Source organism: Phyllobates terribilis, unplaced genomic scaffold (genome assembly GCF_046119375.1).
Source record: "Phyllobates terribilis strain yellow unplaced genomic scaffold, ASM4611937v1 Scaffold_7__3_contigs__length_470593459, whole genome shotgun sequence".
NCBI lineage: Eukaryota > Metazoa > Chordata > Amphibia > Anura > Dendrobatidae > Phyllobates > Phyllobates terribilis.
The window spans coordinates 379,657,662-379,713,287 of NW_027362767.1; the positions used below are offsets into that span (position 1 = coordinate 379,657,662).

The following is a 55,626-nucleotide window of genomic DNA, read 5'->3' on the forward strand; positions in this document are numbered from 1 at the left end:
CTCTGGCATGCCGCCTGTTCTCTGTGGACATGACACTGATTCTGTGCATGTGCCTGGCAAGAGCTTAATCATTTACAATGGTATTATCAGTTGTGTTTTTGCATTGACACAAGCCAATAAGCTTCTGCCGGGTGGCACGCAGGCAAGGGTTAAATGCCCCGCCAGCTGTGCCTGCGCCGTCCATCCTTGGTTTCTGCCTGGCAGGGAGGGTTAAACGATGCGCGCTGATCTGCTCTATGTTTGGTTACATTCCTGTGCAGAGAGTTTTCGGATGTTTATATTTAGAGCGCGAGGAACTTATGAATAGGGAGAGAGAAATGGAAAGAATGAGATTTCTATCTATATCTGCACATCTGTCTGCCTGGATATGTATCTGCCATGGAGTCTATCGCTGTTACCGCACCTGCATCATACTACCTGGCTGCCGGTGGACGGATCTCATTGTGTCTAGAATTGCTCTGCTATTGTTCCCTGTTATCAGCTATCCCTCAGTGGAATTACTGGCTTTGAGACAATGGGTAGCACATTTGCTTAACTTTTACCAACAGGACATCCTCTTTACCTCCTACCCACAAAAATGTTTTAAGTTGGATGGGGGTCTGCCAAAATGTAAGCGGGGCACTTTTACCCTTGTGTCAATGGAGCTGCTGTGCGAATGCTCGACTGCCTTTCCATTAATTTCCTATCGGGCTGCTGGAGCGCTATATTCTACCGTATACTGCAGCCTCATTGGGAATGAATGGAATGGCAGTCGAGCATGCGCCCTGCTGCTCCACTTGCACGGTGATCGGTGGGAGTCCCAGCGGTTGGAGTCGGACCTCCTCCTATGGACAGGTGATAAAGGGGTTGTCCAGTAGGAACCAGTTATCGCTTATCCACACAATAGGTGATAACTTTTAGATCAGCGGCGGCCCCCCACCAATCTTCAGAACTGGGCTCTTTCTAACACAATAGGTGATAACTTTTAGATCAGCGGCGGCCCCCCACCAATCTTCAGAACTAGGCTCTTTCTAGCACAATAGGTGACTACTTGTAGATCAGTGGCGGCCCCCCAACAATCTTCAGAATTGGGCTCTTTCTAACACAATAGGTGATAACTTGTAGATCAGTGGCAGCCCCCCACCAATCTTCAGAACTGGGTTCTTTCCAACATAATAGGTGATCACTTGTACATCAGTGGCGGTCCCCCACCAATCTTTAGAACTGGGTTCTTTCCAACACAATAGGTGATAACTTGTACATCAGTGGCAGCCCATGGTGAAGTGCAATACTGTACAGCCTTCCTGGGAGGATCAGTTTCGCCAAGCGCAGATCCCATCCAAATGAAAGAAAACTCCTTTTTTATTATTTTTTTTAAATACCAGGAACTATATGGACTCAAACCATTAAAGGGATTTTCCACTCTTGATAACATCTAATTGTTAAAAGGGTCTCTTGAAAACAAGCTGAGTACTAAAAGTCTCCATGCCGGGACCACCAGCGATCACATGGAATCTTTGCAAACCTGGAACTTGTGTTTCACAGATCCCAATTGACTTGTTTGGCCGAGTCTGATCCTTAAAAAAAAATGGATCAAAATAGGAACTGCTCTGAGTCTCACGTATCTGACAATCAGACAGCACAAGGAGATTTCACACAGATGTGTGAATGTAATCTAATCCTAATGAATAGGACAGGTGCACTATACCTGCTGATTGCAAACTGGTACTGGCAGGTAACGGTAGACAGGACATCACTTCTCAATTTAGAAGAGAGCGAAGATGGACAAACTTTTTAAAGGGTTATCCAGTTTAGAAAACCATTTTTTGAGGACCAGAGTGGAGATCAGTTGCAAAGATCGTCTCCCTTCTTGGAGGACCTGTCCTGTCCTGTCCTGCTTTAGGCGGTCAACTTATTTGTTAAATTGCAGTCAAAAGAAGACATCATGTATCCACTGGATAGGTGATAAGTGAGGCCGTCTCGATGACATTGATGATGACTGTGGAGCATAATTTCTCCTTTGGTGGTGCACTTCTTGACTGGATTCCAAACAGATTACAGATGATCACTGGAGATCCCATAACTTTGTGATCATCTTATTGTCAAGAAATGCTTTCAATAAGTATGGATTGTCCAAAGCAAGAAGTTTAGGAGGGTAACATCGGGGCTGCGATAAGGTAAAACAAGAAGAGGAAAAGAAGGGAATGAAAAGTAAGGAGAAGGACAAAGCAGTGAAAGGAGACTGAGATAAATGACTGGAAAAACCTGATTGAGCACAACAGGAATGAACTGGAGGAAGAGAATGAGTTGGACTTGGAGAAAAAGAAGTGAGTAATTCAAGCTTGTAGGAGTTAAAGGGACCAGGGAGGTGGAGAAGGGGGGTTGGATAGAGACAGGAAGGAGGGAGAAAAAGGGTGGGACAGAATTTAGAGGATAGGGAGAGAGAAGCAGAGAATGAGGATTGCCAAGTAAAGGAATAAGGTGGAGAGAACCTGTTAGATCACAAGAGCAGCAAAGGGCAAGAGGTGTGAAGATTCTGATGCAGAACTTGTAAGAACTTAGATCATTCTTCCATTACACAACTCGCCTACAATGCCTGCCGCTATAGCAAGAAGTAATAGCTTGTAACCATGAGAAGAAATCACTAGACATAGGCTGAAGAAGACAAGGAGTCCATCATCATCAAGGGTAGAAGTTCATACAGCACGCTGATGATGGTTTCCTATATTATTTCCCCCAAGCTTTAGAATTCATGGACATAAGATGAACGGTCAGCCAATGTGACATGGACAGGTGGCCGTGAACATAGAGTACCAGTACTCCCAGGATGGAGCATACACTCCTGCCACCAGCTCTCCTGAATCTAGATGCTCTGCTGGATCTCATGCTCTGTGTGTGTCATGAGTTGGTCACATCGCCGTTGGTCAGCGAGACCCACATCACAGATTTCCTGCTCTGGGGTGAGTGTCTTCTGTCGTTTTCTCATGAAGCCTTGTCTAAAATAAAAAGAGAGATAGCTAGCACCACTTTGTATACATGTTGCTAAGTAAATTGATCTTCCTAAGGGTGCATTCACACATACATGTCAAATGCCTGAGTACGGTCAGATTTTTTTTTATCAGGCAGCACTCGGACCCATAGATTGTCACAGATCCGTGAAAATGATGGATCCGAGGATGAGATACATGAGACTCAGAGCATGTCCTGTTCTGATCCGAAGTTGGGGACCAGAATAGGAAGTACTCCATGGGTGGTAAATCGGGCAACCCATAGACGGTCACACGGATGTGAATGTCTATGGGTGGCCAGAGGTCCGCAACCTTTGGCTATTGTGAAACAGCAACTCCAAGCATGCCCTGATAGCTGCAGATGGGCAATGTCAACCAAAATAATCTTTAAGTAGGTGTCTAAAATTTTCATACAATAGTCACCAGTCGAACAACCATCTTTTTATAAAGGAATGTGATTGACGATATATGGCCACTTTAAGCAACCATACCAGCTAACACGGGCTAAAATGTGCACATCTGTATCAACACAACCAGGCGACCATTGCTTGGTCAACCATCTACTATCGTCTTTCTAAGGTTTAAGGTCACTTTTGCCAATTGGGGATTTATGATAAAAAATGTTTGATTTCCTTGATAATTCACATTTTTTTGTTCCCCTCCAAATAAAATATTAAAGGATTGTAGATGTGCCATTATGTTTTTTTTTTTACAATCAAATTGTATGTAGAAGCTTTTTCTGTAACCTAGTTAAATATTGTAGAGATGTATATGGTACATTATATATACTGTATGTGTTTATACGCACACTAGTCTGACTGGAAGGGTTGGTTCATAAGACAGGGAGTGTCCGTGTCTGCAGCATGACGCCCTGTAATTATAGATACATGTCTGGCTGCTGTGTGGATTGACATGATCAAAGTTCCTAACTATATATATATATATATATATATATATATATATATATATATATATATATATATATATATATTTGACTTTGTTAGTAAAGTTTTGGATTCCCGGTCTGGCACACCTTCCGTGGGGAAAAGAGAACAGAGGGTGGTCTACATGTTCTGCACGGTGGCTCAATTAGACAGTACTTTGGAGTGTTGTTCTAGTGCTTCATGCCAAATGCCTCCTGGGACTTGGTCCCTGCACCATGACAAGAGGCCAAAGAATGCACAAGAGTACCTCCACCTGCCAGCTTAGATAACTAATATCCTTCTGTCCTGATGTGAAACAGCATGTTCTTCGCTACAATGTGACAGCGACAGAAGTGCATCCCAATGTGTAAAGTCATCTCCTTCTAAGACAATCAGGAGTTCCTATATCCTGTCCTAAATGTTATAGCTCAGATAGAGGTGACCATGCTGTCTCTGCCTCTATAAGAGTTAATTCCCCAGACGGGGAGGTAACACTATTACATTAACCATAAGTGGAGTCTGGAAGAACACAGACTGACACAGTCCATATAAGGAAGAGGTCTTATACTTCTCCCCCCTGGACTAAGTGCTCATACCGCTGTCCCCACACCCAGCGATCCTTCATTGCTCCCCAAGGATGTGGCACTGATTGCCCTTTGCTCCGATCCTATCAGTATCTGCATCCCCTATCCCCATTATGAGTATCTTTAATCTGCCCCAACATCTAGAAATCTTACACCACGTTCACCTAGTATGAACATGAACACTCTGTGAATGCTACATGTTATCTGAACCTGTCATTAGCTCCTTAGGATGGTTGTTGTCTACCCTCTGATTCACCACTTAATTCACAGGTTGTACTTGTCAACACTCACCTAAGTATGGGTGAGGAAAGGCGGTTGGGTGTGCACAACACTATTCGTGAGCTTAGGAATGGGTGGTCTCGGGCTCACAGGTGGTCAGAATCTAAGCACTTGTCTTCTGGGCTCAGTACAAACCTACATTTTTTCCCCAGGGTTGAGCTCTTAACACTTTTTAGGATCAGACTGTAAATGGGCTGTAATTGTAAGTTCTCAAGATCATGTTCTTCTTCGGCTACGGACTGTGTCAAAACATTACTCTCTCTACTAAACTCTCCCCTCTCCAATGCAGCAGCCAAGCTCATCTTCCTTTCCAGCTGCTACACTAATACCTTTACCCTGTGCCAGTCACTGCACTGGTTACCCATCTACTTTAGATAACAATTTTTGCCCCCCATAGTCATTAGATAGCTTTCAGCCGAACTATAGTTTGGCCAGCGGCTATCTCACCGACTCCCGCATACACAGTAATGTTTGAAGAATAAAAGGGACAGTTGCTGAAACTCATCAGGCCTACATCATCGTATTAGAGGAGAGTCGGGAGGCCCCTCTTAAAATGCAGAAGACAGCATGCTGGTATAACTATTATTTAATGTGTTTGGGGGCTTTTACGTATCACTTTTATGCATAACGTTAAATTTTTTGACTAATATTCTCTAAATTGTGAAAATCCATCTCCCACTTCATGAAGACTTTTTACATGCTGCACCAGCTCTCTGGAATGCACTACCCTGGACAATCAGATAATTTTCCAATCTCTTTAGGCAGATCTATCACTTTCCCTATTTGGCCTGCTCTCCTTTTACCTCCCTTTATACAAAATAAGTATCACACCTTGTACCCTAAGGCCTTACTCAAATGTCCATTTTTTTTCTCATACGTGATAAAAATGCACCGATTTCCATCAGTGATTGGTCAGTGTGTCAGTTTTTGCCATCTGATTTTCTAGTATGCAAGAAAAAAAATTAATTTATGTTTCTCAAGCTTCTCATAAGATACAGTCAAAGAAAAACGGATGCACAAGGATGGCATCCATGTGCTGTCAAAATTTTGCTTGGACCCATATTCTTGAATATCCGATCTTGATCTATGGTCGATCGGACAAAAATCAGAGTTCTCTCCATTTTTTTTTGTGGACACTTGGTCCACAGAAAAACATGGACATGTGAACAGTCCCATGGACTATTATGGGTACATTATCCATCCATGAAAAACTCATAACACTTATGTGAAACTGATATGTCAGAATGAAGGCCAATGCTGACTGGCTCATGCGGATAGTAGTTTATCACAGGGCAGTTCACGGCTTTACCTCATTAATACTCTTTCCTGCAGAATAGACTCCTGATATTGGTGTATTTGACACTGGGGGGGCTACAAAATATAGTGCACCTCATGAGCTTAAATAATTGTGATACTTGGTACAGGACTGGTTCATTTAGTGCGTCAACTGGTAAACCAACCAACCAAACAACCAACCATGCACAGCATCGCTTTATCGTTAATCTTTGTTTTGTATTTGTTCCACGTCACAGTCATAAAGATTCTCATGTACCGAAATATTTTAGTGCTCTCAGCCGGACTGAGCGTGCATGTGTATAGGAAGGTTGGGAGAGATGGCTGTCAGCAGATCGTGCAATAGGCAAACTGTTATCTAAGATGTACGGGCACTGGAAGACTTTCTGTAATTTTATTTAATAAAGGTAGACCTTGTGTGTTAGTTCTTCTCTCCTTTGAAACCAGATTAAGGTAACCCCTTGGTAATGATGAGTACTAGTCCTAATGACCCCGGCCCATATCCTCACATCTGTTATGTGATATTGATGAAGTTACTACCATATATGTGAATGTTGTTATTGCAAAAGTAATCCGATCCCTAAATCAGCAATTAAATGGATTGTAAATTCCATGGCTGCTCTTACTCTCTCCCTGGTTCCCATATTTCTACATACTCCTAATCAAAGTGGTTTTGAGATTTGTGGATTGCCTGTTTTTCACCTAGGTCTATTCCTCAACGTCTACTCTTCCTTCTTGAGGCCTGTGCCCAGGGTCTACAGTATATGGTCGCACACTGAGCCCCTGTCCCTTGTAGGGCCACTGTATGACAATGCTTATATACGAGCAGGCCATCTGATGGAGAATGCCAAAATTTTGTAATGCGTGATTCCATATGAATTAGGTATCTAAATATTTGAGTTGAGCAAAAAGATTCGAGTTGCCCTGTTATGGCAACCAGAAAAATCGTCTGTGGGAGCCAAACCAGGCCAGTCTTCACTTCTGCAGCCAGCATCCTCAGCCCGACATCCTGGTTGCTCCTCAAGCTTAATAGGGTAAGGCGCCGTAACATCATAAAGTCACGTTGAAGCCTAGTCACAAGGCATCGGGAAACGTCATAGCATGTCGCTACTATTTCATGATGTTGCAGGGCCGAGTAAATGCCAGAGGTGCAGAAATAAAGACTGGATGCCAGGAGCAGAAGTGAAGACCGGATGCCAGGAGCAGAAGTGAAGACCGGATGCCAGGAGCAGAAGTGAACACTGCCCTGCTCTGGCTGCCATGGAGGATTGGACTCCATTCCGGACGAGGGCAGTCTTCACATCTATGGCCGGCATCCTGGGTGCACCTGACGCTTACTAATCCCTGAAACATCATCTAGTTTCATTGAGGCCTTATCACTAGGCTCCAAACAGCATCATGGTGTGCCTTATGCTGCTATTTCATGATGTTGCGGGGTCTAGTAAATGCTAGAAGCGCAGACGTGAAGACTTCTGGTTGCCACAGAGGACCCGAATGGGGTCCGGACCAGGGCATCAGAAATCTTTTGGTCCAGCTCTACTACATATGAATTCAGGAGAATACAGGTGTCCAGGACAGTCTATATATCACGCCTATGTGCAACTTGGAGCTTGTCTGGGGTCCTAATATGGCTGTGTGCATTCTGATACAGCGTCTATCTCTCTTCTTCTACCTGATTGTGTCTTCTTGTACTTCATCTGCTGCATTCACTTTAGCGCATCCAGTCCTAAATCTAGTGTTCCTCATTAATTTCCAATTTACCATCTAGTGTTCTTCACCTTCTCACCATTTTAATTGGTCCAGTTCTGCTCCCATAACATTTAGGCAGTATGTTTGAGATTAATAGCTAAGAGCCAGAAGCCAGTGGTTATATTACCATATACATGGTTAGCACTGCAGCTTTGCTGCGCTCGGGTCCTGGGTTCAAATCCCACCAAGGACAACATCTACAAGGAGTTTACACTGTGTGCAGAATTATTAGGCAAGTTGTATTTTAGAGGATTATTTTTATTATTGATCAACAACTATGTTCTCAATCAACCCAAAAGACTCATAAATATCCAAGCTTAATATTTTTGGAAGTTGGAGTGGTTTTTTTAGATTTGGCTATCTTAGGAGGATATCTGTTTGTGCAGGTAACTATTACTGTGCAGAATTATTAGGCAACTTAATAAAAACCAAATATAATCCCATCTCACTTGTTTATTTTCACCAGGTAAACCAATATCAGTGCACAAAATTTAGAAATAAACATTTCTGACATGCAAAAACAAAAACCCAAAAAATTAGTGATGAATATAGCCACCTTTCTTTATGATGACACTCAGCAGCCTTCCATCCATAGATTCTGTCAGTTGCTTGATCTGTTTTCAATCAACATTGTGTGCAGCAGCCACCACAGCCTCCCAGACACTGTTCCGAGAGGTGTACTGTTTTCCCTCCCTGTAGATCTCACATTTTATGATGGACCACAGGTTCTCTATGGGGTTCAGATCAGGTGAACAAGGGGGCCATGTCATTATTTTTTCTTCTTTTAGACCTTTACTGGCCAGCCACGCTGTGGAGTAGTTGGATGCATGTGATGGAGCATTGTCCTGCATGAAAATCATGTTTTTCTTGAACGATACCGACTTCTTCCTGTACCACTGCTTGAAGAAGTTGTCTTCCAGAAACTGGCAGTAGGTCTGGGAGTTGAGCTTCACTCCATCCTCAACCCGAAAAGGTCCCACAAGTTCATCTTTGATGATACCAGTCCATACCAGTACCCCACCTCCACCTTGCTGGCGTCTGAGTCGGAGAGGAGCTCTCTGCCCTTTATTGATCCAGCCTCTGGCCCATCCATCTGGCCCATCAAGAGTCACTCTCATTTCATCAGTCCATAAAACCTTTGAAGAATCAGTCTTAAGATATTTCTTGTCCCATTCTTGACGTTTTATCTTGTGTTTCTTATTCAAAGGTGGTCGTTTTTCAGCCTTCCTTACCTTGGCCATGTCCCTGAGTATCGCACACCTTGTGCTTTTTGATACTCCAGTAACGTTGCAGCTCTGAAATATGGTAAAACTGGTGGCGAATGGCATCTTGGCAGCTTCACGCTTGATTTTCCTCAATTCATGGGCAGTTATTTTGCGCCTTTTTTGGCCAACACGCTTCTTGCGATCCTGTTGACGATTTGCCATGAAACGCTTGATTGTTCGGTGATCATGCTTCAAAACTTTGGAAATTTCAAGACTGCTGCATCCCTCTGCAAGACATCTCACAATTTTGGACTTTTCAGAGCCCGTCAAATCTCTCTTCTGACCCATTTTGCCAAAGGAAAGGAAGTTGCCTAATAATTAAGCACACCTTATATAGGGTGTTGATGTCATTAGTCAACACCCCTCCTCATTACAGAGATGCACATCACCAGATTTACTTAATTGGTAGTTGGCTCTCAAGCCTATGCAGCTTGGAGTAGGACAACATGTAGAAAAAGTATCATGTGATCAAAATACTCATTTGCCTAATAATTCTGCACACGGTGTATATGTTTGTGTGGGTTTCCTCCAGGTTCTCCGGTTTCCTCCAACACTCCAAAGACATACTGATAGGGAAATTACATTGTGAGTCCCAATGGGGACAGTGATAATGTCTGTAAAACCCTGGGAATTGATGGCGCCATATATAGGGGCAGCACGGTGGGTCAGTGGTTAGCACTGCAGCGCTGGGGTCCTGGGTTCAAATCCCACCAAGGACAACATCTGCAAGGAGTTTATATGTTCTCCCCGTGTTTGCGTGGGTTTCCTCCGGGTTCTCCGGTTTCCTCCCACGCTCCAAAGACATACTGATAGGGAATTTAGATTGTGAGTCCAAATAAGGACAGTGATGATAATGGATGTAAAGAGCTGCGGAATATGTTGGTGCTATATAAAAATACAGATGATAATAATAATAATAATTAATAATAAGTGAGTAAAAGAAATAAATAAAATACTTTTATGTTATACCATAGTAACAAAGCATGGTACCTATTGCATCTCAGCTTCTTCTCCATGCAGCGATGAGAAATGCGTGGCTTGGTGAAATGACTCCTAATTCTTTTTTCTTCATATTTTCTTTGATTTTCCGATGCGTTTTATAAGGTTACATTAGAGCAACGTCCGCTAAACTTGCTGATTTTGGCGTGACTGGGCGACTATCTTATGTGTATGGAGGCTTCCTGATTTTCCCTTAACACATGGTCTCGCGGGAAAGTAGGATCAATTATGTCAAATTTCAATGCCCGATCCTCTTGGTCTTAGTGGAGGTAAAGCCACTGCCAGAGCGGCTTACTTCCCTCTCCCCATTGAAATCACATGCACTCTCAGCTGAACTGTATGGGGGTGAGCAGAAGTAATAACTGTCGGTGAAATGCACCTTCGGCCAAAAACTATTGAGAGTGTATAGCCAGCTTAAACTATTTTTTTATCTACCTCTCATAAGCCTAAACATATTATTCCTTATCTATTTGGTACTACACTACATCCATTGTCTACGAGAATCCATAGCTAAAATAATGTTGTAAGGGCTCATTACACTGGCCGATCCGTGGCAGTTCATGGTCGCCTATCGGCTACATACAGTAGTTAATACATACATGGGAATTTTAATGCATAATACTTATCAATACCTAATTTACAAAAAATTGCTAGTTATAATATGCACCATTCAGGACTAGATAGAAGCGGGAAAAATCGCTAATGCAATACATAAAAAAACAAAGAAAAGAAAGGATCAAACATTCCAATGTCAAAAAGTTAATACAACATCTTTATTCAAGAAGATCAGATACAAGGAGGGAAGGGAAGGAAAAACAATACATGCATGTAAAGCATGGGCGAACGTGCTGGGATCAACTAGTAATATCAGCACATAATGATAATGCAAACACAGTATTAATGTAAATAGAAACCATGTCGCTTATAGTTAAATATTGCACAACCCATATGGCCTGAATCACTGTCCATATCATGTCAGTGCAAACGTGGTAAATATGGAGACAATATAAGATGAACAGCAGAAGAATATACACAGTACAGACCAAAAGTTTGGACACACCTTCTCATTTAAAGATTTTTCTGTATTTTCATGACTATGAAAATTGTACATTCACACTGGAAATCCTGAAAACATGACCTGTTGGGGGCTGTGAGGACTGGAGTTTGGGAAACACTGGGCTAGAGGAAAGGTAGTAGGATGCCTGCGTGACCGCATACCCACCCCGACGCGCGTTTCTGCTGGACGTTGTGCTGCCAAGAACAATGATTTTTAAGCTTAAAAATCGTTTCACCCGACGAATGAACATTTTGCTCATTCGTTGGTTGATTGGCAACCTGTTTACATTGGCTAAATGAATGGACAGTGCAAAATGCACCCTATAGGCTCACTAGATCACATTTACCATTGTGAAGCCCAGCTGTGCTTGATATCACAGATCCTAGAAGGGTGTATTGAAGGATTCCTCCACAAGAGGCCCCCATAACCATTCACACATCTCCACCTTCCACCTCAGACCACCAGAGGGAGCCCGTTAGGGAGATATAAAAGGGAAGGTGGAGCCAGGCAGCAGTCAGTCTAAGTGAGAGTCTAAGTTGGAGTACAGTCTGGTTTAGCAGTGAGTCCAGTGCAGTCTGAGAAGAGTTACCTCAGAGGACAAAAGCCTGTTCTAGCTCCTGCAATTGCTAGCCTTCAGTGGAGCTTATCCAGATCAAGACTCCGTGTAGCTCAGAGAGGTGAGCTTCAGGTGTGCTGGCGCCATGAGATCGGTGAAGCGCGGCAAGCTGCCGTTAGTGTGAGTAGCCTAGAGAGGGCCCGAGTAGGCTGAAGGCGAGTAGAGAGAGTTACTTCATAGGGGGCAGAGGAGCTTAACTAGCTCACCCCGAAGAAGCAGTTACCGGACACCGGGTCCGAAGCTTACCGGGATCTCCATGACCCAGTAAGATAAACCGGAATCCCTGGAGAACTACAAGTCCCAGGATCGCTAAAGTGCTGATACGTACCAGAGCCAGGAGACACATAGGCCCCGTAAGTCGGGAGCGTGTAATCCAACAGAAGGCCCTACCATAAGGTCAGCCAGCGCAGGACCGAGACAAAGTTAGTCCTAGCTCCAGGCAGGTCAGAAACTTACTACGCAGAGTCAAGAAGCAGGAGGTCCAAAACCCGCTCATTGGGGAGGATCCGGACATACACCCTTCACCCTACAGTGCTCCGGGGAGTGCCTGAATTTCCATCAGTAAAAGGTACAGAAGTGACTATCGTGTCTGTCCCTGTTCTTGCTCTGACCCGGCGGGGTCTCTTCGTCCTGCTTCCCCCCGTTCATACACTGCCCTGAGGCCTAGCCTGTGGGGAGCTATACCATCCAGCTGCCTTACCACCAGCCTCAGTGGACTGCGCAGCGCTGGTGATCATCACCAGAAGCCACAGGTGGCATCACGAACTCTTTTATAAACTTAACCAAAAACACCAACCCTTTTAAAGGAGAGGCCCAGGGTACGGGCCCGGGAGCCGACCACCGCGACATCCCTAAAGGCCCGGGTACCGAGTCATCCCCATCCCCCTGGGCTAGTCACCATAATGGATAAGGCACCATCAACTGGAATTCAATATGTGAAGGGAATTGCTATGAATGAAGTTGGAAGTATTTTCTCTTCTGATTCTTCCCTCTGTCCAGATGTATTTTTCATTTATGACTGATTTTTGGATCAAACAATTGAAACATTGGTTCTGAAACGCACATGGCTAACACTTTCCACAGCCTACAAGCCTGACTGATTAGAAGATTTTATGGTCCTGGTGGAGCAATTGAATGTTCCTCTTACCATAAGGGCTTGTTCACATGAACGTATTTTTAGTCCGAATGCTGTCCGTGTAAAAAATGTACCGCACTCGGACCAATGTTATCCAATAGGGCAGTGCAGATGAACGTTTCTTTTCACTAACTGAATCTGTGTGTGAAAAAAATGTCAGCACGCACTCGTTTATTCCGTAAATCGGATGAGACTCACCCATTCAAGTCTATGGGTGCAAGAAAAAAGTCAAATGCCATATGGAGCCACAGTATACAGTCATGGCCAAAAGTTTAGAGAATGACACCAAAATTATATTTTCACTTGATCTGCTGGCCTCTGGTTTTTATTAGTGTTTGTCTGATGTTTATATCACATACAGAAATATAATTGCAATCATATTATGAGTACCAATAGGTTATATTGACAGTTAGAATGAGTTAATGCAGCAAGTCAATATTTGCAGTGTTGCCCCTTCTTCTTCAAGACCTCTGTAATTCTCCCTGGCATGCTCTCAATCAACTTTTGGACCAAATCCTGACTGATAGCAGTCCATTCTTGCATAATCAATGCTTGCATTTTGCCAGAATTTGTTGTTTTTTGTTTGTCCACCAGTCTCTTGATGATTGACCACAAGTTCTCAATGGGATTAAGATCTGGGGAGTTTCCAGGCCATGGACCCAAAATCTCTATGTTTTGTTCCATGAGCCATTTAGTTATCACCTTCGCTTTATGGCAAGGTGCTCCATCATGCTGGAAAAGGCATTTTTGGGCGCCAAACTGCTCTTGGACGGTTGGGAGAAGTTGCTCTTGGAGGACATTCTGGTACCATTCTTTATTCATGGCTGTGTTTTTAGGCAAGACTGTGAGTGAGCCGATTCCCTTGGCTGAGAAGCAACCCCACACATGAATGGTTTCAGGATGCTTTACAGTTGGCATGAGACAAGACTGGTGGTAGCGCTCACCTCTTCTTCTCTGAATAAGCTGTTTTCCAGATGTCCCAAACAATCGAAAAGGGGATTCATCAGAGAAAATGACTTTGCCCCAGTCCTCAGCAGTCCACTCTCTGTACCTTTTGCAGAATATCAGTCGGTCCCTGATGTTTTTTTTTGGAGAGAAGTGGCTTCTTTGCTGCCCTCCTTGAAACCAGCCCTTGCTCAAAGAGTCTCCGCCTCACAGTGCGTGCAGAAGCACTCACACCAGCCTGCTGCCATTCCTGAGCAAGCTCAGCACTGCTGGTAGTCCCATCCCGCAGCTGAAACAGTTTTAAGATACGGTCCTGGCGCTTGCTGGTCTTTCTTGGGCGCCCTGGAGCCTTTTTGACAACAATGGAAGCTCTCTCCTTGAAGTTCTTGATGATGCTATAGATTGTTGACTGAGGTGCAATCTTTGTAGCTGCGATACTCTTCCCTGTTAGGCCATTTTTGTGCAGTGCAATGATGGCTGCACGTGTTTCTTTAGAGATAACCATGGTTAACTGAAGAGAAACAATGATACCAAGAACCAGACTCCTTTTAAAGTGTCCAGTGATGTCATTCTTACTTAATCATGACTGATTGATCGCCAGCCCTGTCCTCATCAACACCCACACCTGTGTTAATGGATCAATCACTAAAACGATGTTAGCTGCTCCTTTTAAGGCAGGACTGCAATGATGTTGAAATGTGTTTTGGGGGTTAAAGTTCATTTTCTGGGCAAATATTGACTTTGCAAGTACAGTAATTGCTGTTAAGCTGATCACTCTTTGACATTCAGGAGTATATGCAAATTGCCATTACAAAAAATGAAGCAGTAAACTTTGGAAAAATTACTATTTGTCTCATTCTCAATACTTTTGGCCATGACTGTAGTATCCGATTTATATGGATACATTGCAATTCTGTAACATAGGACACTGTAAATGCTCCTGTACATTTTTAATAGCTGCTAGGTAAAAAAAAACAGATTGTATATAGACAGCACACGGATGACAAGTGAGAAAAAAATTGCTCCACATTTTTGGACAAAACGGAACGATTTTTTTTATACCATAAGGCTAAGTTCACATGTGCATACAAGAAATAGTCAGATTTTTCATCCGTACTATCATCCGTTTTTATACACCAGCAGTTATTAACATTTACAAGACTAAATAAAACAGTTCAAACAATAGCCGGCACTCACATCTTCTTAAAAGAATAGCTTTATTGATTTAGTAATATAAAAGGCCCAAAAAATGGTTGAACACAACAACACAAATGTTAAAAAAGGCAGAAAAGAAATATCCGCTGCGCTCCCAGGCAACATGTTTCAGACCTACATGCTCCTTTGTCAGGCCTGATAAAGTCTGTGCTTGACAAAGGAGCATGTAGGTCTGAAACATGTTGCCTGGGTGCACAGCGGATATTTCTTTTCTGCCTTTTTAATTTTTGTGCTGTTGTGTTCAACCATTTTTTGGGCCTTTTATACTACTGGATCAATAAAGCAAGTATTTTAAGAAGATGTGAGTGCTGGATATCGTTTGGACTGTTGCTATTACTGCAGTATTTTGCCATTAACCCGGACAGGTGAGCTGATTTGCTCCTTTTTCATAAGACTAAATATAGTTTTCTAAGTTAAAGAATTGCAATGTGTCCATCAAAATTGGATGCCGGATGGTTGATCCCTATGGGAACCGATTTTTTTTTTTTTTTTTTTAAGAAATACGTAGCCTTACAGAATGTTTCCTTGACCTTTGTTATCAGACCGCATTGTTTTTGGTGGCCACAGATATACTGTATAGTAAATGTTATCTCCATCTGTTTCATCGTGGTGATACCCTATGTGGGAGATGCTGAGCCTTATAAGCCATATAATGTGCACTTTTCTTGTTTGGTAGCCGAGCCATTAGTCCAGAACATCCGGGAGCAGAGGATGAAGAGAAGTGACTTTGACATCATTAAAGTGATTGGAAGGGGAGCGTTCAGTGAGGTAAGAGCTGCACTTCATATACAAGTAGGTCTGTGTATAATGACTAATCCGTGTCTAATGTTTAACGCTGGCATGTAAAGAATGTTCTTCAAAAACCACTGTAGACGTCGCTTGAAAGGGGACCAGGGACAAAAGGGACAAGTTTTTGCTCTTATTTAATTCCAGTTTTGAATTGAGATTTATGTGTTCTATAGTAAATCTGATCAATTCAGATTAAAAATTCTGTTTAGGGAGGTTTCCTAGTTATGTTTGTCAGAAAGCTGGGCGACTATAGTAGGACCACCACAGATATCAAGAGAGATTTCATGCTGATTTCTGACCCCCTATCACTGCATAACTGGGGGCATTTCAAGTTATGGTGATGCAGCCTTACATCACCAAGCACAATGGTGAGCGTCGGATAGAGTGGTGTAAAGTCTCCACCACTGGACTCTGGAGGAAATGTGTTCTGTGCAGTGACGGATCACACGTCTCTGGGTTTGGTGACTGTCAGGAGCACGTTACCCACCTGACTGTATTGTGCCTGCTATAAAGTTTGGTGGAGGATGAACAAGAGTGAAAGAGGGATACTTGCCTATAGTGGGGGGTCCCGGTCACGAACATGGAAAAGAATGGAGTTTTTTCTCTAGGATGTCAGGATAGTTTTGTGAGGCATGGACCATAATCACTGATTGCCCAGGTCCGTCTTATTATAAGGCTTGTTTGTATGTGTAGTAACATGGGTGACCATCAATGATTTAACAGCTCCACTGTAAAAGCTTCCTTATACATTTAGCTTTGTAATTAAAGGGGTTTTCCACTTTTTAAAAAATCTACACTAAAACTTTACCATCATGTAAAGTAACAATGCCAGCTGGTACTCCCAATCTCCTCTTCCAGTGTCAGCTTTCCTCCCATTGTTCCAGTCTGTCGACATAGCAGCCAATCACTGAGCTTAACGGCTCCTGCCGCCTATATCAGCAGCGCCACCGAACTCGGTGATTGGCTGCAGCGGTGATGCATGCTGTAGTCGTGACGTAACAGCGCCTTCTAAAACACGAAAACTGAAGCAGCAATTGTGTCCTTTGGACCCGGGAAAGGTGAGTACCATTCACAATTTAGCGGGTTATCAATGGAAACAGTCAGCAAGCTTGCTGTCAGGGATAACTGCCACACATTAGCTGAGTTCCTATAATCCAGTGGGGCTGTTTTTTTTTTTCCTACATCATTTTCCAATAACACCTGTGAGCAGATAAAAGATTTTAGAATCTTGCAGAATTGTGAATGCAGCTCTGGGCTATGATAAAGGCGGTAACTTGATGCTATGAATGACTGCGAATAACAGCAATGTGTGAGTAATAATAATTACCATGTAGGCCTGACATATGGGATTTGGTAAAGGAGAAGGAATGTTCCCGCCGCTCGGCACTGACTCACGATGTCCTTGTGAACAGCGATCACTGCAGTAAACAGAGGTCTGTCTGAATTCTTATAATTCTGTTTTGTCATCTGTTATCACAAGGTGAGTTATTGCTTTCTTTCTTTCTCATCCGCCCATACACATTAGATAAACTTTGTCCGGACATGAATATTTTGGCCGGGTCGGTCGACCATCTAATGTGTATGGAGTTGTCCTATCACCGATGACAGATATTAGACGGGGGAAGGATCAGGCGTGCAGAATAGCAAAATGTATTCCCAAGGAACATAAGTGTCTGGAAGAAGCTTTTCCCACTGAGGATGAGGCAGGAGGAATATCTAATGTCCATGGCCATCATGAAGGAGGAGAGTAAAATGAACCTTTGTTTTAATTTTTAATCAATCAATAATAAACATGAAAATAGGAAACATTGGAATATATCTTACCAGAAAAATCTGCTCCTTTCTCCTCCAGGATTGAGCATTCATTCTCAAAATTCTCAATTCATGGGGAAAAAAAGGTGTCTTCAGTGAATACAAACTTTGCCATTACTGAGATGACAGTTGGTGCTCATAAAGTTCTATGGAGAACTGTAACTTGTAGCAAAATATCTGTCGGCCTCTAGCTCCTCCCTCTCCATAGAATCTTAAAAGCACCAACTGTCATCTCCTATCTCAGTAATGGGGATAACTGTCTTCACTGAATACAGATTTTACCTATGAATTGAGAGAGAATGAAGCGGATTTTTCTGATAAGATATATTACAAAGTTGCTTGTTTTCTTGTGTATTATTGATTTATTTTAAAAAAAAAATTAAAGTGACCATAACAGTTGTACAATCCCAACAATTTGGGCTAAATTTTCTAACAAACTCATAGGAATCTTCCCGCCTGTCAGAAGTGCCTGCAGTCTGTATGTGTTTGTTACAGTACCTTTTGACCAGGATCAGATTAGTTGTTCAGTTTTATACACATGAAAAATTAAGACAATTTCGATTTCTTGTACATGAAAGACCAAAAACTTAGATAACTGTCTGCTGGAAGCTCATTCAGCCAACAGTGATATCTGCTGGCCCTCCATAGACATGCACACTCGGTTCAGCTGAGCATGCATGTGTTTCCAGTGTAAGCTGATGCCAGCCTCCTCTGCCACCAACTTACGTCCCGAGATCTAAATGATTAGAGAAAATCTAGCAATTGAACTGACTTTGATTTGGCTCTCAGTGATTTGGCAGTATTTCTGTTCAGAACTGAGCAAAATTAATTTTCTGGAAATGCAGGCAAGATCCGACAGAAGTGCTTACTGATCATGCCAAGACGTTTTTAAGAATACAGACATATTCGAAGGAAATTATTTTTTTTTAAGTTAAAATCATGTATTTTGGGCCTGTTTGCAATTGGATTTCCTTAACATTTTTGCATGGTTGCCTTCTGTAGCCTCTGTGTTGCGGTGTCTATTGCTGGCTGCAGAATGAGTTACTGAGAATCCGTCTTATCTTTTTCTTATGAGTTGATATAGGACAACAGGGTTCATGTGGTCATAAATCTCCTGGCAATAGTTATAAACTATCCTGCCAGAAGAAGCTCACTGATGGATTCTCAGTTAACTCATTCTGCAACCAGCAATAGCCTGCGCATCTGAGAAGCTGTAGAGGGCAGACAGCGCAAAATTTATGATAAAACCGAACTGCCAAAATTTATTTTAGAAAAAGAAAATACATGTTGGGGTTGTCTCAGCTTATTAAATTGGAAAGATTTCAAAGTGCTTGTAAAAAAGGAAATAACTTTGAAACTTACATCTTAGTAAAAATCCTAAAGAATGGAGGGATTTTTAATTGTATAGTGTAAGTGCACGCTTCTTTGCCACAGAGGTGGAAGGTTTCCTAAGCAAGGATCTTGCGCTTACCAGCTGTTTGCTATAGAGCTTGCAGGTGCTGCTCTGAAGCTGGCAATCCGGCTACCTCAGATGCTGCTGAAGATGTCCCTGCCACTTAGGCTATGTTCACATGTTGCGTTTTTGCTGCGTTTTTTTTTATGCAAATTTTGCTGATATCCTTTTGCCAAAATTTAGCGTATGATGTGATTTTTTTTTAATTGCATGATTTCCATTTAATTCAGGAAGCAAAACAGTACATGACAATCCATGTGATAGTGATCTCCTGATGAAGTCAGACATAGTAAGACAAGTCTTTACAAGGCAGTCGCTTAAATAGTCTTTATCTCATTTTATATGCTACGGCACAAATGAGACAATATTAGTCAGCATGCATAATGTAAGAAACCGAGAAAAACAAAACCCATTCCTGCTTGTTATGGAGCAAGCCCTCTAGGGTCCATACACTGAATGTTATATTCACACGCTGCAGATTTGCTGCTCGTATTAATAGTCTCGTAGAATAGACAAATCCTAACACCAATGACATTTCTGATACCAGTTGAAACAAATAACCGGACTCACGGCCCATTCTGGCGATGTGTCTCTGCTGCTACCGTCACAACCGTGTGATCAGATTTTCTCGGACGTGGAGAAGATGTAAAAAAAAATTCTCCATCTTCTCCATTGTGTTAGTTCGTGAAAATCGCACTGCACACAGATGTCAGTGCGGTCTGATTTTTTGATGGACTCATAGACTTGCATGGCCGAGTGCAATGTGATTTACAGATGCTGAGATTTTTTTTCTTCAGACAGATTCGGTTCGAGGAAAAAAATCGCTCATCTGCACAACCCCATCGAATAACATTGGTCCGAGTGAGATCCGATGTTTTGTCAGATCACACTGAGACCAAAGATACAATTGTCTGCACGAGCCCTTACACGGGCCGATTGATAATAGCGATTCTATGGCAGCCGGTTTGACAATTATCAGAACATTTAAAAGGACCTTTGTTGACTGTCAAGTGTGGCACCCTGCTATTACAGGTACCACAGGACCCAAAAGGGTGCATGGACGGACTTCTCCACAAGAGGCCCTCATTACATAACAGAAACCTCCACCCTCCCACCTCATACCACCAGAGGGAGCCTGTTAGGAATATATATACAGGAGGGTGGAGTTAGGTAGGCAGATTGTGCTGGCACTAGAGATCAGTGAAGAAGCAGCACCTGTTAGCTGCTGTGCTGAGGGCAAGTCAAGGCCTAAAGCACGTGCTGAAGCCTGAGGGCCTAGAGCGTGGCCGGAGGCAAGGAGAGGAGAGAGGAGTTAAGGGGGCACAGGAGCATCTTAAGCTCACTCCAGAACACAAGCCGGACACCGGGTCCACGCCTACAGGGTCCTCTACGCCCAGGAGGAATAACCGGTATATTAGGAGGATTCCAGACCCCTGGTCAACCTGAAGCTACAAGCATCTAAAGAACTAGGAACCACGAAGGCCCCAGCGTCCAGGGATAGTGGTAGCCAGAGAAAAGTTCTTACCACCAAGCATACAGGTGAAAAGAGTGAAAGAGTACAGAAGCTAGGCCTAGTTCCAGGCGGGTCAGGAGCTTCAGAGAGAGAGAGGAAGAAACAGACCAGAAGGCCTTATACCCACTCACTGGGGAGAGTCCAGAAGTGCACTCTTCCTACCAAGTACCCTGTACCGTACCTGCCGTCTACACCAGTAAAGGTACTGAAGCGAACCCCCTGTGTGCGTGTCTGTTATTCTCCCCTGGCCTGGCTGGGCCACCTCTCACCTGTATCCCTTCCATCAACCCTGCCCCGGGGGCCCGCTCCGCCTGTGGGGAGCAGAAACATCCCAGCTGCCATCCCATCACCCCCGGAGGTCTGCAGCAGCGCTGGTACCCATTACCAGGAACCACAGGTGGCGTCACGAGACAAAACTGTTATTCATCCCTTCAAGCAACAACCCCTTTTAAAGAGTGACCCCAGGGTACAGGCCCGGGAGCCGACTGCCGTGACATCCCATAGAAGGTAACGGCCTGGGTACCGAGTTTCCCCCATATCCCCCCTGGGCGAGTCACAAGGGGTTATCTTCCACTGTTAGGAAATATTTGGCATATTGAAATCCAAATGTCAATCTGATCCTCTGGTGATCATGCTAACATCAGACGACCATGCCAAAATTGTTGGATTTGGATTGTCTAATGTGTCTAGTTTTCTTCTCAACATCTTAAAGACTCCCAATGTTTTCAAGAACAGGGCTAAGGGAGTCAGGAACCGTGCCCGGAAGATCCTCATCTTCAACAAAGGAGAGGTGAACCTGCTTGACCTCTTCTCTATTTATTCTCTATGATACTGGCGGAAATAGCGGAGCGCTTTACTCGGCTCTGTGCACCTCTGTTCCATTCAAGACTGGGCTCTGCAGGGCCTAAAGTCCTGTTCTGAGCAGTAAGACTCCCAGCATCAGTAACTTATCCTCTACCCTATGGATAGGGTATAACTCGCTGTCTTGGGAATAACCTTGGCTTATTCGTTACATATTTGTGGAGAATAAGCTCCATCCACTCCCGGAGGAAGCGGTCCTTTTGAGGGTGCAGTAAATATCTCGGAAATGCAGCATACCAAGCATTACAGTGACTTTGCCAGCGCTGCTTGTTGGCTCCAAAAATGTCACATTTTATTTGTTAATTTATTTTCTGCCATGATGTCAAAATTTATTTTCAGTAAGCAATAAAATTATATAAAGACAGTCATGCTTTACACATTAAATACTTATGATACAATAGGACATAGTGATACGAGTTAGTAAAGTTGGAAAGAGTTAGCTGCAAGAAAAAGCTAAAGACCCTTTCTTCATGTTTTTAAGGGAAACACTTGTAATGGTTTATATTGCTAAGGAATCACCTTAAATACAACATTGTACCAGGTGGCAAAATCTGCTAAACAATGGCCCATTATATAATCTAAATTCCTCAATTTTAGTAGTCCCCTCTACTGGGCAGTTACCGACAGCTCTGCCGTCCAATCTGGTACAGGGGCGTTCTGAAGCTGTCAGTACTTTGATTGACAGCTCAGTGTCCCTTCTGGTGCAGGGGCGTGCTGAAGCTGTCAGTACTTTGATTGACAGCTCAGTGTCCCTTCTGGTGCAGGGGCGTGCTGAAGCTGTCAGTACTTTGATTGACAGCTCAGTGTCCCTTCTGGTGCAGGGGCGTGCTGAAGCTGTCAGTACTTTGATTGACAGCTCAGTGTCCCTTCTGGTGCAGGGGCGTGCTGAAGCTGTCAGTACTTTGATTGACAGCTCAGTGTCCCTTCTGGTGCAGGGGCGTGCTGAAGCTGTCAGTACTTTGATTGACAGCTCAGTGTCCCTTCTGGTGCAGGGGCATGCTGAGGTGTCAGTGTTTTGATTTACAGCTTTCACATTCTGAGACTGGGGGGTGCTGGGCTGTCTCCAGGTGTTCATTTTCCCCGGTTGATTGTTCCGCTACTTAGCTGAACTGTTAGTCCCAGACCTCTGCTTTGATTAACTTCAGCTAAGTATGGTTGTTTTTTTCTGTACCTAGTGTTTTGCTTGATGATCTTTTGTTGCCTGACCTTGGACCTCATTCTGACCCTTCGTCTGTTTAACCCCTTTGTTCTGATCAACTATCCTCCTGGTATTCTGACCTCGGACCATTACCTGACTACGCCTTTGTCTCTTCCCTCCGTTATGACGTACCCTCGGACTTCTTGACTCACGACTTGAGAAGTGACTCAGCGTCACATATTGGTCCATGTGCAGTCTGTTCTGCACATCGACAGCGCACGGATCGAAATAATGCTCTTCTGAACGGGCCCTTACAGGATATGACATCCCAGACGTGTCGACAGTTTGTTCTTGAGCAATCATGGATCCCCAGACCGTCACATTTTCCCAAGCTGATGAAACAATAGGGTAGAAAAGGAATGGCAGAGTGAGGCTCAGCTCCTTTGAAAGTACTTAGTTTTCGATTAGCAGTTCTTGTGACCTCTCAATACGTGTCACTAATGATTTGACAGATATTTTCATCACTCCGATCACCTGGTTACACCTAGCATATAGTACACTAATTCTATTGTTTCAGAACAAAAAGGCTACGTCAACCTAATCTCACGATCTACGAATGAGCTTCTACGTGGAGTCCGCCAAGGACGTGGTCTATCATAAGCCATTTCCAAAAAGAAATGGTCACAACCTATTCTCAACCCCTTTTAAAACCTTGTTTTTTCCTTCCTTTTTCCAAGGGCCATAACTTATTTATTTTTCTGTATGAGGACTTGTTTTTGCCAGGTGAGTTGTAGTTTTGAATGACATCATTCATTTTAACATTCAATATAATATAATAAGGAAAAATAAATTCCAAGTGCAGTAAAATTGTGAAAAAATTGCAATTCCACCACGTCGTTTTAATTTTTTTTCTATTAGATTTTTTTATTTAAATGCAGGAAAAAAAAATCAGAAGCTTGTAAAAAACTGTTTTTGATGTGTATCACCATTTTCTGAGAGCCGTACCATTTTAATTTCTCCATCGATGGAGCTGTGTGAGAACTTTTTTTTTTTTACATGGCGAGCTGACAGTTTTATTGATACCAATTTGGGGTACATATGACAGTTTGATCATTTTTATTTTATTTTTATTGCATGTTTTAAGGAAGGAGTGGTGACCAAAAATCCACAATTTGATTATTTTTCTCAATATCACATTTACCGATTGGGTTAATTAATTTTATATTTTGATAAACCGAACTTTTATAAACATGGCAATGACAAATATGTTTTTTTTTTCTTTGTTTTTAATGAGGGAAATGGGATGATTTGAATTCTTATATTTGTTTTAATTTTTTTTATATATTTTTTTTTTTACCCTTATTTTTAAGTCCCCTTAGGGACTGAATCTGTGATTGTCTCATTGCTCATACTATATAATGCAATATATATTTAAAATCTTTGTCTCCTGAGTTTCTTAGGAGCGAGCTTTACCAAGATGGTAGCGATGGGTGCAGGTCCCCGGCTGCCATTGGTGCCTCGTGATCTGTTCATAGGGAGCTAATGGGAGCCGGTGCGAGCGAGCACTGGTACGTGTTCTATTAAAACTCCACTGTCAGAAATTGTTGACGATTAAATGGTTAACGGTAGTGTATGTGATACTGCATTAAGGGGTTTAGCCAAAGCAGAGTAAAGTCACCTAGAGGAGACTTATGCAACCAATCACAGCTCTGCTTTCATTTTACCAAAGCAGTGCAAAAAATGAAAGCTGAGCTCTGATAGGTTTCTATGGGCAGCTAAGATTAATGAGGCCCAGTAATGGTGTCACTAAGGTGTTTCACATTTCTAAAGCTTCCAAATTTGTACCATCTCTACCTAGAACTATGGATTATGAGAATTTAATTTTAATCTCTAGTGGCAACTGTGCAAACGGCTAAAACTTTGTTGGGATGACTGGGTAAAACATTGACTTTTATGGTTACTTTTTAAATAGAGGGTTCAGAAGTTAATGACTTGCATATTTATTCTTAGGGACGTGAAAATTTTTTTCAAATTGACCTTTATCATTGGCAAATGTGTTTGTTTTCTTCTTGTTATCCTAGTCAATGTTTTTAGTGCTTGATCTTCAATCCAAAAAATAAAAATTTCCACCTACCAGACACCAGCTGGTGATGATAACTGTTGGTAATGACAGTATCAAGACGCCTCCTGTATGGAGAAACTAGTCGCAGGCATTGCTCAGGTGTGATTTTGGACCATTCTTCCACACAAAAACTCTTCACATCTTGAAGGTCCCGTGGGCTCCTTCTACGAACTCTGAGCTTTAGTTCCTTCCATACATTTTCTATTGGATTCAGGTCAGGTGATCGGCTGGGCCATTTTAGCAGCTTTATTTTCTCTCTCTCTCTCTCTGAAATCAATTGAGAGTTTCCTTGGCTGTGTGTTTGGGATAACGGTCTTGCTGAAATATTCATCTTCGTTTCATCGTCATTACCCTGGTAGATGGCAGCAGATTTTTATCAAGAATGTCTTGGTACATTTGTCCATTCATCTTTTCTTCAATTACACAAAGTTTGCCAGTGCCATATACTGAAAAACAACCCCACATCATGATATTCCCACCTCCAAACTTCACTGTTGACATGGTGTTTTGGGGATGATATGTAGTGCCTTTTGACCGTTAAACATGGTGTGTATTATGGCATCCAAAGAGTTCAATTTTGTTCTCATCTGACCAGACTATATTCTCCCAGTATTTTACAGGCTTGTCTAAATGTTGTCGAGCAAGCTTTAAACACGCTTGAACATGCTTTTGGTTCAGCAGTGGAGTCTTGCGTGGTGAGCGTGCATACAGGCCATGGAAGTTCAGTGCATTACTTATAGTTTTCTTTGAAACAGCTGTACCTGCTGATTCCAGGTTTTTCTGTAGCTCTCCACAGGTGGTCCTTGGCTCTTGGACAACTATTCTAATAATTCTTTTCACTCCTCTGTCTGAAATCTTGCGGGGATCACCTGGTCGTGGCCGGTTTATGGTGAAATGATGTTCTTTCCACTTCCAGATTATGGTCCCAACAGTGCTCATTGAGATCTTCAGTAGTTTAGAAATTCTTCTGTAACCAATGTGATCAGTATGCTTGGCAACAATAAGGTTGTGAAGGTCTTGAGACAGCTCACTGGTTTTACCTATCATGAGATGTTTCTTGTGTGGCACCTTGGTAATGAGACACCTTTTTATAGGCCATCAGTTGAACCAGCTGATGTTATTTTTTACTAAATGGCAGGATTGCTTTCTAATTGCTGATACGTTTCACTTGGTGTCATGACTTTCCTTGACTTTTTGCCCCTCTCATCCTTCATGTGTCCAATACTTCTTCCCTGTGTCATATCTCATTATTACACATAATTTATGGACATTTGTGGTTTGATTTCTGTGCCTGTGTGGATTGGATGGGTTGTTACCAACATCTGGTGAAAATTTCATGTTAATAGCACCTTGTACTTAGAAAATCGATGTGTTCAATACTTATTTTACCCACTATACAGGCACGTGAGGAAAAAATTCTGCAAAGTAAGAATGCTTTCAAATATAGAAGTAATAACAATTTATTTTTATGAACTAACAAAATGCAAAGAAAATTAACAAAAGAGAAATCTAAATTGAATCAATGTTTGGTGTGGCCACCACTTTGCCTTCAAATCTTCAGCATTTCTTCTAGGCACACTTGCAAAAAGTCAAGGAATTTGTAGGATTACAGTCCTATGTATGAGTAACCAATTATACCAAACAGGTGATAATGATCATCATTTTTATATATAGCCTGAAATACAGTCATTAACTAAAACAGAAAAAGCTGAGTAGGAGGCTTAAAATTGGTGGAGAACAGTTAAACTCTGTTTTCCAAAAACCTCACCTTTGTAGTAGCTTTATGTCACAGGTCAAACACCATGGCAAGACTGAGCACAGTAACAAGACACAAGGTAGTTATACTGCATCAGCAAGGTCTCTTCCAGGGAAAGAGTTCAACGCAGACTGGGGTTTAAAGATGTGCTGTTCGAGCTCTTTAGAAAAAGCTCTAAGCAGTGGGCAACATTGAGGACCGTAGACACAGCTGTTGGCCAAAGAAACTTAGTGCAGCAGATGAAAAAAACATGCTTACTTCCTTTCGAAATGTGAAGATCTCCAGCAGTGCCATGAGCTCAGAATGGGCACCAACCAGTGGGACACAGTGACACCCATCTACTCTGTAGAGAAGTCTGGCCAGATTTGGTCTTCACAGAAGAATTGAGCCCAAAAAGCCATACCCTTGGCATGGAAACAAAGACAAGTAACTCAACTGTGCACAAAGACATAGGAACTGGGGTGCAGTAAAATGGCAGCAGGTGCTTTGAACTGATGAGCCGCAATATGAAATATTTGGCTGTAACAGAAGATTTTTCCCCGAAGGGCTGGAGAGTAGTTCAATAATGAGTGTCTGCAGGCAACAGTGAAGCCAGGTGGAGGTTTCATGCAAGTTTGGGGCTGAATTTCAGCAAAAGGAGTTGGGAATTTGGTCAAGATTAATGCTGAGAAATAGAGGCAGATACTTACCAATCATGCAACACCATCAGAGAAGCGTCTAACTTACTTTAAGGGGGTGTGCCGCGGAAGATGAGATTCCCCAGCGCTGTGCACATTTAAAGCATTCTTACTTTGCAGCATTTTTTTCCACAAAAAATATAAGTTACTGGAAGATATTCTTCATCCCTATTTTGTTGATGGTTTTGCCTTTCTTGCTTTTAGGTTGCAGTTGTGCGGAAGAAAAGCAACGCTCAAGTTTACGCCCTGAAAATAATGAACAAGTGGGACCTTCTGAAAAGATCAGATGTGAGAGGAGAGGACATATGGAGGGATGGTGTGTGGGGACTAGTGGGGAAGAGTATAGGCCAAGGATAGAGAGTAAAGAAGCTACATGTTCATCTTCATTTTGTTTCTCTAGGTTGCCTGCTTTAGAGAAGAGCGAGAAGTTCTGGTGAATGGAGACAAGAGATGGATAACACAGTTGCACTTTGCCTTCCAGGATGATAATTATCTTGTAGGTTTTTTTATTCATACTACACAAGTACACTACACTAGGGTAATAGTACTGAACAAAGTTCCTTAAAAGAGTGCAAACAACTTAAACGTTTTGCTTGAAATTAGAAAAACTGTTTTCCAAAAAGAGTGTCTATGGGTTGTGTTTGGTATTACAACTTAGTCCCATTTAGGTAAACATCACCATGGCTTCACCAAAACCTGAAATTTCAGGCTTGATGGAAGTTGATTCCATTTCTACCATTACCTTGGACCATATATTATTTATACGGGTCTTGGAAGCTGAGATCTACAGTGCTTTTTGGTTGCAAAAGCAATAGAAGAAGGTTCAGTGAATTAGAGTTTACGACTTAAGGGCTGATTCTTCAAAATAAATTGCCAGAATTTTAGCGTAAAACGGTTTAAAATATATAATCTAAGTCAACAAAAACATCATAATTTACACCACAAAATAACATAAATAGTGGAGTAAATAATGACATTTCTTGCGGTTGTGCACAGCAGCTGAAAGATGCGGCAAATTAATTAAGAGGCGCACACCTCCTAATGACTTTGGCGCAATTTAATCCAGTGCACCCTTCATCAAGACTGGACACAACACCATACTTGATGAATCAGGGCCTTAGAACCAGAACAGTGACCCCCTTTAACCTACTCAGATACCATATCGGTAGGGAATTAAAGATAGCCTTTCATCTGATTCACGTTGCCAGAACCATGGCCAACATGAATCAGACACTGTCTGCTCTATTGCTGCTCTGTATGTTTTACTTTGAAACCCTACGGGGTTTAGAATTAAAATATTTTGAATAGCCGGCCGGGGACTTTGCATCTCAGATGACTAGTCCAAGGCAGGTCCCTGGCAACTTCTCCCTGCCCCTCATCCCTAGATTGACAGGATTCTCTCTGTGTGTATATAGGGACAGACCTGTGATACTATGGGATCGGAGAGGAGCGAAACCTCCACGGACTAGTCAACTGAGACACATTGTCCCCGACTGGCTTTTCAATTTATTTTTTATCTGAAATGCTGCCGGACTCTTCAGAAGAGCACCCCTACATCACAGCTTTCTGGTCGCCTTGAGTACAACAGGATGAAGAAGACATGACCTTCTTTGTTACTTCGCTTTATGGTTTTGGACGACATATGACTTATTATTCTTTTCCCAGTACCTTGTGATGGATTATTATGTGGGAGGTGACCTTCTCTCCCTACTCAGTAAGTTCTCAGATGGTTTTCCTCCACACATGGCAGTCTTCTACCTGGCTGAGATGGTCACGGCTGTAAATTCTGTCCACTCTCTGGGCTACATACACAGGTGAGAGATATTTAAATCATTTAGAAGTTTTTCAATGACCCATGTACCTAATAATCATAATTTGTCATTGAATTGTTTCATTTTTCTTGTTCAGAGATATAAAACCAGATAACATGCTGTTAAACCGGTCAGGCCATATCCATCTTGGTGATTTTGGTTCCTGTTTGAAACTACGCCAAGACGGCATGGTATGTTAAATTTAAGGTTTGCTCCTTACCCTTGTCCACACGAACACACCAGATTTTACTGAACACTTCTGACTTTACTTGAAGGTGTCCTGCTCTGTTGCTGTGGGAACTCCTGACTATCTGTCTCCTGAAATTCTTCTTGCCCTTGAAGACCATAGCTTGTCCTATGGCGTTGAATGTGATTGGTGGTCTATAGGGGCCTGTGCCTACGAGATGTTCTTTGGACACCCTCCCTTTTATGCTGAATCTGTTGTGGAAACATATGGAAAGATTCTTCACTATAAAGTAAGTGAACTCAAGCTGCTGGTATATCAGAGACACTGTTCAAGGCTTTCTTTAATGGGGTTGTCAGCTATGGAAAGATCATTTTTATACCCCTTGTTAGGGATTTCTGAGATAGCATTTGGATGGATTTTTAGGCTGTGTGCCCACTATGCGTTTTTTAAGCGTTTCTGCAGCGGAATTGCCGCTGCGGAAATGCTTAAAAAACGCTTGGTAGAAGGCCTGCCATGTTCCCCAATGATAATCTGCATGTGCTGTGCACATGCTGCGGAAATTTCCGCTGCGGATTATCATTGCTGAAAAAAACGCAGCACTACCAATTATTTTGCGGAAGCGCTGCGTTTTCGCTGCCATTGACTTGCATTGGAACGCATAATATCCGCATCACTGGATCTGTACATGCGGATTACATGCGTTTCAATGTGCGGATGGTACCCGGGTCTGGAGAAGAGGAGACTCCTCCGGACCCGGGTCCATAGTACCTGTAAAAAAAAGAATAAAATAAAAAATAAATATTATACTTACCTTCTGATGGCCCCCGGTGCGCTTGTCCTCCCTTGCCGGCAGATTACCGTGGACTGAAGGACCTGCGCTGACATCATTTAGTCATGTGACGGCAGGTCCTTCAGTGTACCGCGAGCTGCCGGCAAGCCGAGACGCATCGAATCAAGACTGTGAAGGCCATCAGAAGGTAAGTATAGATTTATTTTTTTATTTTTTACCATTCTTTACGGTCACACTATATAAATCCTTGCCGGTTGCATGAATTTATATAGTGTGACCAAGTTGTCAAGCACTTTCCAAGTGATGCTAAAATCGCTTGGAAAGCGCTTGTCAACCCGCATGCGGAAATACATGTGAAGAACGCTTCACTTCCGCTTGTCCCTGGCAGGAAAAACACATGTACAATCCGCATGTACAATCCGCATGTACAATCCGCATGTACAATCCACATGTACAATCCGCATGTACAATCCGCATACGTTTTTTTCTGCCAGGGAGATGCAGAAACGCTCAGGGAAAAATCCAGAGCATTTCTGCATCGTGGGCACATAGCCTTAGTTCAGAATGCTCCTCTTCCCAATGATATGTCCTGTAGTTCACAGGCAACTTATTCTTGGAATGGATAAGGTGTAATGCTTTATTTTACCTGTGGTGGCGCTGTAGGGAAAATGACCCATTACTGTAAGGTTTCCCTAAAGACTACAGGTGATCGTTTGAGGTCCCATCAGAAGGGCACTTTGTGACTTGCTTATTGTCAAAGGATTCTTCTAACAATTAAGGATTTACCGTAAAATAATTGTTCTGGAATGAAACATTGATTATTTCAGACATAGAGCTGGGAATATTTTACTTAATCTGTTGGTTTAAGTGGTTTCCAACCTGTCGCTCCACAGTGGTTTCAGCTGGGGCTTTAAGGGCATGCAAAGAGTTGTTCCTTTGCAGGTTGGAGATCACTGCTTTAGATAATACCTGGCTTTATTTTCTTAGCATAGTAGTTGACACATATGTGATTATACTTCATATATCATATGCTTATACTATTAAGTATTGGCACATAGAGATACTCAGATTCCTCTGTATGTTGACTAGTTGATGGCCACCTAATTTCCTTTTGATCTAATGGTGAAAAGTTCTTCATATGAGATTGGACAATTTTTGGCTTCCTCTGAATATTGTGTTCAGGGTGAATTTACAGTAGTTTCTTTCTTTAGTATTAACCCAACTTGAGAATGTCTTATATCTACTCTGGAATTACCATTACTGTGGGTTTCTTAAATTCTAATGTCTATTGGGGCTTCTTGACTTTTCCTGAATAGATGATGTTGGGAGAGAAAAGGATGTTACTCTAAATTCAAGCCAGCTTACTTTTCCCTGCCAATTGAAAACACATGAACACTTGTCTGAGTTGAACGTTCATACAGTACAGACCAAAAGTTTGGACACACCTTCTCATTTAAAGATTTTTCTGTATTTTCATGACTATGAAAATTGCACATTCACACTGAAGGCATCAAAACTATGAATTAACACATGTGGAATTATATACTTAGCAAAAAAGTGTGAAACAACTGAAAATATGTCTTATATTCTAGGTTCTTCAAAGTAGCCACCTTTTGCTTTGATGACTGCTTTGCACACTCTTGGCATTCTCTTGATGAGCTTCAAGAGGTAGTCACCGGAAATGGTCTTCCAACAATCTTGAATGAGTTCCCAGAGATGCTTAGCACTTGTTGGCCCTTTTGCCTTCACTCTGCGGTCCAGCTCACCCCAAACCATCTCGATTGGGTTCAGGTCTGGTGACTGTGGAGGCCAGGTCATCTGGCGTAGCACACCATCACTCTCCTTCTTGGTCAAATAGCCCTTACACAGCCTGGAGGTGTGCTTGGGGTCATTGTCCTGTTGAAAAATAAATGATGGTCCAACTAAACGCAAACCGGATGGAATAGCATGCCGCTGCAAGATGCTGTGGTAGCCATGCTGATTCAGTGTGCCTTCAATTTTGAATAAATCCCCAACAGTGTCACCAGCAAAGCACCCCCACACCATCACACCTCCTCCTCCATGCTTCACAGTGGGAACCAGGCATGTAGAGTCCATCCATTCACCTTTTCTGCGTCGCACAAAGACATGGTGTTTGGAACCAAAGATCTCAAATTTGGACTCATCAGACCAAAGCACAGATTTCCACTGGTCTAATGTCCATTCCTTGTGTTCTTTAGCCCAAACTTGTCTCTTCTGCTTGTTGCCTGTCCTTAGCAGTGGTTTCCTAGCAGCTATTTTACCATGAAGACCTGCTGCACAAAGTCTCCTCTTAACAGTTGTTGTAGAGATGTGTCTGCTGCTAGAACTCTGTGTGGCATTGGCCTGGTCTCTAATCTGAGCTGCTGTTAACCTGCGATTTCTGAGGCTGGTGACTCGAATAAACTTATCCTCAGAAGCAGAGGTGACTCTTGGTCTTCCTTTCCTGGGGCGGTCCTCATGTGAGCCCGTTTCTTTGTAGTGCTTGATGGTTTTTGCAACTGCACTTGGGGACATTTTCAAAGTTTGCCCAATTTTTCGGACTGACTGACCTTCATTTCTTAAAGTAATGATGGCCACTCGTTTTTCTTTACTTATCTGCTTTTTTCTTGCCATAATACAATTTCTAACAGTCTATTCAGTAGGACTATCAGCTGTGTATCCACCTGATTTCTGCACAACACAACTGATGGTCCCAACCCCATTTATAAGGCAAGAAATCCCACTTAGTAAGCCTGACAGGGCACACCAGTGAAGTGAAAATCATTTCCGGTGACTACCTCTTGAAGCTCATCAAGAGAATGCCAAGAGTGTGCAAAGCAGTCATCAAAGCAAAAGGTGGCTACTTTGAAGAACCTAGAATATAAGACATATTTTCAGTTGTTTCACACTTTTTTGTTAAGTATATAATCCCACATGTGTTAATTCATAGTTTTGATGCCTTCAGTGTGAATGTACAATTTTCAAAGTCATGAAAATACAGAAAAATCTTTAAATGAGAAGGTGTGTCCAAACTTTTGGTCTGTACTGTATGTCTAGGGGAGTCGGGAGTGATATCTTTCGGTCAACACTTATCTAAGGCTGCTTAAGGATATGTTCCCACTTGAAGAGTGGCAACAAAACACCTCCAATTGTTTTAAATGGGACATCAGCATTGCCATTCATACGGCTGCAGATTTTTCCACCCTAGTTTTACAAACTGTTTCAATGAGTTATGTCACTTATCGAAGCAGTTTCCACCCAAACACCTTGGCATGTAGCCACACATGGCTTAGTGTCATTAAGTGGGGCTCATCTGCGTGCAGACCCATGATAGTTCAAACTACGAGTCTCTTGGATTTCTGCCTCAAATGTTTCTAATGCAGAAAAGCACCATGGGCCCTAATAAAGGAGGAAAAAACCTGGAAAGGAGAAAAAGCGCAATAGGGTCTTATCTGGGTGGATGTTTAGAAAATCATGTTCACCTGATTGTGTGTGCACACAACCACTGAACAAGACTTGGGCTGCATCAGACCCACGAGGAATAAATCAAGAACACTGGAAGTAAATGGGTTAACTTGCGCTGTCGTCAAAGGATGATGAGGAGACAGGAATCCAATTCTACGGTTTAGTGGTCAACACTTTTCAAAGTTTCAAACTTTTTCATCAGGACCAAACCAGGGTGATAACGTGGTTTTGTCACTATGAAGAAGTTTGAAACTTCGAAACGCGCTGACCACTAAACCGTAGAATTGGATTCCTGTCTCCTCATCATCCTTTGACGGCACAGCAGGTTAACCCATTTACTTCCAGCGTACATGGGCCCTAATAGGGTATTTGAAAATGGGTTATTTAAAGCAGACCACCACTTTAAATGAATCTTCCACCCTTAAGAAATATGCAGATTTCTCTTCCCATCTTCCAGGCATAGTTTATTTTTCTAACCTGGTTGAGACATATATGACAGAATTATATAGAGCTTTTTCTGCTATGAGGTCAGACACCTAAGGATAATCCAGGTCCATATTGACATTTTTACTGTAGACTTTCTGTGCTCCTACCTGTGCTTCTGCAAGATGTGGGTCTGATGCTGGTAGTTGAAAGTTCTGTATATAAGGTCCAGTTGACTCTTATATTTCCTCTCCAGGAGCACTTTAACTTTCCCTCTTCAGCGAATGAGCTACCACCAGAGGCATTAGACTTCATCTCATCCCTAATTTGTGATCGTGAATCCCGCCTGGGCATTGGTGGACTCCAGGATTTCCAAAGCCATCCACTCTTTGATGAAATTGACTGGGAAAGACTGCGGGAATTCATTCCACCATTTGTTCCTGAGTCAGGAGGCGCCACAGACACCTCTAATTTTGATGTTGTAGAAGATCAGCTATCGGAAATGATCAGTGGGGGTGGGGTGAGTATCTCCATGTATTGTTTCCTGATTATTATGGAATTTTTATTTTTAATTATCTGATAAATTTTGGATTGAACCAATCAATGCTAAACCAAAACGATACTTATCTTATTACATATACAACATATATCACCTATGCACGGGATAGGTGATAAAAAATCCTTCAGATTTTGTGACCAAACTGTGCAGAAAAAAACGCGACAAAATTGCAATGTGTGCACATAACCTTAGTCCCCTGTGTGAATGAAGCAGTAAGGAGTATGTGCCACCAATGCTTCATTCACTGTCTAGAGGAGTGGTGGTCGCACATTTTCACTGCAATTCCATTCTCGCAGGGCACTTTGGACCCCTCATTCTCAGGATAAGTGGTGGTCTCAGCAAATATAGACCATCGAGATGGAAAACTCATTCATTTAACTATGTATTATATGTGTTTTTTCTATGTACGTCTTAGGAAACCATTTCAGATGTTGGGGATAGCTCTCCTCTTGGGGTCAACCTTCCCTTTGTTGGCTACTCCTATACATTTAGGTAAGAAGATTATGATCTTTCTGTCTGATGTTTATAAGCATCTATCACATACTTACCAAAATTTTGGTTGGTAAAATGAGGGTGTCTAAAGACCCTCTACTCATTAGATAAAAATCGTTTAAACCCGCCAAATTTGGCAGGATTGGCCGACCATCTGACTTGTATGAGGGCCTCTCTATTCTCCCTTGAGAGATGATGTCAGGAGAGTGAAGGATCCAAGTGGTGAATTTCCAATCCTTTTGTTCAGCGGGGAGATAAGCCGAGACTTCCTGTGTATGGGGGAATTGAGAGAAATAACTGTCAGTCAAACCATCATTTTACCGACAGCTATCTGCCCCAAAGTGGAAAGCAACATGTCATTTTTGGCAGAGTTTCCATAAACCCCATCCCTTTACGATCAAGGTCATGCCTGAGTTTGCCTGGACTTTTTCACAAAAATTTGGACAGTCCCGGCAAATTCAGGAAATTTGTCAACTTACACTATTGCGGAACTGTATATCTTCAATTAAAAAACACTTTTCTCTTTTAGAATTAAATATTGGTAACACTCCACAATTATGTCTCCCTCCTAGGGATGACGGCAGGGATCATGTTTGGGGGAACTTAAGAAACACGTGTGCATGTAATGTAAGGACACATCCAGACCTACAAATAATGAGCCATGGGGAGAACTTGGTGAGTTTAATACAGTTAATAAATTCAATATATAATCAGTATAAAAGCCTATAATACACAAGCTCTATTAGAAAGAGGCTGAATTGTCACTGACGGCTGTAACAGTCTAGTCTTGGGTGATGTATCTAATTGAGGCATGGTGATAGAAGATTTATCTTCTACTTCCAGGAATCACCTTTGGATCCCTCGCTGTTGTCCGAGCTGCGCAATGCTCTGCAGAGTGAGGTGGAGGCCAGGGAGGCGCTGTCTTCTGAAATGAGTTTACTTCAAGCAGCCAATCAGAGCCTGGCCAGGTGAGAACCATCTATCTGTCAAAGATGGGAGAAAACATGGAGACACTTAAAGTTGAGTCCTATCATGGACCTGTATGGAGTGGACGCACGCTAACAAGACCACTGCTCCATATAACAACTCCTCATAATGGACGTTCCGGGGCTTAGAGACATTAATGTGTTTTTTTTAGTTTCGGAAAACGTCTGTCTCCTGGCTGCAGTTTGCTTTAAAAAAAACCAACAACTGAGAATTACTCATCCTCCCCAGGTCCAGCACTGAGTCTCCACTGGTGCTCTCGGCGACTGTTATTGTCTGCAGCGCCGACATCACATTGACAGCGCTGCAGCCAATAACTGAGCTCATCAGCTCTGTCTGAGTTGATAGTACGAAGCCGCTGAGGCTGCGGACAATAACAGACCCCGGGAGCAGTGACAGAGACTCAGCATTGATTCTGGGGAGGGTAAGTAAAGCTCTTTTTTTTTTTAAACAAATTGCATCAGGGGGACAGGAGTTTTTCTGAAACAGGAAAACCCCATTAAAGGGGTATTCCTACCTCCAAGATCCTATCCCAATATATAGTAGATGTAATAATAATATTGGCAAATACCTCCAATTAAAAATGTAGTATAGTTCTTCTGATTTGTTATATCTCTTCCCCCATTTGCAGGGCATTGCAGTAGCTTAGGTATCCATGGTTACGACCACTAACAACTAACTTGCTGTCACTATATGAGTGGTCGCAACCATGGATACCTAACCTACTGCAATGCCCTGCACATAGGGTAACTGACATAGCGAATCAGAAGAACTATACTACATTTCTAATTGGAGGTATTTGCTAATATTATTATTACACCTACTACTTATAGAGATCTTGGAAATGGGAATACCCCATTAAGGCAAGGGTCACACGGCCGTCGATTCTCTCATGTGAGAGAATCGGGGTGGATTATGCAAACACTCTCTGTTCAAACTCTGTCAAAGTTTGATCTGTGTGAGCACAGATGCGGAGAAAATGGAGAAGGTAATTTGTCCATCTTCTCCATTGTCTCTGTCCGCGGTAATCGCGTTGCACTCTGATGACATCCGAGTGCAGTCCGATGTTTTACTGCACCCATAGACTTCTATACTGAAACGGCATGCAAAAAAAAAAAACAGATCTGAACTGCCCCAAAGTGTAAAATAGTATAATATTGGGCTGAGTGTTCTCTGATAAAACATTGCATAGCACTCTGTTGTGTTATACGCTTGGGTGCGCCAAGGCTGGGGCTACAGCGGTCAAAAATCGCCATCCATCGCAGCACTGTACAAGTGAATGGGGTCACAGTGAAGCCCACAAGACAATATTTTAAGTTGAATATTTTGCGACATACTTATCACTCACCTGCATTATGCTACGACACCTTAGGTATAGGGTGATCTTTGGTCACACGACCCATCTTGCGACCTTGGTCACCATGTACCCCCGGCCTTATCAATTATCTTGTGTATACATCACTTCTTTTTTTGTGTTTCCTTTTCTCTGGATCATCACGCTATAAAATTGATGGACTTTCTCACTGTTTTGAAATACATCCACAAAAAATACTGTGCTCGGCAAAAACCCAAGCCATGTATGGAGAGTTCCTCATTTGTCTGAAGGGTCCAGGGAATAGCACCAACACGGGTTTGGTATCTTTTTGCTACATTTACTATCTTAATTTTTCGTGTTTACAGTCGCTTATATGAAGCTGACCAGCTGAACTCTGAGCTTCAGAGCAAAATTCGCTCCTTGGAGCAGCAACTGAAGGATAGAGAGGGTGGTGGAGACGAAGAAGAGGGGAGAGGTGAGGAAGTGAACCTACCTAATTACAAGTGAAAGGTTTGTGCACATTAGGTATAATCCAAGCATCTCAGCTGAGGGCCATTGGGCCATGTTGATTCTGTGGTGAACACTGCTAGGACATCATTCAGTCATTGCTAATGGTGGGCCTACTCCAGTGTAGCCACACTCGAGTATCTGCTCCTCAGGAGGCATCTACCATAGGTATCAAATGGTCCAGCCTTGGCCACCATGCAGTCTAGTACTTGCTACATGCTTGATTCCTTTTTACCTTCTATGTACAACACTGCCAACCTGCTATATTGACTGTTCTTAATGTATTTCACCATCTAGGTCTGTCCAACATTCAAGCCTCATCCTATTCCTGTCCTCTGTATGTGTCTTTGTATATGTCTTCCTGCTATGACAAGTCTCTGATATCTGTCATCCAACCTCTTGCAGAAAAACATTTCCTACCCCGAAGATGTGCCACCTGCAAAGAGACTTCTGAACCTACCTCTAGGATTAGACAAGTGAGATTTCTATGGGAATTGGGAGACAAGTTGATGAATTTTAACTCTAGGAGGTGATGGAGGGTAGAAGGGCAGGGAGACAGTGCGTGTAGGACTAGATGTTGGAAAGAGGGTCAGAATCGAGCTAGAAGGGTATTTTCATCGTGGGTCAGTTGGATGGATGACATTGCATAACTAAGCCTACTAGACAATGGTGGGCTTTACACCTCTACAGGGACCAGATAAAAGTATTATGCAGTATATAATTTAAGGCCTTCTTTACGGCATAGCTTGGCATTAGACTGGTTGTTTGGGTGGGCAGTCTTTGAAAAGTTTTATTTTGGGTGGACATTTGAAGGAATAGAAATAATTAAGCCATAGAACTCTTGAAGGCCCAAACCTGACTCCGAACCTTTGTCTGTCTTCTCTCTCAGCTAGATAGCTGTATACCTTCCTATTGCCACCCCTTAGTGACACCAGTTCACCGTCACATGCTGCTCTTCTCACGGGTATGTCACGTGCATGTCACCTATTGTGTTGTCCTGTCTGGAGAAGGGAGACTCTCACCTAAATCCTTGGTATGCCTTTCTAGCATTAGGATCGTGGTTTATGTTGGTGTTGTCCCTGTGTGTCGTGAAGTGGGAACATGTGTGTGATAAATGATTCTGTCTCCGTAGGGCAGAATCTAGAGTCCTGTTCTAGCCGATGTCCTTCTGGGTTAAACCAGCATTTTATATTAACTAGCAGATCTAGCTATGGCTTCCAGAGCATTTTATGTGGCAGGATATATATATATATATATAGATATATATATATATATATCTATATATATATATATATATATATAAAAATATTCTAGGGAAAATTAGCTTTGTCATACAATCTAGTATTACTAGAGATTAGAAACTGCTGCGGCACTCCTGCCATTCTGACATGCCCTTTGATTTTCACAAAATTCCAGACCCTAAAATCTGTCCAGACTTTAGATTTTGAAATTAATCTAGGCCCCAGACCAGACCACTAAATAAATAAAGACCCTCTAAAGAAATTATTAAATTAATCCAATACCCAGCGCACCCTCCAAAAATAATCCAGACTCCAAATGTAAAGGTATTTTCTCATCTTGATAAATGGGTAAAATTGTTTGTAAAACAATCAACTTTGCAAATTACTTCTTATTAAAAATCTTCTCTGTTCTCAAGACCAGAAGGATTATTATATTTTTTTGTTTACTGTTCATTGCCTGGTTACTGGCCACCTCTGGAGTTTATCAGCAGTAGCTGATATCTTGGGCAATGAGAGCAACATTTACAAGCTCTTTCCAAAACAGCTTAGAAGCAGTCTCCTGGAGCTGGCGAGGTAGCTGGATACGGCCAGCGTCGGTGCCTCTAGGCTCCTCCGATGCTGCAGAGGCAATGCTGCTTCTTCTTGCAGCATCAGAGAATGCAAAGTTCGAGCAAGTGGCTCAACCATGCCAACAGTCCGAACTGTCAATCAATCAGGAGCGCACTTTCCCCCAGCAGTGAACTCCTATTCAAGAACATGAGAGATCCCCTTTAATTCAGACTCCCAAATCAATTTAGACTTCAGACTAAACCCCACACATTAATTCTGACTCCAGACCAGACCGCTGTCATGAGCTAGAAGCGCAGAGCAGTGAGTAAATGGAGGAGGCTCTGTAGTAATTGGGTCAGTATAGTTTTACCTAATAGAAACTACAAAGACCCCAGTTACTACAGTAATGCTGCTTACTGATGTGGTACAGGGGTAAGCTGTGACCCCCTATAGCTATGCCACTATACAAATGCTTTGTAGTTTCTGACATCTCTAATTTTATCACTGGTATCAACAGTTCTTCATGTTTAATTTTTGGTGGATTTTTTGATAATTTCCTATAACGTTTAAAACTATATTTCTCAAATTTCCAGTAATGTCCCCTTTTATGTTTTGAATATTCTTACCTGGATGTTTTTTTTTAAGAAAGCCGACACTTCAAAAATTGACTTATCTTTTTGTTGCTGTCTCCTACAGGTTCCTAAACCCAACTCTGGCTGGGTGGGATATCTCCTGCACCTGAGCATGTGGTCCTTGAAGTGGATGGTGCCTCCACTCCTCTGAGTATCATTTTGAGATTCCAGTTTCAAAGAATAACATAGAAGAATGAAAAAAATGACGTCTTAAAAACCTCTGATGACCCCTAAATAGCACGGTGTCCTTATCTACCATGTGTCCTGGGCTAGATTGTCCGTCAGGTTGGACAAATGGGTTGCAAAGGGGTTTGTATTACCTGATGGCTGCTGACCTTACCGAATCCAAAGTTTCTGTCCAAGTAATTTTCATTCTGGATGAGTTTTGGTCACTGGACTGTTCTAGAGGCCATGCTTCCTTCTAGCTATAGGATATATTGATATAATTTACATTTATGCATTGTCAGATTGGGGTTCCTCAGGGCCTCCCAAAATAAGATGGTTCTAAGTGCAATCTCTCTATCCTTAGAGAACATGTGCTGTTATCATAATTTTATTCAACAAATGCAAAGGGGCCGATTCATCAAAGCTTTGAAAAGTCACAACATTTTTGAGCAACAATGAATTACACAAAAATGTTGTGACATTGAAGTTTTCACACCAGTTTGAATCAGCTCCGCCAAAATGGGAAGAGCTGACGAGGAGGCGGGATAGGGCATGGCCACGTCCACCCCTCAATTTTAAAGTGCCAGCGTTTTGGACACCAGAAATTGTATTACCGTCCCAGACTGGAGTAGCATTTCTGGCGCGGCACACGGAGGCGAACTCCTCAGGGGAGATGTGCCAAATTCATTAAGAGGCGTGCACCTCTTAATGCATTCGGATGCCATGTACTCCAGCAAGACTAATCTAGCACGAGTGTGCGCTTCGCCAGTCTTGATGATTCGGCCCCAATATGTATTTCTCTGATTTATAGCAAGTGGTGGTCTTAGTAATATTTACATTTGACCTAAGGCAAAAAAGTTAAATTTTTCTACATTTATTAAAACTTCACTTTTATTTAAACACTGAATGCTTCTATATAAAAAACAAAAGAACGGAGAAAAAAAAATCTTTAAAGGGATTCTCCCACAAATGATATTTCTGTATATATATATAATCTGTGGGAGAAACCCCTTTAATGACTGGACTCATTATTTTAAAGGGAGTCTGCCAAACTCCAAACTCAAATTAAACCCCTTATATAGACATATAGGGGACGTAGCATCTATAAAAATCATACTTGTAGGACAGATTTCACTACTTTAGGTTTACAAAAAGAAAAGTTTTATTGTATATGCAAAAGAGGGGTCCTTTGTGCACCTTTGATGTGGCCAAGGACTCAGTGCACCGTACCAACCCCTTAATTAGCATCCTCAACACGTCCCCTTAGCTTGATTGACAGGAGCCCAGCCAGCACACACACAGTGGCGGCACGGGTGCGCTCTCGTCCCTCTCTTCTGTCTGCAGTGTCCGCTTACTACACACAAAATTACATAGTAGCGGGAGGCTGATGCAGACAGGAGAGAGTGATGAGAGCGCTTGCACTGACACTGTGTGCAGGCTCAGCTCCTGCAGTGTTAGTGCGCATGCACAGGGCCAGGGATTCTGTTCAGGCAGTGCTCGCCCTGGGCAATCGAGAGCTGTCAGTCATGCCAAGGGAAAGTGTATATAGAAGTAAAGTAGGGAAATCTAAACAAGAGGGATAATTTTTGCATAAGTCCCTATAGGACTGTATAAGTGGTTTAATTTGCGTTTTGGGGGTGACAGACTCCCTCAGGTTTGTAATGGGTGGTGGAATACAATCTTGCTGTGAGGTTCACACATCCTCCTACGCAGTGGTCCACAATTCCACTATCCCATTATTAATGGAGGAGGCAATTCACAGCCGCCGACGTTTTTGGCAATATTGTTACATCATCAGCGGAAGCGTGGCTACAAGAGATAGAGCGCCACGTTGCTGACATCTCTAATAACTCTCTGAACCCTCCCAGAAGTAGCCAGCCAATAAAATGGTAGAAAACGGATGATCACTTCATCCTATTATGATTGATAGTTAATAATATCACTAATAAGACTTAGAAAACCCCACATTTGTGTTGCCCCCAGCAACCAATTACCGCCCAGCTTTAATTTCTCAAAAGCATTATAAATAAATATTAAAGCCTTTCGATATTTATTTGCTATGCGCAACATAGACCATTTTTTTTGTTATACAGTTTTCCTGAATCTTCCTACAAGTATTTAGGCATTCAGGCTGCCCAGTCCCTAAACATGCAGGTAAAGTACTTGAGAGTGGGCCTTTGTTGCCCATAGCAACCAATCACAGTTCAGCTTTCATTTTCCCAATGCAGTTTAAGAAATGAAAGCTGAGCTCTGATTGGTTCCTATGGGGAACAAAGACCTATTAAGTTATTTTTCAGTATAGCTGCGACATTACGGTTTCTCGTTCGCGATAGGTCCCATGACTGACATAGCCTGCTCAATCTAGGGATCTTATTAGCTGTGACCCCTGTCCGTCATTATATAATTAAAGGGGTTGTCCACTACTCCAAATGTTTACAACCACCTCTCAATCCAAATGTTTTCCCCCCAGTAAAAAAATAACACTATACTCATCTCCAGTGCCGGTCGCCGGTCCACTGAAGTAGGTATTTGCTCTTCTGGGGCTCATTATTATGTCATGCAATCCCTGTGGCCAATCATCACTGGCTTCAGCTCTCACTTCCTCCGGATGTCAGCACTGATTGGCCACAGGGCTTGCGTGACATAATAATGAGCCCCGGAAAGAGCCAGTGCCGACACTGCTGGATCAGCGCCGACACCAGAGGTGAGTATAAGTATTATTATTTTATTGGGGGAAAACATACGGATTTAGAAGGGGTTGTCCAAGTAGTGGACAACTCCTTTAAGCGAATATCCTTTTTCTACAATTCTGTTGACTAACTACTGCTGGGAGGGATCAGAAAGTTGATGTAGGAGCCAACAAAGCGGCAATATAGCCCTTGTTTTCATGAGGTGGAAAAAACATGTCAGAGCAAAGGGCTGTGAATTGCATATTTTAATTGATATTATATATATATATATATATATATATATATATATATATATATATATATACATACATATACTTTTATAATATATATATATTTTTTATATATAGTTATATATATAAAAAATATTATTATATTTTTATGTCAGTGGTTATACACCTTCAATAATAAGACTGTGGAAGTGTGGACTGCAACCATGCCATCACGCAACAGGTTGTACTATATAATTCATTACAAATTAGAGAGATTCAGCAAATTCGGCCATGTTCGCACAATGTTTTTTTAGGCGTTTTCAGCAGGTCGCCTAAAAAAACACTCTATAAAGCACTTAGGGCGCTTTCACACTGCGTTGTGGCCCCTTTGGGGTTTATGCCTGAACCTCCTGCAAAACGGGATTCGGGTTTACACACTGACGGAGCCATAGAGTATAATGGTGTTGACAGAGCGAGCATAGGCTCTATTGTGCAATACTAAGGAAATCCTGAAAACATGATCTGATGGTGGTCCTTGAGGACTGGAGCTGGGGAACCCTGGTCTACTACATCTGAGTTTCCGCCTGCAGTAGGAGTACACGCCCAAAAATGATGCACGACAGAGCATGTGTTTGCTCTGTCAGCACCATTATAGTCTATGACCTGTCGGCCCATACACCTGAATCCCATTTTGTGGGGATTTCGGATGTAAGCCCAAACGGGACCACCAAACGGATGCCGGAATGCAGTGTGAAAGCCCTCTAAGAAAACGCTTGAAAGAATTTTCCTATTCAATGACTTTCTGGAAAATATTTAGATTTTTGAACGTTTTTTTCAACCCCTTCATATTTCAAAAACGTCAAGAAGTGACCTGACCGTTCTCCAGGTGTTTTCCACTATGAAGCCGCTCCATACTTTACGAAAGAAGTCAACGGAAAGGCTAAAAAAAAATACCAGGAAAACAACTGTTTGTCTTTTTGAACATTTTGTAAGCATTTTAGGCAAAAAAAAAATGCTAGCATTTTATTCATTGCTTAATGGATTTCAATAAATGCAAGAAAATCGCCCCAAAAAGCAGCTTAAAAATACACTAAAGAACTTTCATTAAAAAAATAAAACCCCAAATATTTATGGGAAATGCTTGAGAAAATATTAATAAAACGCTTAAGGAAACAGTAAGAAAAACAACCCTGTTAATAATACAGCTTCTGGACAAAAGATTTCAGCGTTTCCGGCTGTTTCAACAGCTCCTTTTTTTCGACTGCCTGAAAAAAAAACATTGTGTGAACATACCCTAAAGGCTTTCATTCTCGGGAAATTTAGTGTTTAAAAAGTGCAAAAAAAATGTAACTTTTAATTAATATAGTAATGAGAGATTCAGGTTGATTTTTTTTTTCCTCAATTGGAAACATGAATTTGTGATTCTGTGTGTTGCAGTCCGGATATGGACCACGATGCATGGACTGGTCATGGGTCTCCTCACCCGCACTTAAGACCACGGCCCCATTATCAGTATTTGGTCAGTATTTTTTCTCAGGAATGGGAGCCAAAACCAGGAGTGGGTGATAAATGCAGAATTGGTGACTTGTTTCTATTATACCTTTTCTCTGATTGTTCCTCATCTGGTTTTAGCTCCCACTCCTGAGAAAAAATACTGACCGAATACTGACCAAATACTGATAGTGGGGCCGTGGCCTAATAGTCTCATACATGCTTGTGAGGCTGTTGAGTTGGGTTTGGGAGATCTGTGGCTGCTCTGTGAATCATGGACTATGACATACAGATGTGTGAATCCGGTCTAAAAAGTAGACCCTGGTAGAAAACTCCTATTAGGGCTGACTTCTGTTGGACCTTGAGGGCCCTTTATTGTGTCCGTACTAGAGGATGCCCCAAACTGACTGCATTTGTGTATTAAGGAATAATACCTGTTCACAAAGTACCTGCAGGCAGCCCAGCTAATCTCAGAGTCTAACTCCACTGCAGTGATGAGCTTAAATTAGTAATACTAATCTCTATACACATCTATTCCTTCTTCTCTGGACTCCTTACAGTTTTTCTATCTGGGTAACCATCCTTTAGCTAACATGGTCTCCTGCTGTATAGGGGACTCCCTCTCTGTGCAACACAGACTTGTTTTTGGCCCCTCCCACTACAGGAAGCAGGAAGTGACCATACCACAGACTCTAACTCTTGATGGAAAGAGAAAGACCATAAGTTACGTGTCATGTGTACGGGAAGTTCGGGGGAGACAGGGATAGACTTTGATAAGACTGCCAGACTGCCAGACAGCTGGGAGTTGTAGTTCATATTAATAGTCTGCGATAATGTGATTATCTTTATCTGCAGAACTGCATGACGTGTGATTGGTTTCACTGTCACAATCTTAGCACGGACACAGGAGAATACGTACGCACAGATAGACATCACATAGTACCGCATTGTGACCATACATCTTATAGAGCACCGTTTCTGAGTAAAGCATCGTTCCCACCAATCTGCCATGTCTAGGAATGAACTGTGAACTTTTTATGTCTTAAAAGTAGTAATACCCCCACTTCACACATGGTATACTATGATAGGTGACATGGTAATGTTGAAAATCTGATGGAATAATGGAGGGAATCTCCAGGAAACCAGCACATCCTAGACATGTTCCTATTTGCACTAAGTTTATACTGTATATCAATATGTTGATGTATTAAAATGAAAACTCCCATGTCAGACATTTATGGCATAGCCAAAGGATATATAGATGCAGGTTCTGCTTCGAACGTTTATTGGAGAGGCGGCCATGCTTGCCATCCCCTGTAGAGACTATGGGGTTACTGAAGAACCGAGCACACAGTAAATAATAGTCATCAGGTCCCGATCCCACCACTTGATTGGTGCCCGTCAACCATTTCTTGCGTTCATAGCAGATATGCACTGGATGCTCGTAGCCATATGGCATATTCACATTGCAGAAAAATGTGATATGCTGTGACGTGTGCATTCACCCTTAATACCAATGGATCGGCCATCTACAAAATGACATCATGTTGCTCATTGTCAGATCTGTTTGGTTCAGTTGCAGAGGAAAGTACTGCAGAAACCAGCCTGAGTCCCTCAAGGCCCCATCTAGTCTTATTAGCTGCCGCTGGCAATGGCGCGTTATTGGTAATTATCATCATTACCTATTTATAGGACTCGCTTTGACAGTCAGGAATGCGGACAAGCAAACATGACCCATTTCATCAAGGAGGCATTGTTTTTTGGCTGGCGTTTCTAATGTGGCCTCCATAAAAGGCTCCTTTTTTCATCGACTCATTAACTGAACCCACTTTGAAGGCGAGTTAGTAATGACTGAGTTATGTCTGTGTATCTGGGCATGGGTGCCAACCACAATATTTCAACATGGGCGTAGATGTAGTGTTGAAGAGGTAACCGGCCATCCCTATTCCCGGTGCCTTGGGGGACCTAAGCGTTCCACTCCCCTCTATAGGTGAGGAGGGCTGATACCGATTTTGTCAGTTTGATCATATCATAGATATATTGGTCAGTATCTGGCAGCTGGGGCACCCAAAATTTTTAATCAAACCCAATGATAAAAAAATGATTTTTAGAGCCATTCAGTTAAAAAAAAATTGTCCCCATAGGTGGACCACCTTTGAGGACATTTGTTTTAAGTTAAACACATATATTTGGGGCTAAAAAATTTTGCAATTGTTTTTCTTAAAAAAATTTGCACCTGTTTTCAATTTTTTTTTTTGTCAGATTTGCTAACTGTTTTGGGTGGTCTCCTCTCTTTTTGGGAACCTTCCCAGGTGAATTGGAAGGGTGTGATCATGGAGGGATGGTCACCTCAGCATACAAGGTAATATTAGTGTTCTTATTAGTAAGATCTCATGGCTGCTGGTCCAGATGGACACGTGCATCCACCTCAGAATGAGGTTCAGGGCTGGGTTTCTGGCTGATTCCCAGTAATCTGTCCTACTCATGGATTCATTACAAGGACCAGACGTTAGTTTAGCTCGTTCCAGAGAACTTTTAAATAGAATGAGCAGTGGCAAGAGGCCCAGATTCCACGCGGTGTTTCTTTTTCTTTCCAGTGATATTCATGCAAAGTGTATATGGGACTCTTAACTGGAGCGTAGCAACCAAGGAACATCTATCGACAATAGCAGCCCCAATGTAAACTTAATTTTTACCTGTTTTATGTACGAGTCCACATATCCAATAACCAAGGAAAAAGTATGTGTGTATATACACTGCTCAAAAAAATTAAGGGAACACTCAAATAACACATCCTAGATCTGAATGAATGAAATATTCTCATTGAATACTTTGTTCTGTACAAAGTTGAATGTGCTGACAACAAAATCACACAAAAATCATCACTGGAAATCAAATTTATTAACCAATGGAGGCCTGGATTTGGAGTCACCCCCAAAACTAAAGTGGAAAAACAGACTACAGGCTGATCCAACTTTGATGTAATGTCCTTAAAACAAGTCAAAATGAGGCTCAGTATTGTGTGTGGCCTCCACGTGCCTGTATGACCTCCCTACAACGCCTAGGCATGCTCCTGATGAGGTTGCGGATGGTCTCCTGTGGGATCTCCTCCCAGACCTGGACTAAAGCATCCGCCAACTCCTGGACCGTCTGTGGTGCAACGTGACGTTGGTGGATGGAGCGAGACATGATGTCCCAGATGTGCTCAATCGGATTCAGGTCTGGGGAACGGGCGGACCAGTCCATAGCTTCAATGCCTTCATGTTGCAGGAACTGCTGACACACTCCAGCCACATGAGGTCTGGCATTGTCCTGCATTAGGAGGAACCCAGGGCCAACCGCACCAGCATATGGTCTCACAAGGGGTCTGAGGATCTCATCTTGGTACCTAATGGCAGTCAGGCTACCTCTGGAGAGCACATGGAGGGCTGTGCGGCCCTCCAAAGAAATGCCACCCCACACCATTACTGACCCACTGCCAAACCCGTCATGCTGAAGGATGTTGCTGGCAGCAGATCGCTCTCCACGGCGTCTTCAGACTCTGTCACGTCTGTCACATGTGCTCAGTGTGAACCTGCTTTCATCTGTGAAGAGCACAGGGCGCAAGTGGTGACTTTGCTAATCCTGGTGTTCTGTGGCAAATGCCAAGTGTCCTGCAGGTGTTGGGCTGTGAGCACAACACCCATCTGTGGACGTCGGGCCTTCATACCACCCTCATGGAGTCGGTTTTTAACCATTTGTGCAGACACATGCACATTTGTGGCCTGCTGGAGGTCATTTTGCAGGGCTCTGGCAGTGCTCCTCCTGTTCCTCCTTGCACAAAGGCGGAGGTAGCGGTCCTGCTGCTGGGTTGTTGTCCTCCTATGGCTCCCTCCACATCTCCTGGTATCTGCTCCATGCTCTGGACACTGTGCTGACAGACACAGCTACCCTTCTTGCCACAGCTCACACTGATGTGCCATCCTGGATGAACTGCACTATCTGAGCAACTTCTGTGGGTTGTACTGTAGACACCGCCTCATGCTACTGTACCTCTAGGGGTGAGAGCAATGGCAAAATGAAAAAGTGACCAAAACAACAGCCAAAAAGGATGAGAACAGAGAAATGGTCTGTGGTCACCACCTGCAGAACCATTCCTTTATAGGGGGTGTCTTGCTAATTGCAATCATTTCTACCAGTTGTCTGTTCCATTTATACAACAGCAGGAGAAATTGATTCACAATCAGTGTTGCTTCATAACTGGACAGGTAGATTTCACAGAAGTGGTATTGACTTGGAGTTACATTCTGTTAAGTGTTCCCTTTATTTTTTTGAGCAGTGTATATAGATATATATATATACTGTAGATATATATCTATCTATGTGTATATACAGTGCCTTGAAAAAGTATTCAAACCCTGTGAACTTTTCCACGTTACACCCACAAATTTAAATGTATCTGACAAAATTCCCTGTCCCTGTTGAAGAAGAGCATCCCCACAGAATGATGCTGCCACCGCAATGTTTGATGTTGAGGATGGCAGGGTTTCTACTTTGGTCTCATCTGACCACAGCACTTTCTTCCATATGCTAGCTGTGTCCTCTACATGGCATGTGGAAGAAGGTGCTCTGGTCAGATGAGACCAAAGTAGAACTTTTTGGGCTAAATGCAATACACTATATGTGTAGAAAAACTAACACTGCACATCACCTTGAAAACACCATCCCCACCGTCAAACATGGTGATGGCAGCATCATGCTTGTGTCAATTCTTTAGCATGCATAAATTGTGGGAAAATGCATGTTTATGCATCTGCTTTTATTAGTTTTTGATTCTTTTTTTTTTTAAAGGTTCTTGCAACTGAAATGCGCCAAAAATACACACATTATCGTTACGCCCCACATATGAGGTATGCTTTCACCGAGTTATTTCTGACGTAAATTTTTATGTGTAACTGCTTCAAAATCCACTTCAAAAAAGTATTTGAAGTGGTTATTGATGTGGATTTTTAAACAGAAGCACTTTAATATAGACAGAAAAAAACCTCTGTGCAAAGATATCCTTAAGATTAAAAATACATAAGAAGTGTACCCAAAAACATGTGTCTTTTAGAAGTGCAGATAGATGTTGATCGGACAGATAAGAGAAGTCATATTTGCTATCCTGTTTTTTTTTTTTTACCCTGAGAACAATATATAGTCGCACTGCCACTGTCTATGGAAATTATAAGAATGTTCAACTATGTATAAATGAGAGTTACGAAGTTGGGGATCTGGGCCATTATACAAATACTGGATATACTTCCCCTTTAAGACTGAAAGCACAAGTTTGGAAATGGAGCTGGGGACCCGGCTATGATGTAACGTCTTCATTCATTTTGGATTTTTTTAATAAATGCACTGTATTTTTTTTCCTCGACTGTCATCTTTGCTTACTCAGAAAAGCATTCGGAGTTTCCTCACTGCACGCTGCCGTATATTGTACCGGTGAATGTACGTCCCACATGGCAAATCACCAAACCTGATCCCTGAGAATTTAGTTTACATGATATTGATGAATCGTTGCCATGTTCGGCGATCGCTATGCACACAAGAGTGTTTTATTTTTTGATATCTATATAAATGTATATATACCTGTTTATATATAGATATATATAGATATATAGGAAATTCAGATGTAATATATTTTATTTATGTTTTGCTACTACCCAGGGTTTGTATATATGCATATTGTATATATGACTGTATATATTTGGAAGGAAGCGAACATTTGTGTGTATAGTAAGGATCAATGAATGAGAGTTTCTCTTACATGTTTGTATTTATATATATATGTATTGTGTGAATTTGCCTGGTGAATAAAGTGAAAAAAATATAATGCTTCTCAAGTGTGTCCTCCATTTTTTGCCCCCCCATAAATTAGTTTAGGAGACATTAAACATGGACTGGGAGGCTGAAAACACTGTTCCCCATGTGAAAAGCAGGGGGTCTCTGTGTTACCCCTATAATTACTGTATGATAGGCGTGTTCTACACATTATACAGTTGTAGTTTTATTAACAAAATGTACAAAACTTAATAAACCAATAAAACAACAATGTAAATCGCTTAACACAACTAATAGAATAAGGTGTTTCTGCAAACTCATCACAAAATGCCACTTTTACTGACTACTGCAGTTTTAGAATTATTCAACCCTTAATGTCAAGCGTTTTTAGTACTTATTAGAGCCCCTCTGGCTGTTATGACCTGCTGCTAACATGATGCATAGCTAGACAGCAGCTTGTACCAGTGTTCCTTCTGAGTCTTAGCCCATTCTACAATAGCTTCCAATCCCCTTATATTCTTGGGTTTTCTGCAACCCCCGTCTTCAAATCTCACCACAGACTTTCTATGGGCTTCACGTCAGGTGACTGTGACGGCTACACCAGAATCTTACAGGACTTCTTCCGAAACCAAGCCTTGGCGGATTTTGAGGTATGCTTGGGATCATTGTCTAGTTGGAAGCCCAAGTTTCAGCTTCCTTACAGAAGCCATTATGTTGTCTCTTAAGATTTCCTGATACTTAAATGAGTCCATCTTGCTCTTTACACACTGGGCGTTTCCAGTCCCAGAGGAAGCAAAGCAGTTTCATAGCCTCATAGAGCCACCATCAAGCTTCACTGTAGGCATCTCGGAGCTACCACATTTCACTATAGGCATCACCAAACTTCTGCTATGCTTTGCTGTAGACGTTACTGAGCCACCCCCAAGCATCAATGCAGACCATCACCGAGCCACCGATAGGCTTCACTTTTAGGAAACATCAAGTCACTGCTATGCTTTACTATAGGCAGGGTGTTCTTTTCAGTGTATGCTTTTATGTTCCTCATACAGCCATACCGCTGATGTTTAGACCCAAAAAGTTCCAGGCTTACTGTATTTCCTCGCTCCATGTCTAATTTTTATGGTTTTGTGCACATTGCAGCCGACTTTTCTTGTGTCTTTTCGTCTTGGAGTTTGGGCATGGAGACCTTTAGTGATTAGTATGCACCTTACTGTACAAACTAAAATCTCAATGTCTGCTGACACCAAATCTTGCTGCGGGTCTTTTGCAGTTACTTGAGGGTTTTCTTCAGGATTCTAGTGGCAGCCGGTAACAGATTCCTCTTATTGCCACATCCAGATGTTCCTATAACTCTGAACTTAGGAACTATGCGTCCAACTGTGTCTCTAGGAACATTAAATGCACTTCCATCTTTTTCATTGTTTGTACAATGCAATGACTTCTCCTAAATTAATGGTTTACTTTCTTGTTCTTGTCAATACTAGAAAATGAGTGAACTAGAGGCCATTACCCATGAGGAATGAGCTAAGGTTCCACAGGAACGGTGCCCAAAGCTGGTGCCTGGCTATATATCATGTTAGCAGTAGGTCATAACAGACAGAGAGGCAGCAGGTCATAACAGCCAGAGGGGCTCTACTAAGTATCAAAGACACTTGCCATGAAGGGCTTAATAATCCTGAGATTACAGTAGTCAGTAAAAGTGGCATTTTGAGCTGAATTTGGAGAAACCACTTGTTAAATTAGTTGTGTTGAGCGATTTACAATGTTCTTGTTTGATTGGTTTATTACAAACAGCAAAAAGTTTGTAAATGTTACTAATAAACCTAAATTTGCAATGAGGGGTGAATTATTTGGATTGCAACTGTACAGTTGACATGAACAAATAAATCTGCCCTGGCATAGACAGGTTTGCTGTGTTTGATATTGGCTTTTAGACCATAATCACAAAATTTACAAATCCATTTATCCCTAGTTTTTCACCTTCACAGATCACATTGATGTGATCGTTTAACTCATTAGAGAATTAAAAAATGGCAAAACTTTTTCCAATATAAATGTGTGTTTTACCTATTGTGAAAGAAAATTGGGGTGCAGCTATAGGAGGTAAGGAGAGGAGAGTCAGAGGCAGCAGCTGCACCCCACTCAGGTGTCTACATGGTCCAAATGCCAAAAACAAGACATGCAGAAGCCAAAATCTGCTTAAGGCCACGTTCACACGCTCAGTATTTGGTCAGTATTTTATATCAGTATTTGTAAGCCAAAACCAGGAGTAGAACAATCAGAGGAAAAGTATAATAGAAACACGTCACCACTTCTGCATTTATCACCCACTCCTGGTTTTGGCTTACAAATACTGATGTAAAATACTGACCAAATACTGAACGTGGCCTAAAACTCACCCTGCTGTATTCTGTACATCACATGCTCCGGATATCTCACCTCAGCATAGTGCAACAGCACCACCTAATGGCCAAAAATACTACTTGCATTCACATGCATTTTTGGTAGCACACCGTTGCCCTGAACAGACAGGACAGCACTTAAGAAAAATGTTACTAACATAACTAGCCCCTTCACACATTATTTAGGACATGAATTAACATCCTGGAAATGGGGTCAAGCATGTGTGGAGGGAGTTCAGGAGGACTCAAAGCTAAACATTTCTTTTACAATATCCTGTATGTTGTTTCATCACTTAAATATAAAAAAAATCGATCCGTGCTTACTATCGACGTAATGGGTCTGACCTGGACAATTATGTTTCCAAGTCATTTTTACCGCACGAGGAACACCGTGAACACAAAACACTAAAAACAATGGTGGAATTGCACCTTTTACATAATTTGATCCCACTTGGAATTCTTTTCTTCCCCGTTTTTCACCATATTGTATTTCAAATTGAATAAAGTCACTGAAAACTTCAACTCATCCTGCAAAAACAACCCAGACCCTCGTGCACCACTGATGAAGAATTAAAAAAAGTTATGGCTCTTGGAAAAAGGTGATGAAAAAAATTTAAATTCTCAGGTCCTAAAGGGAATCCGTCGCCACATTTTTGCTAGCCCACCTGAGAGCAGCATAACATAGAGACCCTGAATCCAGCCATGTGTCACTTACTGGGCTGCTTGCTGTAGTTTGGATAAAATCTCTGTTTTCTCTGTTGAAGATCTAGCAGTTCTCTGCTTGCAGTGTATACAATGCTGCTCACCATTATTGGCACTCTTCATTATTTTCATACACTGTACAATATCTTCAGAAATAAATGGAAATGTCCCAAAGTTATATCCTCAGGATTTTTTAATTAATGGTCCAAAGTAATACAACAATAAAACATTGTTTTCAATTTCCATGTTGCAGTTTCAAAGAAGAAACACAATAAGCAGCATGTGCAGCAATAAAGCCACTTCTAATTAATACTCTTGGTTGCACACCCTTTGGCATTGCTGACAGCCTCCAGACGTTTCTTGTAGCCATCTATAAGCTTCTTGCTCTTCTCTGGAGTTTTCTCCCATCTTCCTTTGCAGCTTGTTCAAGCTCTTCACTGTTTGCAGGGTTCTTTTTCCCATTGGCAGATTTCAGCTCACCCCAAAGATTTTCAATGGGGTTGAGGTCAGGACTCATTGCTGGCCATTTTAAAACAGTCCTTTTTTTGTTTTTCATCCATTCCTGTGTACTTTTGGATGTGTGCTTTGGCTCATTGTCTTGCTGGAGGACCCATGATCTTCGACTCAAACCAAGTCTTCTTACACTGGGTAGGACACTTCGCTCTAAAATCTCTTGATAATTCCCTGATTTTATGATTCCTGTGATACGGTCAAGGCCTCCAGTACCAGACAAAGCTAAGCAACCCCATAGCATTATGGATCCTCCACCATGCTTAACTTTTGGTAAGGTGTTCTTTTCCTTATAAGCTTCATTGTGCCGTCTGTAAAGAAACTGTTGCTTTGCATTGCCAAACAGCTCTATTTTTGTTTCATCTGTCCACAGAACATATTCCCAGAAGGATTGTGGTTTGTCAGTGTACTCATTGGCAAAGATCAGTTGTTCCTTTTTATGTATTTTCTTCAGTAATAGTTTCTTCCCTGGCCTTCGTCTATAAAGCTCTGCTTGTTTTAGTGCGCGGAGTATGGTACTTGTTGAAATCATGACACTAGACTGTTCCAGGTTGGCCTTCAGGTCTTTGGATGTTTGACGTGGTGTTTTTTCCACCATTTGAACCAACCTTCGAAGACATCTCTTGTCAATTTTCCTCTTTCACCCACGTCCAGGGAGGTTCTTAATTGTTCCATGCTTGGCAAACTTCTTAATAACATTGCAACCTGTTGAAATTGGGATGCTAAGGTCTTTGGAGATGGCTTTATGGAAGTCTTGTGTTTGCTAATAATAGCAGTTCTGATGTCATCAGACAGCTCCTTTGTCTTCACCATTGTGACAAAGGAACAGGGCCTAACATGTGGCTTTTTAAAACACTGAAGTCATCATTCATTGGCTCTTTTGTATTTAACACGAGTGCTCTATACAAAAAAACTGTTTCACTTGATTCATTTTTTTCAGGAGATATTCCACATTATGTACTTAAACTTTATGAGTGCCAATAACGTCGAGCAGGACTGTAGTATAAGCAATCAGACGATCACAGGTTAAAATTCCATGGAGGGTCTAAATAATGTAAAAAAAAAAGTTTTGAAAAATATATATTAAAAAAGCTGCTGAGCTGTATATAACCCCGCTCACATCACTGATTAGCAGCTTTCTGTGTACACTGTGCATAGGCAGAAAGCTGCCGATTAGTGGTAGGGTTATACAGAGCTCATGAATATGGAGGACTACGTGGTAGAGGTTTACTAGTCCTGATAAAACTGTGATTTTATCAAAACTACAGCAAGCAGCCCAGTAAGTGACACATTTCTGGAATCAGGGTCTCTGCCCCTACAAAACCTGGTGACAGATTCCCTCTATAAGGCTATAGAAAAAAACAGGGCTTGCATCCATTTTCTGCAGTTCCAAAATAAATCGAAATAATAGCTGGAGACTTGTAAAATTTCTAGAGCTGCATTCATAATTCTGCTGTTTTCAGAGGTGAAATCTCCAATCATTTACTGTTCATGTAAATCCGATGTCTGGACAAAGTTTGCTCTGGAAA

General features: G+C 42.0%; 1 protein-coding gene across 4 annotated transcripts; it reads left to right on the top strand.

The window, feature by feature from the left end:
* The first annotated feature begins 2,384 nt into the window (after window positions 1–2,384).
* On the top strand, window positions 2,385–43,292 carry DMPK (DM1 protein kinase). Of its 4 annotated transcripts, none has more exons than XM_073641420.1 (15): window positions 2,385–2,939; window positions 15,724–15,815; window positions 27,373–27,456; window positions 27,569–27,664; window positions 28,834–28,982; window positions 29,077–29,170; window positions 29,255–29,455; window positions 34,101–34,364; window positions 34,819–34,895; window positions 35,468–35,570; window positions 35,739–35,863; window positions 37,560–37,669; window positions 38,107–38,177; window positions 38,591–38,665; window positions 40,188–43,292. In XM_073641420.1, the coding sequence occupies exons 1-15, from the start codon at window positions 2,807–2,809 to the stop codon at window positions 40,272–40,274; spliced, it is 1,761 nt and encodes a 586-aa protein (XP_073497521.1). In that variant the 5' UTR covers window positions 2,385–2,806; the 3' UTR covers window positions 40,275–43,292. The 4 variants fall into 4 exon arrangements, with proteins under 4 accessions (XP_073497521.1, XP_073497522.1, XP_073497523.1 ...); XM_073641421.1 differs by having other exon boundaries at window positions 38,595–38,665; XM_073641423.1 differs by lacking the exon at window positions 2,385–2,939 and having other exon boundaries at window positions 15,795–15,815; window positions 27,373–27,484.
* Window positions 43,293–55,626: the final 12,334 nt, after the last annotated feature.

Bases quoted from the DNA above. Each gene is read 5' to 3' on its own strand.
- DMPK (XM_073641420.1), top strand. From the start codon at position 2,807: ATGGAGCATACACTCCTGCCACCAGCTCTCCTGAATCTAGATGCTCTG. The intron at 29,456-34,100 runs GTAAGTGAACTC...TTTCCTCTCCAG, and splicing joins GAAAGATTCTTCACTATAAA to GAGCACTTTAACTTTCCCTC. The intron at 38,178-38,590 runs GTGAGATTTCTA...CTTCTCTCTCAG, and splicing joins CTACCTCTAGGATTAGACAA to CTAGATAGCTGTATACCTTC.